Genomic DNA, 72,089 nt, shown 5'->3' with positions numbered 1-72,089 from the left:
TATAAACCTCTGGACTGACCTATCTAATTTCAACAAGTTGGTATAACTCAACCCATTTTCTTACAAGGATACAGCAAACCTATAACAATATATGCGACAGACAGTATATAGGCTTTGCTTATCATTTATTTCTCTTAGTTTATAATTCATTTCAAAAAGCCATTTTCTTAGTATTTTTCAAAAGGGTTTTTTACACAGATAAAAATACATAAATATGATCATTCCTATATTTTTTAGAAAAAAGAATAATTTTACAGTAAGTACAAAATACAAAAGTTCAATTAGTGCCCCCACCTAAATGTTCTAATATGAGAAAGGAAAGCTAAAAAAGAACAGCTTTATTCATTTATACAAATCAGTCTCACCAATCATACTATTCATACATGCTGTTTCTTGCATACAACACACAAAAAGATCATAAAAAATCAGACAATCAACCGAATTTACAAGAGCCCCCACGGAGGATATTGTTTAGATGTTATACACAAATGTCAGACCCAAAGTTTTCATCATTTCTTATCCTTCTTTTGGGGATCCTTCTCAGTTGGATTTTTCGTTGTCTGTAAGTGGCCAACGTACGTTTTGGTGCAAACAAAAACTATGCCACCTTCATCAGGGCCAATAAATATACATTGTTCTTGGAGGAAGGGGTATCTTCAGTCTGTAATTGGTACAATAGTGGTACATACATAAATGCTGTGTACTTGGCATTCATATTACTTTTTTGCTTATGTTTTGAGATTAGTTACCGTGACCCGTGCTCTCAAGGAAAAACGTGAAAGAGAAGGGAAAGGAGGGAAAAAGAAAGCAGTATCAATAGATTTATTATATACATTGAAAATCTTTTATTAGATTTTTCACTGGTCAGAGAATGGACCATATCAGTTGTGCATGAAATTTGAAAAGTGAGTGTGTATAGGAAAATATATTTCCATAGAGTCCCCAAAATTGTGGAAGGATTCAGAGTTTATAAGTGAAACTACCACCAGAGACAATAGAAAAAAAATCAGGACATACTATCCTCACCTATTTATTCCGAAGTTACTATAATGTTGCAGGTTACATTAAGGGTTCGTAAATGTTTATGTCACCTGTAGATAAGGGTAAGGAAAAAGAGTTTTTATCAAAGTAGTGATGCAAATCTATATTTCTAGACCCTCCGTCACTAGTAGTTATACTTGTGTACCTGTTAATATTTAGGTGTCCAAGCCAGATAAATATTTTTACCTGCTGTACTCAGAATTTGCAGTATTTAGTTCCATGTGCCAGGTACCTGTATCTTCAGAATATCAGGCACATCTATTTTCTTCTTCTATATATATATATAGTAAGAGAGATTCTGCAATGTTAAGAATGTAATGGTTTAGTACAATGACATATACTACCACCATTTACTTTCAGGTAGAGATGCTACAAAGCCCACTATGCTCTCACCTTGTAGGTTTAAGCTATCTCTCGAGGTGGAAGATCCTCTTGCTAGATATCAATAAGGTGTTTTTTAATTTTCACAAGTCTTCACATTTTCCAAGAATCAGTCAAAACCTGTAAAGATCATAGGCAAAACAAAGGTCTATATTGAGGGGGCATAATATTTTGAGATTACTAAGCACAAATAAGTATACTCATTCTAGCCCGCTTAGAATATTAAAAAACGGGACCTAACACAGATACTCTTCTGGTATAGGCACTAATCATACACGTTATCTTAACCGTATGTAAATATGAGGTGAGGCTAGTCTTAGTTATGCTGTTCTAGATAAGGAAGATCACCTAAGGGTCTCCCAGAGACACTAACCATGAGAGGTACACTATTAGCAGCAACATTACCTAATATCTATGTATTAATTCAGTACTGGTCTAATGTGCGTAATTCTAGGCACAGCTGCCTGCATGCTCAAGGTTCTTAGAGGCTCTATGATCGATTCTGATGTTACACGATAATTATTTATTCAAGAAGCTGTCTAGATGGTACAACGCTGCCTGATCATTATCAGAACAGCCAATGCTTATGGCATAAAATAGTGGCTCGACAAAGTTAGTGTGACCGCTCCTGCTCTGCTACGGAAACCTCCCAATTTAATTACACTATGCGGGCTCTCCCTTGCGGCAATGTGATATTTACCTCATGCGGATAGAGCTTGCTTCCACTAACAGCGTCTTCGGACCACCTGGCTGAAGTATGGGAGCGCGGACATCTTCCGTTTTTTTAAGGAGGAAAGGTGGCTAAGTTCCTACCACAAATCACGCGATAGTAACAAGCTGTACTATTTCTTTAACAGCAAAAACATAGGACTGCGGTGATGTTAGGCTCTCATTACGAGCACTAGCTGAGTTGGTGCTGCAAATCACGCGATAGTGACAGGCTGTGATGTAACAATTTCAACAAAAGTAAAACGGGGACTAAAGTGATTTGAACCTCCAATAGCGAGCAGTGACTGAGTTGGGGCCGCCATTTCTAAATGGTGTTATTAATTATAACAACACCGAGTCTGTCATAGAAATTACAATCCCAACAGACAATGTAACAAACTATAAATATATTTATACCCGACCACACTCTTTGAGAACTAGAGTCATCCTGTAGGTCAGCATAAAGAGTGCTGATATTAGTCCTCTAGGAAAATGTTCCAAAGCAACTAAAGTCCTATCTTAGTACATTCTCATCTCTGGATAATACTTAAGGTGGCCAAATTCAAAATTCCATAGAGATATACATACGTGATTTCCAAAAATATGCCCATCTGTTATTATCTGTTGGTATTTGTATCCCATATATCTAAGTTAGCCCAAAAAGGGAATATGTGATTACATCAAGCAAGTAGAAGGAACTAATGTACATATGATTGTGGGGAAGCTCATTACAGTCTGAAGTAACCAGAGAAATGTGACATCTTTCATTTGGTAACTATCCAAATGATTTCCTCATTAAGGCAATGGCGCACCGTGTCTAGATCTAGAGTATAAATCCAGTATGTTTCACGTTTTTTCCTTTGCTTGGTAGTATCTATGCCTGGTATTGTATTAACACGTTCCAAAATGAGCCAGCACATTTTATTTTCTGTGTGGTTTTGAATTTGGAAATGGCTAACCATAGGGGCATTCAATTTGCCCGTTCTTATGGCTGATTTGTGCCTCGAGAAACGTACCCGAAATTCTCTATAACTTTCGCCAGTATATCCCAGTCCACAGGGACATAGAATTAGATAAAAATTGTTGGAACTGCGACAGTTAGTCATGGTTTTTATATTACCTGATTTATTGTGATCCAAGTGCTTGTGCTTGTGTTACTGCAGGGTGAGGTATAGGGTGAAAAGCGCAAGTGCATTGTGAGTGCAGAGTAATCATTGTGAGTGCAGGGTGAGTGGGTGAATGGTGTGAGTGCATGGTGATCAGTGTAAGCGCATTGTGATCGCTGTGAGTGCAGAGTTATCACTGTAAGTGGGTGAATGGTGTGAGTGCATTGGGGTCAGTGTGAGTGCTGGGTGGGAGTGAAAGTGAAGTGTGAGAATGAGGAGTGAGTGCTCTGAATGCAGGGTGCATTCCCAGACACTTGAAGTAACTCAGCATGTTATTGACGGCAGCGTAGGGTTTCAAATGTGTTAAACTATTGATATTATGGCAGTAACCAGGGATCAGGGTGGAGAAAATAAATAATGTGCTGATCCCTTAACAAACTTCCAGTCTTATGATTAGGGTTGCCAGCTCATTATTTTGAAGTCACAGATGGTATAAAAATAAGCAGTCACCTAAAGCTGTATTTTCAGCACTTGTCTGTGCATACTTTGAACAGCAAATATAAATAGAAAGAACTTTTAATTGTTTTCTAGAGCTGCCTGAATGATCAATGACTGATAATAAAAGGGAAAAAAGATTTTAAAAAAAGTCACATTACAAATGAATCAACAAAAAGAAGGGGGGACCGGGAGCTTGTTAACATTACAAATGTATACATACTTCTTATTTATAACCATATTTAGCAATTGGCAAGCTGTTTAAACAACACATGGCTGGCTGGCATTTTGCGCGCCTGCCTGTGTAATTTTAAAAGAAACTTTCAGGGACGTTTTAAGGATTTTGTGGCCTGTGGGCCAAATGTATTTTTGGGGCCCCTGTTCAGACCAGCTTTGATTTTATGATCTAGTCTCAGCTGTTTCATGCCTTCTTTGGTCAAATACTAAATGTGTGTGTCAGCTCTGTGAATTAACACCCTCCTGGGAGAGTTAACATGACAAAAGAAAGGGCACCTCCTGCCCCATCAATCTCCCCTCCTCCCCCTTCCACATACCAGAATCCTCCAAGAAGACTTACATGGACGGAGGGACGCAGGGAACAAAGGTGGGATTGAAGTGGAGTGCGTGCCCCCCCTGGGAAGGTGTCGCGCCCCCCTGGATTGAAGAACACTGGTCTACAAGCATACGAATTGGAGAATAAGTGCTGACTGCACAAGGATAAAAGTGACTTTTTGTGATGTGCGCTTGTGTTTTATCTTTGTTGATGTGACAATCTGTAATGCTGTTGGTGGGCAGAGAGTCTTTTTCTGATGCTTGAGGTGGATAAGCATCCAACACCAAGGTTGCACTTAATATTTGAAATTCCATTCACATTCAGATTACATCTTTTTTATATTAAAGGGACATGGTGTGATGTGCAGATTTGAAATAGCAAATCCACCTTCTTGTGATTTTTGTATACTGTCTGTGAGTTGTATCTCTATCAGCATAGCTTCAGATAATCTCACAGATGTCTTTATTATTAGTACCATCCAGTCGCAGGTACAATGCCACGCGATCTGGGCCCAATCTCTTCTAAACACAGGGTCTTCAAGAAAGATGCGTGGTGCTTTTGTGAAAAGTAAGCCCTTAGGTGCAGTGTTGTTCCCAAGGTACTCAGTTTGTATTGTGCCATGTAATATCGTCCTAATCCTATTCTTTTTCATTTCTGTTAGTTTGTCCCAATCCGTGGTTTGTGATATTGTTTGTGCTATGCTGGCATCAGCAAAGAGGGAAGGTACTGCCAAAATGGCATCGACCTCCTCGTTAGTGAAGGATAGACCTTGGTTCTCCTCCATGTCGGTCACAGCTGTGCGCTGCCTAGACTATTTTCAACAAATAGAGAGTAAGAGTTATATTCAGTAGGGAACACTCCCAGTGTCCTTGAGATAAATACAATAAACAAATGAAGGAGTATACCCTGAAGGGAAAAGAAAACAACAAGATTTGCACTCCGGTTCATTCCGAAAAAAACCACTGTTGTTACAAAAAACACTGTTGTTACATGAACTCACAGCGCACAAATTTTACTATGTGCATGGGGTGTGTGTTGAATAATTACACATACTACGCTATAAGCCTCACAATACAGACACAAATAAAAGGAATGAACAGACCATTACCCAGAAATAACACAATCTGTGTATGATTGCTTAATTGTCTTCCAGACGTTTTATCCTTTCACAGAGGCTGAATGGTTGTCATTCCTATTTTTATCCGTTCACAGAAGGCTGAATGGTTGTCATTCCGTAAGAACATGGCATGGTTCTTGTGTGACCCAGAGACAGGTGCACCTTAGCGTGTGCATAACACTCTGGTCCTTGCATATGTCCTGAAGAAAACCTACTAATATCCATGAAAGGTTGAAATGTGTAGACCACCAGTTTACACTTATTATAGATACCTTAGGTCAATTTAACTTATTTAGGTATCACACCTTGTTTTTAATCTTGGCTTATTGCTCCATATTAGACTTCAGGGAGAACAATAAAGACATTTTTAACTCTCTTTCACATTTAATTGCACTGTCGTAAAAAACCTGCTCCGCTGTAATCAGGCGTTGAAGCACACCTGGGTAGCATTTGGCTACTGGGGTGGGACCCCAATGATGAAGCATGTCACCAACTAGGTTGGTGAGTGAGGGGTCTTCTTAAAAAGGAACAATTTTTCCTTTTTACCTCCTTTACATAGCTCGTAGTTTTCCTATCTCTTCAGGGTATACTCCTTCATGTGTTTGTCTGTTGAAGTTAAACATCACTTAGCCCATGGGTGGCACTGGATTAAAATATCAAATGTGTTTGTATTGTGGTGTTTCATGTCTTTTTTTCTTCCTGCAAACAGTGTATAGGTGGGGTAATGCATTTGGATGATGTATGTAGCCCTATTAATTTTCTTTTTTGGCATTGCTGAATTAATGCTGTGTTCTCTGTGTTACCATGCCTCCTTTGTCTGGCCAGTGTATGAGTCTGTATTTGCCATAGGCTACCATTTTCCTTTGTTCCTCATGCCATGTGGCAAGGGGCCATTTTTTTTATAGTCAGTTTCCATAGGCCAGCATGTGTTCTTTGAATTCCAGGCCCCCTGCTTGTTGTTGTGATCATGTGGCTGGCGGCCATTTTGTGTAGCCAGCCAGTGTGCTTTTGCTATAGGCCTGCACGTCTTCTTTGTTGTGGCCGATGCTGATGAAGCGCTATGGTGCTCTGTTATTTGTAGGGGTGCATCATAATCAGTGATAGTCCGCACCCACATATATTCCATTGTTGTGAAAGAGTAAATGGTAGGAGAAAGTGTTGTGCCATGTAAAATAGACAACGTAGCATTCATGTTCTAACATTGTAATCCATAGTATTTGATGTCATTTTCCTAATGAGATTGCTTATATGTGATGTGATGTTTCTGATTTAAACGTGCTAGAGCGCAGGTTCACCTGCCCGTTATTTATCATACTCACCTGGACCCATAAAATATATATATATTCAATTTGAACAGGTAAAACCTACATTCATATCAAATTTTGTTTTAACCATTCAGGACCTATACCATTAGATTTACCAATCCTAGTCACTGGTCACTGAAAACCTAATGGATCAGGGTGTTAGCATAATTGGTAGAAACATTTGCACTCATAAAATAACCACAACTCGGGATAGGTTTAAACTCTTTATCTAAAATCTTTAAAATGTCATAATCCAAGCATTCAATAATAGAAAATTCTCAATTAGAAAAATAACGATTAGAATGAAAATATGCAGAGTTGTTATAAAGCAATCTTTACGCATTTGTCAAGAGGGTGGGAAGAGAGAAGGAAACAGTACAAAGACAATACCCACATTTAATATTTACCTAGAATGGTGTGAAGAACTAACCTTGGCCACTGGTCAGTTTAAAGGACAGAACCCCAAAAGTGCAGACACCATAAAGGCAAACAGGTGCAGATCAGGAATCAGGACAGGTAAAGCCAAATAGGATCAGGACAGGACCACCAAGGGCTAAGACCAGCACCCGCAGTTAAAGTTGCAACGCCTGCGTTACTCCCTCTCTGCTGATAACAGCCAGAACCAGGTAAAAGTTATCGATTTCTACGACAAAGTGCTTCGCCAGCACTTCAGCTCTCAAAGACCGATCTGAGTTTCGAACCTTCTGACAGAGGGCTCCCATAGCACCTCTGCTTCCGATCACCTATTGAGTGCGTTGGGTCAGTGACAGGTCAGCTATTCGGACAAGTCGGACGAATTAACTAGCTAAGCCTACCCTAGTTATGCTATTTTCCAGGTCAGTGTACCACCCCCCAATGTTGCAAGTGTAAGGATCCCCAATTTCGATTGGACAAAAGGATGAGGAGAGGTCATCACACCATACCAAAATGAAACTTCTAGAATGAATATTAATGTTTGCAATCCTGCTCATCAATTTTATTTTCCCATGCAATTTTATTCTACCCGGCAGTGAATGTATCAATAATGATCACAATGTAGTCCATATTTCAGTTCAGCTTCCTTGACAGGGGTCAAGAGCTGACGTTCTCATGAACATCTTCTAGCAAGTCAGGAGTTGGCCGAGTTTCAAAGGTCAGTGCTTTCATGGACTTGAGATTTTCTGTGCAGTCGCAGTTCCTCCAAAAATGGAGTTCAGAAATACATGTCAGGCCTATAAGTTCGATACATATGAGAAATAGAAAAGAAACAGTTTTAGAACAAAGAATAACTGAATGTACTGTATACCACTTATCTCTACTCTATTCCCATTACTTTATTTTAACTATTGCTTTAGAAATTATGCAGAACGAACAGCTTAGCATAAGCAGCAGTGCAAGCTTCATCCATGCTTTAGGACACAGGCAGCCATCTTAGTTCTAGTGCGCAGAAGCAAAAGATTCCCTCCAAAGCAGAAAGTACGTCATGTCACGTGAGTGTGACAGATGCATGCGCAGTAAGAAATCCCGCCTAGCAGCGGCCATATTAATGCAAGCGGATTATCGTTAGTAAAAGCACATATGCAAGCTTCACTTAGATGTCATGTATTGCAATATTAATAGGACAAAATATGTTGATTAGTACATTAACCTTATAGCGAGAGGACTGAATACAAGGAAGTCGCATTACGTGCAAATCCTTGCTCTTTCAATCCCCTCTTTGATGATATTTTCTATCATCACCAATTAATCAAACAGATGCCAACTTTTCACATTTCACCCAGCTCAATTTCTTCAAACTTTCTATTTTGCTTCTTTTCATTGTTTGTGTGAAAGTTGTTCACTTTCTTTTATATATTCCCATTCAACTCTTCTAATTCAAGCTCATCAATATTTCTCTTTTTCCCTCTCTTATTTACTGTATATGACTTTTTGTGCTTTCAACATTTTTACAACAAATTATTATCCCTAAAATCAGTAGGCCTATTCCCACCATTGGCATCAGTATTCTACCTAAAAAACTTTTTCCTACATTAGAAAGCCAACTGCCTATAGAGAAGAGACCATCAGAAAGTCTCTTCCATGCACTATCAACCTCCAGTGGATTAACCTCTTTTTTCAAATTAGTAATATTTCTTACATACCTTTTAATTTCAACACTTTTGTCAGGTATGTAAGTGCAACAATGTTGCTAATTCAAATTTCTACAGACTCCTCCCTCTTTTGTTAATAATGTATCAAGAGCAAGTCAATTGGTAAAACCATTGATCTGATCGCAACCAATTCGGTATTGACCGTTAAGAACCCTCCAGCAGTATTGGTCGATAAACTATCCACTGCTGTTGACAATTTGCAAATTCTTCGCGTATTCAGAGCCACTCCCACTGTAGGTATCAATGCACTAAATATATCACCTACTATTTCTCCACAACTAGCTCTTTTACTACGTATTAATCCATTAGTCTCTTCATTGTTTCCAGTGATTTTGTTTACATGGTATATCTTTGGGAATACTATTCCAAAATACCAGCTCCCATACAATTGATCTGGCATTTTGTAATAAGCTTTGTTTTCCCGCATATAAAATAAATTCCCGGAAACACAGGTTCAGTTCCATCTTTGAAACCCCAACCCCCAATTACCTTATAATTGTGTTCACATTCACTGGAACCAATGAATATATTGTTATAATAACTTGTTCTTTCTCTATGGAGACATAGTTTCCATTTCTTTTCAAAATCCAGCAACATAGCAGCATGAGTCTTGCCATTTGGGGTGAACCCTATATTTTCAGCCCAATTAGGAATTGTATGATTCTTATCATTTGCCTTTCTTTGGAAATTCTCTCTCCTTTTCTCAACCATATTCAAAAATATTTTCTCTTTTTCACGTAATAAGCATGTTAAATTATTCTTGTGTGCTTCAGCTATATCTATTGTACCTATAGTTAGAAAGTATTCACCCATAAAACGTGTTACATCACGTTTAGTATGTACAGGGTTCAGGTTACTACGTATAGGAAGTTCAGAAAATTTCACATCTGAATTAGAATAGTAATACTGCAAAGGTCCTTTCTTATAGAATAAACTAGCTAAAATATTACATGAAATACCATATGTGTGTGGCAAATGATGGTAAGTCACACCTTCAGCTACTGAAGTAGGTAACTTCATACAAACATAGCAATATTCTATTTACATAGCCTCTACATAGTGTACTAATAGGTTTGCAAATACATTTAAGTTAGATCTATTTTTAATTCCAGTATAATGTAGTCCTTCCTCATCTGATGCTTCTAAGTCTACCTTCTGTTGTTTAATGCTAAGTGCTTTCTCTTGTGTATCCATTCTTCTAGGTGTATCAATCGTTTGTGACTCATTAGTATTATTCTTCATGTCTCTACTCATTATGTAAGGAATAGCTATTGTCAGTCCTAACCATACTATGGGTACTATCGCTATACTACATGTGCATATTCTACAGCATGTTTTTGAACAGTTTCTTTTCGGTCTTCCATTAACAGTATGATCAGCCATTTTTGACCAAGGAGACTTAACCCCTCTTTGTAACTTTTACACAGTCTTTTACCCTGTGAAATTTTCAAGTGGGTCTCACTTCTCCGTCAGTCTGATCAGCAATCAATTTGTCATCACTTTCGTCACCTATTTCTAAGTTTTCAAAATCTTCAAGAACGATGTAAGCCATTCAGGGCCTCTGAATTTATTATTCAGTCTTTTCAGTCATGGACTTCTCCTTCTCGGTTGTATTGCAGACTGTTCAGCTTGACTACTTATTTCATTTACTTGTTCTGGTTCTTCATTTATTGTCTTTAGACAACATCTCAGTCTTTTGATAAACCTAGGCCACTTGTCTCCTTTGCTGAGTCTTTTAACTCGAACTGTGCTCTGCCCTTCTCCCATTGCTCTTTTATTTTCATTCAGTTGTGGCACATCTATTTCAATGCTGTATTCTGTATCCCTCTCTATCTGACTAGTTCCAGGTCTTATTTCTGTTTCTTCTGCCTGGTTACTAATCTGGCCTTGTTCAGGTATCTGCTGAATTTTACTTTGATTTGGATTTGTTTCGCCTTCTTCTTCCTGAACTCTTTTTTCTACTTCTATCTAGTCCTGCTCAAGCTCTTCGACCCGTTGATTTTCTTCTGACTGAGCTCTCGCCCTATTACCTATCTTTCCCTTCTCAGACTCAAGAGTTCTTGATGTAGTGTCATTTGATCTTTCCTTATCTGTTCCTCCTCAGAATTACTACTGACTTGGATTGCTGTAATCTGATTACGTTCTTCTAGACCTATCTCGTCCTCACTATCACTCTGACTGTCTAGATAGGTTTGACTTCTGGTTCTCACGTATTCTGCAGGTATCTCAACTACTGGAATCAAATCATCTTGACTGGTGCTTGGTTGTTACTCTTCAGCTACTTCAGGTTTGATATCTTGAGACCCCTCAGCTACACAACCTTCAGCTTCAGTTTCAACAAGTTCAGTCACTCTTTTTGTGTGACTGGCATGGATCCAGTGTGGAACTCCTTCGCACTTTACAGCTGTGGTGGTAACCAAAATTACTTGTCGTGGTTTTCCCCACCTTGGTGCAAGGCAAGATTTTCGAGTGTGTTTCTTTAACACTACCCAATCATTTGGGTTCAGGCCATCTGCTGGAGCTGCTTGTCTGGCAACAGCGTCTTCCCCAACCTGGTGAGAGATAGAACGCACTTGGTCAGCCAGTTCTTTGCAGTACTCCAGTACTAAATCATCAGATATATTTATCAGCTTGTGTCCTGGCACCCATGCTTGCCTCATTGCTCTTCCCATTAGTATTTCATGAGGACTCAAGCCTGTGTTCCAGTCTGGAATTCTTCTGAGTCCCATCAGAATAAGAGGTAAAGCATCTAGCCACTCTAATCGGGTAGATTCATATATCTTTCCCAATCTTGACTTGATTGTGCCATTCAGTTGTTCTACTACTCCAGAAGCCTCTGGGCTGCATGCACAGTGCAGTGTTTGCTTAACGTTGAATGCTTCATAGATTAGGCCAATTATTTCATTATTAAAATTACAGCCTTGGTCTGATTCAATTGTTACTGGAAAACCGAACCTAGGTATGAGTTCTCTGAATAGGAGTTTGACTACAGTGATGCTATCATTCCTACGTGTGGGGTAAGCTTCCACCCATTTTGAAGATAGGCAGACAATGAATGTATTTTAGTCCTCGACAAGGGGGTAACTGAATGAAATCAATCTGCAATCGCATGAAGAGACCGTCTGCCTTCCCAATCTTTCCTGGTAACACTACAGTTTTCTTTCCAGGATTCATTTGTTGACAAATTAAACATCTATGGCAAAGTGCTTCTGCTATGTTCCTGAATTTCGCTTTGAACCATGACTGTCTGAACAGACATATCATGGCATCTCTTCCCAAATGAGAATCTCTGTGGAACATCCTAGCCATAGGAGCAAGCAAACAGTCTGGTAACATAGGCCTACCAGCAAGGTAAACAATGACACCATCTTCAACCCTTCTCTGACAACCTATCTTTCTTCACTCTTCCTTTTCTTTTGGTTCTGCTTCATTTTGCAAGTCCCTCACCTCTTCCCACGTACTCACACCTTCAAGCAACATAAGTTGGCAGCTGTTTCCACCTACTCCAGTTTTCTCATTTACAGCCATTTTAAATTTTGCGCAATGTTGGGCTAACTGGTCAGCATATCGGTTACCAGCTGTCACTTTGTGATTTCCAGATTGGTGAGCAGCAGACTTGACCACAGCCACTTCTTTTGGCAATTGGATTGCTTCATGCAAATCTTTTACATAATGACCATTTTTAATAGGAGTACCTGAAGAAGTCAGAAACTCCCTTTGCATCCACAGCTGGCCAAAATCGTGCACAATCCCGTAACCATATTGGCTATCAGTGTATATGGTTACTTTCCAGTTTTCCCCAAAAGCCAGTGTGGAAAAAAATATGCCACAGGACGTCTCATTAGACCGTGAGTTTGGGTCAGAACTGAAAGTGCACAATTATCTTGTGTATCACAGAATAGTGCAAAATATTTTGAATAGTCAGGCATCCCTAATGCTGGAGATGTACACAGACATTCTCGTAATTTCAAGAAAGCAGTCATGCGTTCGTCATTCCATTCTACCTGGTCTTTTGTTCTTTTCTTTGTCATTTGTGTCAATGGTTTTGCTAGGACTGCAAATCCCACAATCCATTGCCTGCAGTAACCTACAACTATAAGAAACATTCAGATCTCTTTCTGAGTTTGAGGTTGATTCATGTTTTTGAATATTCTGATTCTTTCTGAGGTAACCCTTCTGACACCTCTTGCTATCTGGTGCCCCAGATATTTCACTGATGTGGTGCAAAATTGCAACTTTTCAGGTGACACTTTATGTCTTCCTTCACCTAAATGATTCAGTAAAGCAATGGTATCAACAACACAGTCATTTCGAGTTTTAGACACCACCAATATGTCGTCTATATACTGGACCAGGACTGACTGTCCGGGCAGCGCCAAAGACTCAAGGCACTTTTCCAAAATCTGATAAAAAAATCGATGGACTCCCTGTTTACCCCTGAGGAACGCAGTTCCAGACGTACACATGACTGTCGAATTCAAAAGAAAAAAGAAATTTGCTATCTGCGTGCAATGGAATCGAGAAAAACTGCGTGACACAAATCTTTCACGGTAAACTATCCAGCCTCCCACGGTATCTGATACAGAATCACTGCAGGATTTGGCACAACTGGACAGCATGGGACAACAATCTTATTGATTTTGTGGAGGTCTTGTACGACCCTATACTTCCCACTTGGTTTCTTTATGCCAATTAAGGGCGAATTACATGGACTACTCATTATTTTTTGTAAAATGCCTGTTTCAACCAAACGCTTTATTTCTGCTGCAACACCTGCTTTTATTTCTGAGCTCATTTTGTACTGTCGAATATTTGGGTAAACTGCACCTTCTTTTATCATCACTTTTATTGGATCAACATTTGCCATTAATCCTACATCTTTTACTGTGAAATCCCACACATTGGAATTTACCGTATGCTGTAATTCTTCTGGTAGATCTTCTACTGTTAACTTTATAATCTCCGTTTCTTGTTTTGCTAACATTAATTTTTAAACTCCGTCTTCATCTGGGGTTTGAATTTCAACACCACTTGGGGTGCAAAAAATGGTGCAATTCATTTTGCACAACAAGTCTCTACCTAACAGGTTTACTGGACTTGAATCACACACAACAAATCTATGCATTTCTTTAAAATTGCCTATTCTAACTTCCATTGGTTCTGTAACTGGGGTACTAATTTGTTTATTAGAAATGCCCATTACTTGGATCGCTTCTCCCGAGAGGGGTAGGTTTGGAACGTCTTCTGTTCTTACAGTAGAACGGATAGCACCAGTGTCCAATAGAAAGGTAATATCATTTCTTTCAACCGTTACTTCAATGTACCGACCTGACTGATCTACCGGCAAGGAGGCGCCAAGTACGCACTCGTCGTCCTCCCCTCTCAGGCACCGTCAGTATGTGTCCTCACTGAAAAATGTATCACTCAAAAGAAATTGTGATGTCTCTGTGTCTCTCCTCTCACTTTCCTCCCAATTTGTGGTATCCACACTCTGATGTGCTTTGCTCCTAAAATTTGGCATAGGTGCAAGGGGTAACTGGTTTTGTATTACCTGCTGCTGTTGTTTCCGTTGCACCTCATTCTGTGTCTGTGGATTTAAAGCATTATTTTGCATGTTACCATTTTGCACAGCCTTACAGTTGTTCTTCCAGTGCCCCAACTTGCCACACCTGTGACAGGGAAACTTCTTTTTGGCTTCTTCTCTATTGAATTTACCCCTTGGCTTACCCCCATTTCCATCACCCTGAGTCTGGTTATTGTTCATTTGGCTTAACTGGAGTTCATGTTGCTCTGCTAATTTCACTTGTGCCCACATTACTTTTTCCTTTAATTCTTTTCGTTTATTATCGAATTCATCTTCACAATATTTTGCATATTTAAGGATTGCATCAATCTTGGCCTGCAAGCAAATTTTAAGGTCTTTAATCCATTGTGAAATTTCTGGCCTTAATCTTGACACAAACCGATAGATGAAATGTGTCATGTCTTTCAAATCGATATTATCTAAACAACTATTCTGTTGAATACTTGTAACAGACGTTCATAATATGCATGCACAGATTCATCTTTATTCTGAGTGGTTCTATCTATTCTAGTCCAATCTGTCTCTTTTGCAGGCACTTTCCCTTTGAGGTAGAGTATTACCTGGTTGTACTTTTTCATAACCTCATCAGATGGTGCCCCTGTCTTCGGATCTCTAGGATACTCATCACTAGGCCAATCAATAGCAATTTTACATTCGGTCCACAAATCTACAGGAACAACAATGTCAAATAGTCCATCTAAATCTTTCAAAAAACATTTCGAAACCTTCACAAATCTCTCAACATGTCTGTACCACTCTACAGGTTTCTCGCGAAGTTTGGGAAAATCATTTGTAAATGACAAAATATTCTGTGGGGACCATGGGACATGTACATAACCTCCACCTGGTACTTCTCTCATTGGACATAACCTTTCCACCTTGTCTGCTTCTTTTAACACATATTCGGATGCAGTTTGTTTTGATCGGGCTTCTTCTTTTTTCTTTGCCCACCTAGTTTTCCATTTTTCTATGTCACCCCATTTTTGCAATAATGCATAAGCTCCCTGATCTGTAATTTTCTACCTGACACATTCATATTTTCCAAACCTTTGTCAGAAAATTCAGCTCGATATGGTTTCTGTAATACTTTAGATTTGCCAATGTCAATTCCCATGTTAGCTGCCATATCCATTAACTTTTTAAGTAACACTCTTGTATTTCTAGTAATACTTTTGCATATGAACAACAATTCATCTTCACTGAATGTATTTAATCTGTCCATTCCCACATTTCCAGCCATCATAACTTCTAATTCGACTCTTAATTTAAATATATTCAATACCTTTGGCTGTGACTTTGGCTTCTCTATTTCTCGTGTCCATCTCTCTATTTCTTCTGGGGTTATCACTATGGCATTTCTACTACCTAGATGATGTCTCCATTTGTACTTTTCATGAATTTATAGGAGTGGTTTTTCTGACCGAGTCACCCACAGGTTCTCTTATGGGCAAATCCATCAGGGAAATCACTGATTCACATTCACTTGCTTGATCATCAACAATTAAGGGTTCTTTTCTTGGCTGAACTACAGGTGTAGTCAGAACGGGAGTTTTAGGACTAGCCTGCTTATCTCCGTACAAAGGAACAACTGGGCCAATAGTTACCGGAATTGGTAGGGCTTCAGGACTTCTATTTAATTGGGAAATTTTCTGAATTAACTCATTTCTCTGTTGATTTAATGCTTCTCTTTCCCTGTCTTGCAGTACTTTTTCTAACGAAGTCTCATGTACCACTTGCGGAATTAAAGGTGGTTTCAGAAATGGAGCATTTGGATTAACTGTGCTTGGCTCCTCATTATAAGGTGGTGGATGTTTCATTAATAAATCCTCCAAATAATCATCATCCTATTCACCACTAGTCATTAAATGTTTCATTTTCTCAGTCCTTTTAATTCCAGCGGGTTCTTCTAAAGTTAATACAGGAAATAATCCTTCCACTAACATGGACTGTCTCCATTGTTTCATTTGGTTGTCTCTTGTCTCTTTTGGAAATCGGGGATAAAACTTACTGCAATTCCTGTTACTTCTGGGTCTATCTCGCTCAAAAGCCTCAGTTTCTCATTCCTCCAATGCCTCATACTATGTTAATGTAGGTCTGGGATCTAATTCATTCATGCGAGTTCTCAAATTTTACAAAACTCTGCCATTAAACGTACCATTTTCTGGAAATGCTAAAACCCCATCATCTTTTGTGTCCAATTTTCTAACCCCACACAAGTGTGATAGCCCCTTTCAACCATCATGTATGATGCGAGCGTATTTGTGGTGGAATAATAATCCCTTCTCTTGTTTTAATTGCTTTATCAGGTTCAGGTTTTAAAGTCTTTATTTCGATTATTAAAAGAATCATAAAAGACAAATATTACAAGCAATAATTAATTGACAATAAATACACATACATTAAAAAGGAATTAAACAGTTTGTAGACAATCCTGAAACAAATTTCCCTTAGGGGGAATGGGATTAAAAGTAAATTCATACTATCCAGATTTAAGCTATTGTTTTGCCCTGAGTATCCACGCCCAGCCCAGATATTTGGCTATACACACTGTGATAATTTCAAGTGTGCTAGTTTTTAATACATGGATAGCCTCTTCTGATTTTCTTATGGGCAGGCTCTGGAAAAGTGGTTTTAGCCATTTGACCCTTGGTTCATGATATTTGGGACAAGCAAACAGAAAATGGCCCTCTGTTTCCTTCTGGCCTGGGCACCATTTACATTGATCCGAGGTGTTTGAGGACCAATTTTTCGTGAAGGTATTCAACGGCAATGTGCCCACCCGGAACTGGTGGAAAAGTTTCCTGTCTAGGGATTTGGAAACCGTGTCCCAATAATGTTCACGTGAGGGGTCCAACTTAAAACAAAGAAACCTACCAGTAAGACTAGTAGAGCAGGAGGCATTTATTCTGTTCAGGCGGAGCGTGGACCAGTACATTTCTTTAAATGCCAATTTAGTTGGGAAAATACTAGTGGCTGGGGATGTCCAAAGGTGCTCTAAGCCCATATCCATCAAGATGGATTTGACCGTTCGGAACCAGGGAATTTTTTCCGATCCACTAATTGCCCTAACTTCTACTACCCCATTTGCAAATAGGATAAGGTCGGGCGAGGTCCATAGGCGCCTCCAAAAGGCAACCAGTCTGAATCTGGCCATCTCGTTGATTGGAGGACATCCTAAGTCCAAGCAAAGGGGGATTGAGGGGGACGACTGTGGCAAGCCTACCAAGTTGCGGAGGAACTTGCATTGTATTTTAAACAGGCCCGTCAGATCCTTGTGGCCCCACAGATCTGCACCATATAGAATTGCAGGGTTGATTTTTGCATCGTAAATTTTGAGAGCTGGTGTGACCCGCTTGGTAAAAGATTTCCTTTGCTCACTGAGTAAGCAGCCAGTAAGTCGGGCAAGCTTAAGATGTTGGGCATCAACTTGTGTTTTCCATTTCAGGCGACTATCTAGCATAACCCCCAAGTATGTCATGTTCTCTACTTGGTCCAGTTTGACTCCTCCCATACTCACTGTACTCCGGACAGGGTGGTTCTTGGTTAGCACCATAAATTTGGTTTTCCCAACATTCACCTTAAGGTCGCTGATGACACAGAACTCCTCAAAGCGGTCCAGGGCCCGCTGTAGTCCGCTGCGTGTTCTGGAGAGGAGTAAGGTGTCATCAGCAAAGATGAGCATTGGGAATCGCTGTCCTGCCAGCATGGGGGCGTCAGTTGGGGTCAATTCAAAGAATTTTACCACTTGGTCAATGAACAATAGGAAAAGAGTGGGGGCCAAGACACAGCCCTGGCGGACACCACGGGTGACTGGGAAGGGTTCTGTCACCTGGCCCTGTCCACCCCATCTTACCCTTGCAAAGTTGTCCTTATGCAGTTTGATTATCAAATCAAGCAGTTCTGTTGGCATTCCTAGGGTCTTCAAGGCTCCCCACAATTTCTCCCTCGGAACAAGATCGAAGGCGGACTTCAGATCGATGAACGCTGCAAAGATGGTACCGCCGCCAAGCTGCACCACCTTCCAGTAGATCAGACAAAATCTGAACACCTGGTCGATGGTGCTGGTTCCCGATCTGAAGCCCGCCTGCATTGGGGATAAGATGTCCTCCATCTCAATCCATCCTTGGACCCTGCCCAAAACCATGCGAGCGATAAGTTTTTGCATAGAGTCAATAAGACTAATCGGGCGGTAATTACCCGGATCAGACCTATTGCCCTTTTTATAGATCGGCAGGATCTCTGCCCCCTTCCAAGATTTGGGTATGGCTGCACCTGCAGCTATGGAGTTTGCCACCGTGACTATGTATGGTATCCACAGGGCAGGGTTAGCTTTGAACAAGTCGGCAGGTATAAGATCCATACCTGGCGCTTTCCCTCGCGTGGTGCAATTTAATGCGAGCTCGACCTCTCCTTCTGTGAAAGTGATGGTCTCACTTTGGGTGGTGGGGTAGGGTGTCTTTTCTAATGTACTAGGTGGCATAGGGTTTACTGCACGGAACTGGGTTGCATAGAAGATCACCCATTCATTGGGGGGCACATGGTTTGTGGGGATGCGTCCGTCCGGATCCTTCCCCCACTTGACTATTTCCCAAAATTTGATGGGGTTGTTAGACATGGAGGCTTCCAAGAGGTCGGACCAGTATTTATCCTCCCACTCCCTTTTAGCTTCCCCTTGTGTTTTCCTATAGGTTGACCTTGCGGCTTTCACCAAACTTATATTCCGAGACTTAACAGCTTTAACCAGGGCGGTGTGTGCTTCCCTGCATTTTTTGTTGTACCATTTGTGGGGGCGAGTAGGTGCTGTGTTATTTCCCTGTCGGCAAGGTTGCGAAAACAGGATTTTTAAGTCATCAAAACAACGATTATGGAGATTTAAAATGAGGTCAGCTTCTCTGGTGTTGTCCCCCAACTCAGCGTGGGTCAGCATTTTGTTATAAGTATTATTAACCACACTAGTAATCTTGTTTCTCAATAGCTCATCCCCCTCAATTTTGGACCATTTTACCCTCTTCCTATCATTTGTTAGGTAAGTGTCCCCCGTCTGAGAGATACCGGGTTCCTCTAATCTTGCAAGTCCTGGCAACTTGAATTGCAAGGTCAAGGGATTATGGTCACTTTCTGGGCGGGGAGTTACCTCCATATCCACCATCAGGGACCAATCTACTACTTTCAGCAGGATGTAATCGATGCGGCTTCTTCTTAACCCGTTGTCAAAAGTACAGTTGGCTCCCTGGTCTGATTTAGTTCGGCCATTACAGGCCCGAAAGCCACTGTTAAGACAAAAGGCCGTCCAATTCACCGCTGCCTCTGTGGCAGGTACTGGTTTAACAGTCAACAGGTCGGGAATGCCCCATACTGTGTCCTCCACAGAACCCCAACAGTCCCCAGGGTCTAATAGGGGTTCAAAACAACAATTTAGGTCCCCAGCAAGCAAAATGACATTGGTACAATCGAGGGCTGCCAGAACAGATTCTAATACCTCCAACAGTGGTGGTGTGCGGCCACCTGGCAGGCCTCGTGCATATATGTTTAACAAAATCAAGTCCCGATGGCCAGTCTTTCTCAGCCTAACAATAAGGAGGTCCGGGTTAGGTACACTTATCTCCGTGATACAATAACCCAGGGATTGTCTCACCCAGATCAGTAGCCCCCCGGAGGCTCGCCCTTTGGTGTTCCCAATAGCACTTCGAGTGGCTGCTTTATAAAAATTAACATAGCCCTGCTTAAAGATTGGGTCGGCAGCCCAGGTTTCCTGGAGTAGGATGACATCATATTTATCCATGAACTCGAGCCAGTCACCAGAATGGATGCGACTTTTAATCCCAGCTATGTTCCAGGACACTAGGGCAAGAGTTTCCGGTGTGGGTACCATAGAGGGGGCCACCACCTCGGAGGCTACAAACGTATCCTGTCCTGTCCCAGCTTCCAGCCCATTTTCAGACCCCCCCGTAAAACTATGTTCGATCAACAACAAAGAGGTTCCCCCTTCCCTCGAAGATGGTGTAACCCTCCCTGTTGGTGCTGGGACCCTTTTACACTCCTCTACCATGCGTGTGAGTTGGGTGGGCGCCTGACCCTGCCTCTTACCCCCTACCCCAGGGTCGGCATTTTCTACGGGTTCAGGTGTTTGGGGTGATTTATGGAGTCAATCAATGGCCTCCAAATCAGACAGGGGGCCAAAGCGGTTGAATAGTGGTGGAAAAATTGGTAAGTGCGGTGTCATGGGGTAGTTCCTAGTGATGGTTCGTCCCTGTTTGGGGGCCTTTTGGGAGTGAGCCTGTCTTTGGGGATAAAAATAAGAAAGGTCTAAAGTTTGGACGTCCCCCTGTCTGGCAAACCTAGCTTCTCGGCAGATTGTATCCACCACCCAGGGGTCCCTGAACGATATTAAAATACAATCACCCTCCAAATCCTTGGGGCCCTGGCCCACCCAGTCAACCCTTCTTACAAATAAGATTTCTGTTGGCGAGGATGGATGCAGGGGTCTGTTTTTGTTCAACCAAAAGGTAACCTTATTGCGCAGGTCGTCATGAGTCTCCCTTTTACCAGATGGCAGTGGGGCTACACCGGTCAGCACCATGGTATAAGGAGTTGCCTCTATGGGGATATCGACCCGCGGCGTAGGATGCCTGGGTTGCTTCTTTGCCGGGGTATTTAGGGTATTTTGGTGGTTTGCTGGGGGCCTATGGGGTGGGAGGCTATGGGTGGCTGTATTGGGTTTAACCTGAGGGGGTGGTTTGGTTGATTGACGTCTAGCGGGGGTTTTATTCGTTGGCTTTGTCATGTGAGAGCGTTGGGGCGCGGCCTTTGATACCTTGCTTGGAGAATTTTTATGTGCACCCCCTTTGTTAGAATGGTCTATTACTGGCCTTGGCGGTTTGTGATTGTTATCAACGAGACTAGGTGGGATATTAGTTGTTTTTGGGGCCGAAGATGAAGATGAGTGGGAGTGTTTAGCCAACCCGGAATCTATGTCCGATAAGGACAATAATATTGCAGAGTTCGCATTAACTACGGCCTCCAGAGAGTTTATTTGCAGTGTCATTAATCTAGTCCTCTCCAAGACAGGTGATAGGAGGTTTTTCATTAGAGCCTCCATCTTTGCCAGCAGGGAGTCATCGCTGCTTAGGCATGTTGGGCATGGGTTTGAGGAACCCAGGGAGATAAGGGAGGGGCATAGGGTGTTAGTCAGTGCATTTGAGCATTGATTTCCGCTTGGGTGGCCTGATCCCGATGTAGGATTACCAATGGGGTCTTTTAGTTTCGGCATCTTGGGTTCTCTCCCTCCCTTATAACTGGAGTCTTGTTTTCTTTTCCTAGAACCCTTGTCTATACCTGTGAAATCTATGTGAGCTGGGACATTAGAATCTACTTTGGGTGAGTCAGGGAATAAGTCGACAGAATCAGAACTTTGTTTGGTGTTATGGCTATCCCGAGTTTCAATTTCTCCTGTTACTTCATGGTCGTCCAGGGGATGTTTAGGAAAAAGTGTGGTGTGAGCGGGAGGATCTGTCCCCTCGCTATCCATGTGGACAATAGCTTCCGTGGTGTCAAGGTGTATACAATTAAAAGCTGCGTGTGCTTGTGCAGGTGGCACAGGGCTGGGGATCTTGGCCAACCTACCTAGTGAAGAGCGTTTTCCGCTAACTAAATCTAAGGAAAGACGCTTTTCCACCATTGCAATTTCCTTTTCCAGGATACCCGTGGCTCGTGTGATAAAAGCGTCTAATGGACCTGATACCACTCCTGTGGGTGTTTGGATTTGGACATTGCGAGATTTACCAGATCTTAAAACCATGATTTCAGAGTTAACACCAACTTCTGTAATCGGACCAGAGTACACTCTTTGTACAAGTGCGATAACTAGATAATCCGCCCTGTTAGTCAGTACGAATACTCAGAAACCAAATCCAAAACCCGCTCTGGGCACAATTTCGCCTATCTTACTTGTAACACAGCAGGCCAGGGGTTATGGGCCGGGGCCGTCCGCTGCCGTCCTCGAACGGCCTCAAACGGCCCGCTCTTAGCCCGGTCTTCGCCCCGAGCTGCGTCCCGCGCTGCGGGAGGGCTGGTCCTAGTTATACCCGCGTTCTGGGAGGTGGGCGGGCCGCCAGGGAGAGCGGACCGGAAGTTGATGCCGGTCTAGCAGGGACTCCTGGGTAATGGAGTCCCTGACGCTCGCAGCCCTGCAGCCCTCAACCACTGGCAGACGGACTTCCCACTAGAGTCTAGGGCTGATGCCCCTTGCAGAATCCAACGAAGCGGCACCCGCGGAGCGGGTGCGGCGAGGTCCGGTGTCGCCTGTCTCCTAAGCCGGTGAGCGCGTCCTTGTAGTGCGCTGTCCACAAAGTTACGAGTGTCCCACTGGTGCTAGGGGAAGTAGATGTTTTTAAAGGTCCTCAGGTGGGCGGTGGGCGGCCGCCAGGGAGAGCGGACCGGAAGTTGATGCCGGTCTAGCAGGGACTCCTGGGTAATGGAGTCCCTGACGCTCGCAGCCCTGCAGCCCTCAACCACTGGCAGACGGACTTCCCACTAGAGTCTAGGGCTGATGCCCCTTGCAGAATCCAACGAAGCGGCACCCGCGGAGCGGGTGCGGCGAGGTCCGGTGTCGCCTGTCTCCTAAGCCGGTGAGCGCGTCCTTGTAGTGCGCTGTCCACAAAGTTACGAGTGTCCCACTGGTGCTAGGGGAAGTAGATGTTTTTAAAGGTCCTCAGGTGGGCGGTGGGCGGCCGCCAGGGAGAGCGGACCGGAAGTTGATGCCGGTCTAGCAGGGACTCCTGGGTAATGGAGTCCCTGACGCTCGCAGCCCTGCAGCCCTCAACCACTGGCAGACGGACTTCCCACTAGAGTCTAGGGCTGATGCCCCTTGCAGAATCCAACGAAGCGGCACCCGCGGAGCGGGTGCGGCGAGGTCCGGTGTCGCCTGTCTCCTAAGCCGGTGAGCGCGTCCTTGTAGTGCGCTGTCCACAAAGTTACGAGTGTCCCACTGGTGCTAGGGGAAGTAGATGTTTTTAAAGGTCCTCAGGTGGGCGGTGGGCGGCCGCCAGGGAGAGCGGACCGGAAGTTGATGCCGGTCTAGCAGGGACTCCTGGGTAATGGAGTCCCTGACGCTCGCAGCCCTGCAGCCCTCAACCACTGGCAGACGGACTTCCCACTAGAGTCTAGGGCTGATGCCCCTTGCAGAATCCAACGAAGCGGCACCCGCGGAGCGGGTGCGGCGAGGTCCGGTGTCGCCTGTCTCCTAAGCCGGTGAGCGCGTCCTTGTAGTGCGCTGTCCACAAAGTTACGAGTGTCCTTTATCTTTCTTTAAATAATTCTTAATTCTTTTAATGAATGACATTTTTCTTTTCTCTTCGTACATGATATAAGGTCTTCCTCTTATATGCTGTTCTTGTGCAAACCCTAAATATCTCCTATCGGGTCTATTTCCTACAAGCGGACCTATATGCCACATATATTTTAAACGCAAATTTTCTGGATATTCTCAATTTGTTTACAGTTACTTACTCCAATACCAGCGCATCTTTTATTTTTGAGTGACCAATCAAAATTTAGAATTCAAATAAATTAAACCAATAGTTGCGTCGCTTTTCTCATGAGACTAGTTGTCAAGCTCCTTTACTCACCCCTCCTTTACAATTACTACCTCAGCTACACGCCCGCTGTCTCAACCAATACCAACGCGGCTTTGAGTGACGTCAGCGCAGCTCCGTGACTGACTCCCTTCTTTGCAAGGGAATAGGAAAACTTATTTCCTTTCACTTTTAATACAGATTTTATTATTCAACAACGTAAAAACATTCGCCACTGTACCTGAGTGACTATTCAAATTCAAAATTTCTTTATTCGGTTTTCGTCAGAAATAAAACCATAAAAGTACATTTAAAAGGATAAAAAAACTTTTTTTCTACACCGTAATTATAAGAATGCATATCTCTAAAATACATTGAAAGGTAAAATTCATTTTGGGCTATAGCAATTCATAAAGTTCAAAAATGTAATCCTTTAAAAACTCTATAAAAAGCATCGTAAAAAAGTTTCTTAAACAGTACAATCAAGAAACACCACAGAGAAAAAGGGGTCTAAGGGATGTTTTAAGACCTGCCCAGGTTTATATCCCCTTACCATCAATCATAATACTATACAAAAACCGGGGGTCTAATGAAAAGCCAAATGAATGGGCTAGAGAAGGCCCAGACTGTTAGCAAAATCAGTCAGGTCATAAGTTCCTATCAAGCCTATAGATAGAGGTACCAAAGTGGACACAAAACAGAGATACAGGTGATTGTTGGTGAGACTCAAGAAATCTAATCAGTGGATTCCCATCAAAAGTCATGTGATGATCAATAATCTCATTTCTATCTAACAGAACTTTCCAAGTCTTCTCCCCTACTGCCAATTCCAAAATACACGAATCACTATATGGAGTTCCTCAGGGCTCCATACTGAGCCCCCTGCTCTTCAACATATACGTCAGCCCCCTAGCGACGATAGCTGAGCAAACAGGGCTCACTATATACTCCTATGCAGATGACACCCAACTCATGTTTTCACTCTCCTCTAACACTAGTCCAGACGCATCACTACTCCGATCGGGACTCATTGGCATCGCGGATTGGATGCATACTAACAAACTTAAACTCAACGGAGGAAAGACCGAACTCCTTCTTTTTGGTAACAACAAAACCCTAAGGGGCCCACACCATTGGCCGCCACAGATGGGCTCACCACCACCTCCCTCTCAAACTGCCCGAAACCTCGGTGTCATTATCGATGACCAACTAACCATGAAACAACAAGTGGGTAAAGTAGCCTCCATCTGCTTCGCCATCCTTAAATGGCTTAGAAAAATCCTTTGGATGCTTCCTCTGACCACCCAAAAAACCGTAGTCCAAGCTCTGATAACATCCAGACTGGACTACGGTAATGTTTTATATCTGGGTGCTAGCAAAGAAGCACTAGGTAAATTACAGGTGGTACAGAATGCGGCTGTGAGGCTACTCTGCAAACTGCCCAATAAATCTTCCACATCAGCCTCACTACGTAATCTACACTGGCTCCGAATTGAGAGTCGCACCAAGTTCAAAGCTCTATGCTACATGCATAGAATTAACTCCGGTACAGCACCCCACTATCTAAAATCTTTAGTGCACCAATATCGCCCCCCCCGCCTTCTTCGATCCTCTAACCAACATAAATTCCAAGTCCCTAGGATCAAACGAGCCAGAATGGGAGGTCGCTCTTTTTCCTATCTGGCCCCCTCCCTTTGGAACTCTCTCCCTCATCATCTACGTACGGAACATAATTATCTGAAATTTCGCAATGACCTAAAAACCTGGTTGTTCAATCTGTAGCCCCCCTACCACTGATGCCGAGCCTTTTATCTTTAGCTGTCCTCTAGTGCCGGGAAACCTTAGGGTAGCTGTGCGCTGAACAAATGCAATAATAAATAAATAAAATAAATACATTTGGTCATCCAGGAGATTGGGATGGTCTGTCTCTTGATCATTGAGACCATTTCCATACCCAACGTGCAAGAATTCAATGGGTCAAGCCCACAATCACTGTGCTGACCATGAGAGAAATAAATAATAGAAAATTCTCAATTAGAAAAATAACGATTAGAATGAAAATAAGCAGAGTTGTTATAAAGCAATCTTTACACATTTGTCAAGAGGGTGGGAAGAGAGAAGGAAACAGTACAATGACAATACCCACATTTAATATTTACCTAGAATGGTGTGAAGAACTAACCCTGGCCACGGGTCAGTTTAAAGGACAGAACTCCAAAAGTGCAGGCACCATAAAGGCAAACAGGTGCAGATCAGGACAGGTAAAGCCAAATTAGATCAGGACGGGACCACCAAGGGCTAAGACCAGCACCCGCAGTTAAAGTTGCAACGCTTGCGTTACTCCCTCTCTGCAGCTAACAGCCAGACCCCAGTATAAGTTATTGATTTCTCCGACAAAGTGCTACGCCAGTACTTCAGCTCTCAAACCCCGATCTGGGTTTCAACCCTTCTGACAGAGGGCTCCGCCAGCACCTCTGCTCCCAATCACCTATTGAGTGCGTTGGGTCAGTGACAGGTCAGCTATTCGGACAAGTCGGACAAATTAACTAGCTAAGCCTACCCTAGTTATACTATTTTCTAGGTCAGTGAACCCCCCCAATGTTGCAAGTGTTAGGATCCCCAATTTTGATTGGACAAAAGGATGAGGAGAGATCATCACACCATACCAAAATGAAACTTTTAGAATGAATATTTATGTTTGCGTTCCCGCCCATCAATTTTATTTTCCTATGCACTTTTATTCCACCCGACAGTGAATGTACCAATAATGATTACAATGTAGTCCATATTTTAGTTCAGCTTCCTTCACAGCGGTCAGGAGTTGACGTTCCCATGAACATCTTCTAGCAAGTCAGGAGTTGGCCGAGTTTCAAAGGTCAGTGCTTCATGGACTTTGAGCTTTTCTGCGCATTCGCAGTTCCTCCAAAGATGGAGTTCAGAAATACATGTCTGTCCCAAAGTTCGATACATATGAGAAATAGAAAAGAAACAGTTTTAGAACAAAGAATAACTGAATGTACTGTATACCACTTATCTCTACTCTATTCCCATTACTTTATTTTAACTATTGCATTAGAAATTAGGCAGAACGAACAGCTTAGCATAAGCAGCAGTGCAAGCTTCATCCATGCTTTAGGACAGAGGCGGCCATCTTAGTTCTAGTGCGCAGAAGCAAAAGATTCCCTCCAAAGCAGAAAGTACGTCATGTCACGTGAGTGTGACAGACGCATGCGCAGTAGGAAACCACGCATAGCAGCGGCCATATTAATTCAAGCGGATTGTCATTAGTAAAAGCACATATGAAAGCTTCACTTAGATGTCATGTAATGCAATATTAATAGGACAAAACATGTTGATTAGTACATTAACGTTATGGTGAGAGGACTGAATACAAGCAAGTCACGTTACGTGCAAATCCTTGCTCCATCAAACGTGCACCTTATTAAAGTTGCACATAGAAGTGATTAATTGCATTTAACGTGTAGGATTTCATAAGCTGATTGTAATAGAGAAGCATTGATGAGCTTTGTAGTGTAGTGTTAAAAAGGCCTAAATGAAATGTTCACTCATGTGTATTTGAAAGATCTATGTATTTCAATCTTATGTTCGCCGATTTCTGTAGGTCTGAATTGTACTTTCCCGGGGGCGGGGGCAGGAACAGAGCTGTTAGAAACTTCATGTGCACGCTGAATTTGTTCTGTTCTCACATTTATGTTGCAGGTGAAAAAAGTTGTCTTTGTTAGTTAGAATAACTTCTTTTGTTTAGGAGAGTTAGGCTAGGGAGGATGTGATACAAATGTGCGCAGACCACTGATAGTTGGCAGCCGGTGTTCTTTCTCATTGAGGGAGGCCTGGGAATCAAGGTCATCGAGCCAGGAGCTGGGATCACCGAGATTGTGTGGAAAATCTCCTATGGGAATTGTCCAGCAGGATGAGGTGATTGTGGGCGTGTTCTACGTTCTTTTGTTTTGTATTAGGGATACTGACCCGGGGTGGAGACAGTAGAAGGGGTGAGGAGATTGGAGGAGAGAGAAGGAGCATCTTAGAATGAGCTCTGTAGGTTTGGCTATTTGACCCATACAGCGTGAGTGTACTTCTTAGGAAGTCTTCACGTGCTGACAACTTTTTACGGTCTTGCCTGAGAAATGCTAATTAGGGATGTCACGGTAGTGTAGGGACAGACTGATGCTTTTCATTCATTCACCTCAGATGAAGACCGAACTTGACATGGGGGCAATCATTGCCTGTGTTCTGCTTCTGGAGATTGTCATTCTCTTTATTATTCATCGCATGAAGCTACACCATAGGTTTGGATTTGTATTAGTTCCCATGTGATTCTACAACCTCGTAATGAGGTGCTTGTACATTCAGTTATTTTTGGCTTTGTAATAAACCCACTAACTTGGAATTCGGAGTCTGTAGTTTTTCAGAGTCATGTTTCTATAGACTTTTAGAGGTATTTTGATGACTTATTTCTCCCCTCTACACTTCTCAGCATGTAACAAAAGGTCCATTGATCTGGAGTTCCAAAGTACTTTTGTAGGGAGGAACTCAACCCGATCATGGCCATGCCTTCTTGCTGGTTGTTGTGACCATGTGGCTGGTGGATATTTTGTGTAGCCAGCCAGTGTTCTTAGTTTGCTATAGTTCTGCTTGTCTTCTTTGTTGTGGCCATTCATTGCCTTCTTGCTGATTGTTGTGATCATGTAGCTGGCGGTCATTTTTTGTAGCCACCAATGTGCTTTGCCATAGACCTGCATATCTTCTTTGTTGTGGCCATGCCTGGCCTGTATAGGCAGCCAGTGTGGTTTTGCCAGAAGCCTGCATGTATACTTTGTTTTCCAGGCCTCCTGCTTGTTGTTGTACTATGTGGCTGGGGGCCTTTTTGTGTAGCCATCCAGTGTGCTTTTGCCATAGGCCTGTATGTCTTTTTTGTTGTGGCCATGCCTCTTTTCTCAGTGTTAGTTGTTGTTGATGTTCATGTGGCACTGGCTGGCAGCCTTTTTGTGCATCCAGCCAGTGTGGCCCTTTGCCATAGGCTTGCATGGAGAATGATAGCAGTCTAATAAATTAATATACTGAAGGATAATTTTACTTATCATAGATTTTTCATTTTTTTAATTATATACTTTTATTGGTTTTTTTAACATTGTCTTTTTTTAAATGATTTAATTCTTTTATTTGACATTTTTTATTACATTTTTTATAAATTTAGTTTAACTTTTTTTTGTTTCTATTTTCCTAACATCTAGCATCAACCCCATGTATGCTATTGGTGCAATGCACAATAGCATTCATTCTCTGAGGATTATTCCATTGTCACCCGCATCTCCTTGAGTGCCGTATCCCAATGTGATGCACATAAAGCAAATATTTACATCTGTATGTTGTTGTTGTTGTTGTTGCTCTGTCTGATCCTTCCTGAGTGTCCTTACACCATGAAAGTTTATGTTGGTGTGGTTTTAGGAATGTATAGTTAGTCTGTATTGCTAATTATTTAACTTGAGTAACCACACTAAATGATATTGTTTGTTCATACTACTAATTGAACTGCAACAATACTACGTTTCACTGATGTTCTTCTTGCTTGTTTGCTTTTAGATGCACAAGAGAAGAGGCATCACCCACAGACCTTCTAGACAGAAGGACTGTGCTGGACATTACGCACAACTGACTACGCAACACAGGCATCTCTTCAACTTGTGAAGCTGAGTGCCACTGCCAACAGACAGCTTCAAGATGGACCCAAAGAAATGTGCTGCCATGAAATTGGCCAATGGAGAGGAGAAAAAGCTGATTTCCACCCTTGGCATGCCAACCAGAATCTTTTTCATGCTGCATCAGTCTCCGGCGAGGTAGCTAAGAGCAGCACTCCAGCACTCAACAGCACCCACTCAACCTAAGCCCAGGACCATCTCTGTCAGTGAGGTACCCAGGGAAATCATGTCAAATCCAACGAGTAGTGATGCTGAATTAGATTTGTCCCTTTTGCAAAGTACTACACAATCTTTTCAGGAAACAGAGCAAAGTGGACAGCAGCTGCAGCCAACAATGGTACATTTGTGTGATGTTCTAGAACATGAGGTTGAGCTTCCTTCTGAGCAAGAAGTTGAACCTTTTCTTTTAGAATCATTGCTCTTAGATCTACAGCAAGGAAAAGGAATGGTACTACTGCACCATCTTCTTCAAGCACCACTTCTGATGATGATGATGATAAGGACATGGAGTGGACCCCTGGCAGAGTCCAAAGACAACAGGAGAGTCAAGGGAAAGAAAAAGTTACCGAAAGACTTAGACTTATGGAAGGGGGTGATGAGGAGGATGATGACGACGGGGTAGTCATGGTGGAAGGTGACACAGAGGAGTCTGACATTGCTTTTTAACCTGCTCTAAGCAATGTGACACAGGTAGCACCTTCACCTGCTCCCATATTTGCAAAGTCCCAGCTAAAACCTGCACCACCCCTGCCTCAGGGGAAGCAGAGACGCAATCGATGACACACCCCCCACCTCCAGTTCTTCTTCAGGCATTGGCAGTGACACAGTAAAATAGTACTCCTCCCTAGTTTGGGACTTTTTTATGGTAATCAAAGAGGGAGCACACATTGTAGTATGCACCAATGGCCACACAAATGTTCGTTGAGCAAAACCTGGTACACAATATGGTACTGGAGGCCCGATGATCCATATGAAAAAACACCACACAATCTAGTGGGAGGAGCACCTTCAAAAAATTGCTTAATGTGGTTGTGGTGGTGAAGAGAGACGCAAAACATCAGCTACAAGTCCAATCATGGTTGAAGGTGATGATGAGGAAGAAGAGGGTGACATCTTCACGCGAAGGAGCACTGTCCCCAGCAGTGCAACAGTAGATTGACCCACCTCTGCACTTTTACAATAGCACAAGATTCGGAGGGAGATGGAGACACCACGGCATACAGTGACTGCCCCACCATGACGCACATTGAGTCTACTACTACTATCTACTTCTCAAAAGACACCTGTGGCAGTGCCCCAAGAAAAGAAGAAATCCAGGCTACTATTCCTGGAATGTTTAGGCTGGAGGGGCCTTATCAGCTGAACCAACCAACTAAATATTTGTACAATTGGAAGCTTGCTAAGATTTTAGCACTGGACCGCCTCCCTTTTTCTTTTGTGGAAGGAGTGGGATTCTTAGAAATTGGAAGCAGCCATCTGCCCAAAATGGAAGGTACTAATTAGGACCTATTTTGCAAGAGTTGCTGTTCCAACACAGCATCACGATGTGCTGCAATTGGTTGGACAAGCTTTGTAGCAAAGTGTTCTTCACACCATTCACCTGACGACAGACATGTGTACCTGTTGCCAGGTGACTGATTGCATGTGCATCACTGTACACTGGATTTTTTTGCGGGGTTAAAGCAAAAGATATCTTCAGATCTTGGCCCTAAGGAAGGTTTTGAGAGCATTCAGAGGCATGCAACAGTGGCCATGTTCGCCATGGAGAAATCCCATACAGCTGTAAAAATCTTGGAGGAATTTAACAGCAAGGAGTATGAATGGCTTCGACCCAGAGGTCTCAGAAATCGATTTGTTGCCATGGACAATGACAGTAACATAGCCAAAGCCTTGTCAGACGGAGGCTATTTCAAGGTCCTGTGTTTGGTCCATTACATCAACCTGGTGGTACAAAATGCCCTTTAAAAAGGAAAGAATAGTCAGCAACACACTGACCAACTCGAGAAAACTCTGCACCTATTTCAGCCATTCGTTTAAAGCCTGGAAGCAGTTGTGGATTATTCAGCATAATAATAGAGCATCAGTTAAAGCCCTGATACAGAAGTTGCCAACACTTTGGAACTCGACCTTTTACATGTTGCAATGTCTGTTTGAGCAGTACAAACAGATAAATCAATATCGAATTCAACAAGCATTTACAATGCAATGGTCTCGCCTTTGCCAAAGTTAGAGCTATTGGCATTGTAAATGACAACATTTTTATTTATGTGTTAGTTTTGAAATATAGATAAATAAATGGCATTGTCATTTACAATGTCAATAGCTTAATCTCTTGCAAATGCTAGACCTATTGCATTTGCACCCACACACGCACACAGCGAACCCCACACATACACAGATAGCCATACACACACACATAGAGCCACATACACACACACACACAGAGCCACACACACACACACACGCACACACAGAGCCACACACACAGAGAGCCCCACACACTCAGAGCCCCCCACACACCAAGAGCCCCCCACACACACACACAGAGCCCCCACACACACACACAGCCCCACACACACACAGAGCCCCCCACACACACAGAGAGCCCCCCCACACACAGAGCCCCCCCCACACACACAGAGACCCACACACACACACACAGAGCCCCCCCACACACACAGAGAGCCCCACACAAACACACACAGAGTCCCACTCACACACAGAGAGCCAAATCTAACCGTGCTCTCGTGGAGAGCGGTGCTGGCTTGAACATTTTTGCCAGGTATGAATGTGGTTTCCAGTCCGGCCCTGCAAACAGTGATTTTCTCCCTTTAGTACTAGTATATTTAGCATTTAGGCTATTCTTTGTCTCCGTATTATGCAGAGGGCATTTGAGGATTCCTTCTTAGGGGTTACACGGGGAACACCACCTCTGGTATCCTCTGAAAGCATATACAAGTGAAAAAGTATGAACATTCGAGATAATCTAAGATAAATAGAGACACAGTATTATTTGGGTACTATGTATACTTCATAAAGTGCATGGACAGCTCTCATAGGGACACTGTGAACTGATGTCGTACAAACAACGCTCAGTATGCAATGTTATGAAACAAAATAGCCCTCTAGCTTCTTTATAAAGGCGAATGCTCCTCTCTTAAAATCCTTGAAAGATGACATCATCTGGGGGCTCGGGGTTGGAAAAACATGCTTTTTCACGCAAAAGTACTTCGGTTAAGGCGTTGAAATAAACTGCGTAGCCCACACGATGTTTTGAAGCGACACGATGCGACTGCAAGAGAGAGCAGGACCGAAAACTTAATGGAAGTGACAGCAATGAAGAATAAGCATTGGCAAACTCAATCGCTTGTACAGAAGCGGTTTACCAAAGACACCGCACCAGTCCAATCACTGTGAAGTGCCCCGAATTGCGTTTGCAGCACGTGGATACACTAAACTAGATGCTGCGAGATTGCTATGTTTATGCTGCACCGGTGCCGGCGGAGCTCCTGGCTGACAGCAGTTTGCACTAATGATCCGGGGGTACTCTGCGCACCGGCAGGGCTGCGCCTCTCGGAGGCTCAGGCGAGTTTATTAGATTATGTTTCAGACAGGCTCTGGTCAACTGCCACGTCAAAGATGTAACTGATGTGCAGCGTGCACAGGAATACAGGCAGTACCAAGGTTGGTGTCACGCTCGGGTGCCTTGAAAAGCCAGTAACGCGGCTCCATATTTTCCTTTTAGATCACCGGTCCTTAGTGGTGAAGCCCTTATGCTGTCTCTGGATACTCTGCTGGAAAGCTTGCCCTTCAGAGGGCAGAGGCCTGCCAGGTTTCCAGATGTGTCTCTACGGCTATCTGCCTGTCTGGGGCACAGGTCAGTCCATTACCACTCAAACCCTTCAAGAAGACATGCAGAGCAGGCCTCTGTGCCGTGGGGCACACACAGGGCCTATAACACTCCTCAGCCCAGATACTGGGAGTGTCCTCCTGCCTTCCTGTGGCATCGCTCTCACTGGACAGCGGAGAAGCCGGGCTCCTCCTCAGCTCGCAGGGCGTCCTTTCCAGTCCCGCTCTGCCGGGCGCTACAGTCGCAGCAGCATTCAGAATCAGTGGTGTGGCTCACTGGTTAGAGGCGGCAGACCCGGAAGCAGAGGTCGGCCCGGGACCAGGGTTCGATTCCTGACGCGGCAGGGTCTTGGGCCATGATCAGCGGACTCAATAATTCTCACCTCGGTGCCTACTCCAACCATGGGTCCCACTCAGCAACTCTGGGCAATAGCTTGCTTAATCTCTACTAACTGCCCCATCAGTGCCGGGGATGCTTGTCTTCACCTTGGAGATGCCCAGGAGGAACCATCTCACAGGGAAAGCCAGGATGGGTTCCCTAGCGGTATACAGCGCCGGGACGCCCCTTTTACTGGGGCACCTGTGCGCTTTACAAGTATACGACATTTAACATTTAACATTTACATGGCAAGCCGGCCACACCTGGCCCGCCTATCAGAGCCTACGGCCTGCAGACCGAGCCCCCACCCCAGCCAACTTCGGTATCAGGAAGTAAGGGGCGAGGGTGGGGGTAACCCAACTATACAAGGTGCAACGCGTTAACCTCCAGAACACGCAGTTGACAGTCTCCGTCAGCACGTGGACAAGCAGATACATAACACAGTAGTAAAGTGATGTAAAAAAATTACGGACCTTGTGCACGTAATGGAAATGGGCCCCTCTTCTGGGTGGCTAGTAAAATATGTCTCAACAAAAGGAGAGAAAGGGTTTTTAGGGCACTCTTAGTCCCCAAGCAATATACAAGTAATCAAAAGAAGAGTGACCATACAGGTAAGGTGTGTAGAGGAGGTGGGTGTCGCACGTGAAGTCTGAGGCCAGTTGGTAGTGATCCGATGGTAGGACCAAATTTCAAGAAAAAATACACTGTTTTTTCAGGAAACCCTCACTCACCCTAGTGGTGACATGCTTCATCATCGGGTCCACCGGGAGAGATCGAGTACCTCCCCGGTGTGCTGCGACGCCAGGAGACTGCGGAGCAGGTTTTTTTGTGAAGATGAAGTGTGAAAAAATTATAAAGTTTAAAAATGTCAGAGGTTGTACCAAAAAAAACTTTATTCACTGGTCAACCTGACATATTAAAAGTAAGATATGTGAAGGGAAACTAGCCAAATACTTTATACTGGTGTTTACCCTGTAAAAAAGGTCAACATGTTTCTGCCCGTTTATATGTGTAATTTTACTGGGCTTTCATCAGGACCGGTAAGCGAGTGTGCCAATGACAGGAGGGGCACGCTAAGGCCCGCCCTGCCAATGGTCGTGAAAGTTAAAATAGCACTATGTGTAAAATTGGTGCAAAAATGAAAAAAACAAACTCATAAGTAGTGGGGTTTTACCTCTTTTGCGAGGAACCTAAGAGTTTGTAAAGAAAAAGATCCACGAGATCCAGCGAGGGTGAAGCTAGGTGCCGAGCGGGTGCTGAGCGTTGCGGGCGGTGTGCCATTGTCGCTCCCACCCCCCTCCTGTGTTCTATGGGGCGTGGATCTTTTTCTTTACAAACTCTTTTAATATGTCAGGTTGACCAGTGAATAAAGTTTTTTTTGGTACAACCTCTGACATTTTTAAACTTTATAATTTTTTCACACTTCATCTTCACAAAAAAACCTGCTCCGCAGTCTCCTGGCGTCGCAGCACACCGGGGAGGTACTCGATCTCTCCCGGTGGACCCGATGATGAAGCATGTCACCACTAGGGTGAGTGAGGGTTTCCTGAAAAAACAGTGTATTTTTTCTTGAAATTTGGTCCTACCATTGGATCACTACCAACTGGCCTCAGACTTCACGTGCGACACCCACCTCCTCTACACACCTTACCTGTATGGTCACTCTTCTTTTGATTACTTGGCTAGTAAAATAGCCATAATTGGGTTTCAGTGGGTCCCTAAAACCCCTGGTCCCCGGTGCCACTGCACCTGCTGCACTCTGGTTAGCTGTTGCCCTGATTAGTAATGAGGGGGCTGGCAAGAAGACAACAGTGTGAGTGCTGCTGAGCGACCCATGGCCTTACAAACAGATCAATCACATTTACAGTGTGTTTTATACAACACTCGCAGTCAGTCCCACAGCTTTGTGCCGCTATAATCGTTAAGTGCCAATAAGAAGAGGAAAAAAAACATCAAATAAACACAATTGTTGATGGATGAACACAGCTGGGTAATGTGGCCTCAGGAGAAAATCCGAACAGACCAATCAGAAATTGTGTCTTCTGTATATGAGTGTGTTTTCACTACAAATACAACACTGCAATTCGTTTACAAAAGAAAGTGTGAATCGATCCAAAATTTCACATATACACGTTTTACAACTAATAATCTGATATGAAGAAACATCTACTGGACTCTATACCTTGAAGTTTTTGTTGACAATTAGTGACGTGTATTTTTAACACAGTAGAAAAGCAGTCGATTTTCGGATGACCTTAAGTAGCCAACAATCGAAACACCCCTATTCTGCAAGGTTCAATGCAAACCATTTGCAACTGGAACCTTGCCACAGCAACTATGGGTCTATGCTGATAAATCTCCTCCCCTTCTTCTACCTCTTAAGCCGAAAATTTAAACGAGAAGCATTTTGGCCAGGAAGATGGAAATACTTTCACCCCAATTAAAATGCAGGCAAAGATTGTTTTCTTTTAAACAAAAGTAACACAAAAACAAATATACTAGCGACAGGCCCGGGTCCCACATTCACGCACCGGGCGTTAAATATGCTACACTGAGGCTCTGCTATGCGGTTACAGTCACATTCTGCTCCAGAAAAAAAAATATTCAAATGAAATCGAAAGGTATATGGGGCTGTAGCACTCCTCAGCTAAGGAAGGGGGTGGCCGGAGAAAGCAGGCTATTTCACTGCCTACGGATTCATAGATAGCCCAGAGCGGCTAGAAGGGGCACATTCCTTTTCAGTGACAACTGGCCGGCATGGCCGTGCCCTGCTCGCGAAGCCGCACGCTGTGGCCGTGTCACCTCCGCATAGTTCGCATATGCCTCGGGGCCAATGCTCCCCGCGGGGGGGGGGCATTCCCCTCCGTGATGTGGAGTGACAGTGCCGATGCCAGCGGGCCAGGCTCCCTCGGGCATGTACACACATGCCAACTTGGGAACACCCGAAGGGGAGAGCTTGCAATAAAAGTATGAGGGTGTTTAATGTGCCTGTCTACTTTCCGGGTAATCAAGAGTTTGTTTAAGACAGAGAAAGTAAAATACAAAAAAAGTGCAGCACCTGTAGGAGCGACAGAGCCATCTCCCTCCTCCCCCACTAATGGGGGGTTGGCATGCATGCTAAGCACCCCTGACTCGGATGCCCGGTCCAACATACCAACATGACACTTTCCGGTGGAGAGGGGAACGGTCCCCTGGCCCCTGATCGCTGGAGGGGTGCAAAGCATCCGACCCGACCCCACCAGCACAGATCACTCACCCGCTGGCTCCACGGATATTGCAGGTCTTCACTTTTGTTTCAAGCTCCCGCAGCAACTGTTGCATTCACAAAGCTCCCATTTCCCAGGATCCAAAGAAAAACATGCGCTCCTGCCTTTAAACCATGCTCCAAACACCATGTCCAGCCCCAGGGGTTCTGTGGATGTCACTGCGGAGAGTCAGTGGCAGGGCGCCCGAAAAAGGATGCATAAGTCCCGGGCTGCAGCGGGCATCCAGTCTCGGTGCGTGGCAGTTCCTCGTCTGGGCTGTGAATGAAGCGATCGAGGCTTCAGCCCCCTCACGCACCAACTACCACAGTACACACTGCAGGCAGGTGGTGTAAGCAGGGCTGGCCGGGGAAGAAAACTCCAGAGCGCGTAGAACGCAGACCGAAACAAACCCATCCCACAAAACAAAACGAAGGGCTACACAATGCATTCATTTACAAAATAATAACACATGAACTCCACGTGCAGCAGCTGCATAGTAAATTAATCGAAGATCGCAGCTTAATGCGGGTTCGGATGACAGTCTCTGTTTAAATCAGTGTGAGGTTGTTTTTTGAATTGACATTTAAAGCATCCTGTTAGCTCCAATAATACATTCTGACGATGGTTTTAAGTCCACCTAAATAACCATTATTTGGTTCACGGACTGGACATGTAAGCAGCTCTCGCTCAGGGCTAGTACCTTAGCGTCTGCAATTTGTTCTTTCTCCTTTTTACAGGGAAGTAGTTCAAAAATGTTCTCTACTTTTACTTTAGTGTATATACCGCAGGAAAGCGGACCACGCCACAACACCAACCATCTTTCTCCGAGGTCAAGAAGAAATGCCTCGGAGAAAGCCTCTTCATTTTCGGGCGTGATTTTCTTTCTCTCCTCTTCCCATTGGCTGGAAGGTAAAATTCCAGCAAATGGGAGGAGGAGAGAAAGAAAACAGAAAGAAAGTAAAAAATACGCCCCCGAATCCCGTCTTCAATGGAGTGATGCCCCTCTCCTCCAATGGCTGGCCTCCGTTTAGGAAGCCAGCCAATGGAGAAGAGGGGTGGGTTCAAGCCTCCATACTGTAAACATAAGATCTCTCCCTGCGAGACTGCGCAAGCGAAGCCTATGCAGGTCTCGACCTAAAACGGAGGGGATGCAGTTGGGAAAGCTATGACCATGGTTGCAGGCAAATGAGGCCTAGTCAAATGCCTGACCCAGATGCTACTCCCTTTTGAGGTTTTCACACAGAAAGTTAGCAAGAAGGATAATACGATGGGACAAGCTATCCTGTTGTTGCATCTCCTACAAGACCAGGTAAAGAAGGTGTCTGAAATGTTTGCCCCCACAGGTGTTCATGAAAACACAGTAGTGCATGCCTTGATTGAGACCTTATTCCTTCACATTGCTTGTAATATAAGACTGTAACATACATAATTGAGTACAAAGAGTACATCTGTGCCACACTACTTGATCCACTGTACAAAATAATTCTGCTGTGCTCATTCCTTTTTCTGATGGGGATGTTTTAAAATATAAGAGGTGGATTGTAGAACAAGCCTGAGACTTGGAAGAAGAATGGGTTGCAGCCTTCAACTTCCAGAGGGGACAGTCTTGTCTCACAGCATCCAACAACACCATCAACCAGAACACCGGCAACAACAGCAACAACTGGAAGGGACCCAACCTCTGCACTGTATTGATTCCAATTGGCAGTGCACGAGCGATGATAATACAAGCTGAGCAAGTGGCTGGTCTATGTGCATCAAAATCCATTGGTTTATTGGTATAGGAAGATGCGTAAATGGCAAGAGCTCAGCAAGCTGGCAATAATGTACCTGGCTTCTCCCGTCACCAGTGTGTCTGCTGAATGTGTGTTCAATGCAGTTGATGTGGTTGTTCCTATGAGAAGGACCAGTCTCTCATCTCAAAACATGGAGAAATTTACCTTTATCAAAGTGAACCAACATTTTAAACCACACAATTAGACCATTGCTAAATCAGATGCACAGGAGGAGGAATGTGATTGGTGCAAAATTGAATCAAATGTGTTAACTGACCATAATCTGGGTGAACGACCTGAGTTTGAAGATGAACCCTACTCTCCAGACTAAGTATGTCAGTGCCCCTATCAAACTTTAAAAGAAAATGTTGTTGAACTCAGTTCTTTCTTTGTAAACAAAAACAACAAAAAGTGGCTACAGGAACATTAATATTTCTGTGTCAGATTTTTGTAGCCTCACTTTTTTTATTAGTCTCATATATTGCCGGATTGCTGTTGGACCAGTGTGCATTGAAGAAACCTCAACCATTCCTTCATGACATTGGGGACAATACCTATCCCCCTCGTATGCCTATTGCCTATCCCTTTTTGCATCACTTAGCACTAGAAGGTCTGCCCCACGAGATCATTTATTATCTACAAGACTGCCTGCCAATACCAAATTCCAATGTGTTGCCTGCATCACAGATGTTTGAATACCTAATACTTAAACTACTTGTGCTTGGATTAAAAGAGGTAACTTCAACTATTGCAACGGTGCATTACTGGTTTTGTGAGTGATTATGATGATTCATGTGATAGCAAACAGGGAGGGAGGATGTTGAACTGTAATGTGGGAACTTGCTTGAGATTATTGATTTCCAATGTTTGGGGCCTGAGTGATGGACAATCATTGTTTTCCATGAAGGTAATTGACCTTCATCAATGTACATAGCGAAAATGAATTAACCTGTATATTTCACTTGTATGATCCTTCTGTTTTTTTCAACATCTAGGATGGCTGCCCCAGACAATTATTTGATTTACAAGACTGCCAAATTCCAATATATTGCTTACATTAAAGGGGAGATAGTGTACCTACCACTGTATTTGGAGATGACAAGTAACCATTGCACCAATGAGTGATCAAATTATCGAGTGAATGTGAGTGATGATTAATGTGGAGTTAACAGTGAGAGGGAGTGTGTGTTGGACTGTAATACAGGACATTTCTTGAGATGATTATTGATTTGCAAATGTTTGGGATTCGAGTGATTGTGATAATCTTTTTCCCTGGACGTGATCGACCTTTTCACGCTTAGCCAGATTAAATTTCAGAATCCTCTCCTTTTTCTGGATCTTCAGAGAACAGAACAGGCACTTTAGTTAATAAAGCCAAAACCTATGCCAAATACGCAGTTCTGTTTCTCTACTTGTTCTTCAACAGCAGTGCACTACGCATCCATCTTGCTCGGATCATCATGATAGTGACTGGTATGGGACGGAGTTACTCAAAGTCAGGAGGAGATTAATGGAAAACTCAGGGCGGGAGCTGCGGCACTACCTCATCAACAGCTAGAAGCAAGAAGTTATTGAGTATTGACTTTAGTTCACAGGTAAATCTAGAGTCTGAGGCCTAGTACGTAGATATGTGGAATTGAGAGAGGTGAGTTTGTGAAATGCTGCTGTGTGTATGTGAGTGTGTTGGCTTGTGACAAAACAGTGAAAATCTGAGTCCCTGCTTGTTTTTTTGCTCAGCCTTCTTCATACACTCCTCATGAAGCTTACCTTCCTTCTGTCCTTCTCCTTGACTCTAAAATGCAGTTTCTCTTTTACAGTCCGCAGGCCTTCTTCCAGTTTCCTGCATGAACAAAAAGCAAAAGCTGGCTGAGCTCAACAACACTTCTGCTTACCTACCAGACCAGGATTGAAGAAAAAAGGCCTAGGCGAGGCGATTAACAATGCAAGAATGGATAATAAAAATATTTATTTTAAAAAATTCAACAATGGGCAGAATAACCAAGTGCATACAAAAATAAATACCAGAATGAAACACATGCAAAACTTATAATATTGTCAGATTTATTACATGGATTTTTTTCTCTTTTCTTTTCTTAAAAAACATTGCATATACAAAACAGATATCCACAGATATACATCAAATGTTGTAACTGTTAGTCTCAGAATTTCAGTGAATACAAATTTATAACATCAATCCTAGTTTGTTTCTAATAATTTGTTTCTATTCATGGAGTCATATCCAAAACGTAGACAGCCATTTTTAATATCATGTACAGTCAAATAGCATAATTCAATTGGAAAATTGGTGGTATGTTACCACTACGTGCGTTTCGGCAAAGCCTTCATCAGGGTTCTGAAAGAACCAGAGACAACAAAACTAAGTTTTAATGCCCAATGCGTATGCATGAAAATTAAGTCTATATATAGTTGGATAAACCTAAAAGATAAAGGAAAAATCCATGTGGTGTATGCCACATTGGGTAAGGCGTGATAAAGAACAGAATACCTATGCCCACATAGAAAATTAAACAACACCCTGGTGCGCGTTGAAAATGTGCCCATGAGAAAACGCAAAAAAGAGTGAAGCCAAGATAAAGATCACATGTTCAAGGTTATGGAAATATAAGTGAAATACTGATCTAGAGATGATTCCTCTAAAACCAGACTTTTGTTATGGTGATGGAGATGTCATCACATAAAAAACTATATCCTGTAGGGATGCATGACAATGAATGCGTTATACACCCAAAGGTACTGTAGATTACCTATCTGTAGTTACTAAAATATAGTCTAACAGACTGAAAGACTAAAGTGAAATTATTACCTTGTTTTAATGATAAATGGAATTCATTATTAGTTGGTTTTGACTTGAATTGATGAAATGTTCCTTAAGATGCCGGGCTATATTGGATCCAATGACCAAGGATGCGACCAAAGAAAACTACAGAAAAGTGCTGTGATTAAGAAAACTGTTGTATTCTCTTATTTTGTTTCTGCTTGCATTTCTCTTTAATTGAGAACATTCTAACTTTGCTGATGTCATGATGCAACTTGGTGTTCTTGCATTCTCTGTTTGCCAGTTGCTCCTGAGCTTTTAATGGGAACACCAGCTTCTACTCTGTACTTACATTAAATCCCTTAATCATCTATATTGCTTCCATGACTCTGTATCTTCGATTATATCAAAAACATATATTTCAGGAAAAGGAGACTAATCTAAACCTAATCAAACTAGTAATCCCTTTACTAAATATGCCTATATTTTCTCATGGCTACTTACCATATACAGATGAAAAGCTGGTAAAGTGAACCTGGGGGTGCTCTAATTGAGCAGGGTGTAGGCAGTCTTTGTCTTAACCTGAAACGATATTGTATGTACTTTTTGAACCAATAAAGTATATATTCAAAGGAGATCATCACTAAATTGTAAGTAAACATTTACCTGTTCATAGCAGTATAAAACTGCCTTCATGAATGTATTAGTGGGTGCACTATTGTTTGGAAATAGCTTAAAGCTAATATATGATACTGGGTGTGGATACAACGTTCTATATATAATATGGATATATCTTAGACAAATGTGACAAAAAATGCACTGTAAAACAAACTTTATGGCTTGAAATGAAGAACGCTTGAAGAGACCATGGGTCTACTTTGTTGCATAAACATATGCTGGTTAAAGATGACAAATATTATGGAGCCATGGTTTCTCTAATAGTGCTGGTCTTGATGGATGATCCGATCTGGTGCAGCACAAGCACTTACAGACTGTAAGGTAAGACTGTAAGGTAAGTTTTTTATTTGTATGATTAACAAAAATCTTACAATTGCTACAATCTTAAAAAAACACACCAATTAAAATTACAGAGGAATCATTTTAAAATTTCTAAGAGTCTCAGAATAATTTTCTCAATGAAACCTGAAAATAATTTATAAACATTACATCAGTCCATCATCTTTCCAGTGCTTAATATGAATAGTATCAATTAATATTTCTTTACTAGTGGGCAAATTCATTAAAATAGACCAAAATGTTATCCCTAATTGTTTTAGACTTCCAGATTTTCTGTGGTCAACTCAAATTTAGTCAAATTGGCGTTCATTTTAATATCCATTGGTCTAAAACAAACTAACATAGCATGTCTGCAACTACGAACACCTCTGTCAATGAAGCAGTTTTTCAGATATCGTTTTTTTCCACAATCATTGCTGCACATATACAAACAAAATGCATATTACTTTCATCCCATAGATTGCACAGTCTGCACATAGTTGGCATAGATGGTCTTAACCAAGGCATTGCATGTTTTAAGCCAGGTAAGTTGCCAAATCTCGCTTTCATAAATATGTTTTTGGTTTGTACAGACCATGGTATTTCTAAATACGGTTGAACCTTGAGACTTGTATATTCCTGGACCAGCATCCATGCGTGAGATCTATTAATGAACAGTTCTTTGTCTTTCAAAAGGGATAAATGATTAACTGACTAATTAATTATTGTTTTTTGCAGATATTTATAGAAAAACAATTTTTCATTCTGTTGCATCTCTTGCCACAACAGGGCGCACATTGGGTTAATAATATTAGTTTTGATTTGTTTCCAAGTCTTAACGTACTGACCCATTCTTGCATGTTGTTGTTTGCAATGGCCAAATTCCAGCCTGATCTGTGCAGGCAATACATTGAATGGAAGCCGAAACAGATGTTTAAATGTATTTGCAAAGACATTATTTAGTAATGTAAAAGCCAAACCACGAGGAATTTCACTTCCATATGTGAGGCTCGGGAGCAATTTCGCTTTTATTACTTTTATTAATAGGGTATAAGTTGGGCCTCCCAGGAAGCTGTAAAGTAAGCGAAATGCCCCTTGTAGACCTTTGGCTCTTTTCTTCATCTCTATTTTATGGACTGAAAAAGATCCTTTCTCATCAAACAGTATCCCAAGATATTTATAACATTGAACTTTTTCTAGCTCCCGCTTTTGATGGTATCATTTATATTTACTGCACTTCCGTTTCTTGGTGATGGCTTCCATTACTTTTGTTTTTGTTTCATTTATAGTCATTTTATTCTCAATTGAATACATCAATGTTTTGTTTATTAAACGCTGCAGCCCTATCCTTGTTTGGCTTAGCAGGACGACGTCATCAGCGTATAGTAAATGTGATATTTGTTTCTCAGCCAGCTTTGGCGAGTTTGTTCATTGCAGGCATAAAATCTGATAAAAATAGATGAAATAAATATGGAGCTAAAACACACCCTTGCTGTAGGCCTTTAGTTGTATTGATTTTCCTACAAAGCCTTGAGCTGTTCCCTAGTCGGACTCTTGTCCAAGTTTCAGTATATAATAATTGTATTGCATTTAAAAGGCAGGGACTAATACCATGATCCAGTTCAGTTTCCTCCATAAAATTTGTCAATCCAAACAGTCAAAGGCAGCTTTAAAATCAACAAAACTTAAATATAGTGGCTGTTTTTTTGTTTTATATTTTTCCATTACAATCCCCAGTGTTAAAATATTTGTTGCCATCCCTTGACCTTGTACAAAATCTGATTGGTTTGGTGGAATTAAATGCTTTTCATTAACTCAGTCAAATAAACTCCTTAAGCAAAACTGATGCAAAAAGTTTAGCTTCAATATCTGGAGCGTGATTAGTCTATAATTGGATGGGAGGGACCAGTCCCCACTTTTATAATAGGAGAAATTATAGAACCCTTCCATGACTCAGTGACTGATCTAGATTGCAGAGTGTGATTAAATATTGGTGCTAAATAGGATGATCAATATGGTGCTTTCTCCTTATACAGCACAGTGGGAATCCCATTTGGGCCAGGGGCACAATTGGATCTCTGTTTCTTTATTAATTTGCATACTTGGTTTTCTGTTATCACTATAGTGTTAGTATTCTTTTCTCCTCCTAATCCATTTATAGCCCAGTTCGTAGAATTTGTAGCCATGTTTGGAGTAGGATTCAGGTGCATACCTATAAAAGATACCCATTCAGATTCAGTTACTGTTAAAGAAGTAGATTTCCTACTAGCTCTATTGAATTTGTTAACTAGAATCCAGAAGTCTCTTGTATTACTCCTTTTGCAAGCATATAAAGCTTTCACCCATAACAATCTTTTTCTTGCATTTTATCTATCCAGATCAATTTCCTTACTTCTGTATTTATCCTTTTAAGTTTCACTCTATAAAGTAAATTACCTGGGAACTTTTATTTGTACCAATCTCAGGGTTCTGTTACGTTCTTTTTTTAATAGATGACTTTCAGACGATATGTTATCCATTGAACATGATGATTTATTCCTCCACTGACCTTTATTAGCATATTTTTTAGACTGGTTGGTAACTAAATCCTTGATAAAGAGGGGCCATTTTTCGGTAGCATCGAATAATCTCCTTCGGAATGTAACTCAACAATTGCCTGCGCACTATTTGTGATTGAATCTTTGATGGTATCTGACCAATAAACTTTCTTGTAATTTACTGTCATTATTTCACCCGGAAGTGTTGTATAGTTTTCAAATCTTAGACCATTTAAGTTTAACTCTGCTTGAAACGTCCACGCAGGTGGCGAATATTGCAGAAATCGCCCACTTAGCACCCTTAGACCTATGGTTTCTAATTCTTTTACAAAAGTATTACCCATTTTTTCGTTCTTTCGTTCCCTCAAGTCCATTGTTAATAAGAAACTGGGGATTGACCATAAGTAATTTTGTTGTTGTGTTTCAACATCTCTAGAGTAAAACCACAACATATTCATGTTAAAATCACCAGTGATAATGTTCTCGGTTTGGATGTTATTGTCCAATTGCTGCAATATCATGATTATCAAACAGTTAGCCATGGTTCTTTGTGAACTAATATCAGGGTGAATATATACGTTAATTATTACAAGAGATTTAATTATATTTTGTTCATTGATTCGTACTTTGACAATAAGGTAATCCTTTTGACTTTGCACGTCCATTTCACTATCCATTTCTAGATCAGTTGATATAAAAATAGCCAAACCCCCACAAGGTCTGCCATAGTTACTTGTTTTCTTGGCCAATGAATAATAGCCCTTATAACCTCCTAAACTGAAAGGAACTAAAGCCGAAGTCTCTTGTAAACAAATGATTTGAAAACAGCACAAGGTAGATAGTTGCTTGTTCTGAATCTTTTCTTGAACCCAATTTATATTCCAAGAACATATGTTAATCCTTTCAATCATGATTGTTGACCCCCTTAAAGGAACTTCGGTTGGTGTGTGTCAATCCTGCCTGACATTATGAAGAGCTGCTGTTAGCCAACCTAATTTTACAGTATCAAATAATAAGTCTCCTTTTTTCTCCTCTAATGATCTTAATAGATGCCCATTGGTCATACCTATGGGGTTTTTTAATATTGAGTATTTCTTATTATTATCTGTTCTTGTTTACTTATGATTTTGTAATTTTGATTAAACAAAAGCTAGGATAGAAAGGTTGGAGGGGGATTGTTTATTTTTATTCCCCAATCCAGAAATAGATCATGTATTTGCATAATAAGGCTAGCAACAGTAAATGTAGTCTAAGTTACAAATGTCAATTCTCCATTATTATTATTGAATATGAAAAATTCAATTGATTCTATGTCGGTACATTTAATTTTCTTCGGTGAAGGTACTGCATTGCACAATGGTATATATTTCCACTATTCAAGATATCATTATTACCCCTAGATTTATATTCCGGCGTAAAATTTACCTGCATAGCTCCCTCTTTTTGATCAGGGTTATTTGTTTTAATTTGTTGCAGGCTATTTTTGTCTTCAGCGTGCTCAGTTCACTTCCCATTAGGATTACTAACAGTTTGAGACCAAGAATGTTGATGTTTATGTAACTGCTTCCTTTCAGTTCCCAGATCTTGTGATAATTTAATATCCCTCCAGGTTTTTAGCAAATCTGTATTTGTTTCATCCCTTCTAGCCATCTCACTCTTTGCTCTTTTTGTTTCTAATTGTGGTGGCTTCTTTTTCACCTGTTCCTTACCTTCCTCCACTTGCAGCGTTTCTGAGGACAGTTTTTTTCCATTCTCTATCTTTTTTGTATTGTAAGTTTGCTTGTTTAAGCTTTTCTTTTTTCGTAACTGTTTTTGCTTCCGATAGATCTTAATTAAATAAAGGGTAAAAGGGTTTTGTTGGTAACATTTGTTTACCTTCAACTTCACAATATAATATTTGTTCATGATTGTTTTCAATATTCGATCTTACTACATCCAAGGCAATTGTATTTTTATACTTTTAGAAACTTTATTTCTCACTTTCCGTTGTTTTTTCTCTGTCTTTTTGATAGATGAACTTCCCGTACTGCGTCTATCATTGTTGATTGTGTCGAACATAGATTTATCACTTCTTGATCATTCATTTTATCAACAGTTTTTTCTCTAACAACAATATTGTCTTTACGTTTCATTGTATCTTTAGAGGGGCAGTCAATTTTGCTGGGTTGAATTCCAACATTAGAAAACATTCCCTATTGCATCGTCAATTATTGTTTTTAAAACATCGGGAATGGTAAGCAGTTTGTTAATTAGTGGGGCACAACTACACTCTGCAGACATAGATATTGGTTTGGATTGTGCCCTTATTATTAAATTGTTTAATGTTGTTATCTTCTGTTCTATTCCGGCTACAGAGGATGCCTTAGCGCTCAAGATGTCTATTTGCACCTCCATTTTGTTGGACTGATATGTTAAAGCTTCCAGAGTTAATTGCGAGGTTTTAAAGAAAAGATCCCAAATTGCTCCTGAGTTCCAACTTCCTGATAGTTAAATACCTCGGCTATGATAATGCCCATTTATAGATGATTAATGGTTATACCCATCTTTTGGTGGTCCTTGAAGTTCATGTCCCTCATCATGTTAATTAATGAATTGCGGCCTACTATTCAAGCATCTTTTTGATACGGAGTGCTCTAATGTTGCAGAGTTTCTGGGTTGCTGTTATATTCGTCCATATTAGTTTGAGATCTGTTATTTTGATTAAAGTTCACCTGGTCCAATTTCTGGGCAGTATTTGTTATAGACAGATTAAGATCCGGTTTCAGTAGGGTATTAGCTTCCCTTATAATTTTAACCCCATCAGTTAGTTCTTTTGATGCTTCTTGCTAGGGGTTTATTTGTTTGGACAAAATTAAATGGGTCCCCTATACCATTGGCTTTTCTGATTTTTACTTGCACTTCTGTTGGCATTGGTTGCCTAATTGATAGTAGTTGTTGAGTGTCTCCAATCATTTGACTCGTGCAGTTTGGGGCCCCTTGTTGTAATTGACCAGTTAGAGGAATAGTTAACATCTTTAAATCTGTTATTTGACCCCATTTGTTGCTAGGTCCTTAGTTGAGTTTGACGTTTGCTCAACTTCCCCATCCATCTCATCCTGGCCTTGGTCACTTATTCCTTGATTTGGAGATTATATATTTGTTCTGCTCAATAGCTTAATAGGAGTTGGAAGACCACATGAGTTAGTTAGCAGTGTTAGCATGGCATCAGTTGGATCTTTCCTAAAGTCAAACTTTGATGGCAACTTTCCCAGTTTCCCAAATATATGGACCTTAGATGATTTAAGAGACTGTATGTCACCTGCCTGTTTTATTTTGAACTTATCTAATATTGATGTTTGTTGTATTTTTTTCTTCCTTTTAATAGGAGGGAAAGGTGGCCGCTCCTTTCCCGACCTCATAATGCATACTCTGCAACATGAAGATGTCTTTCCTCTGTTAGAGAATCAAGCGGGCCAGTGAAGAGACCAACAGGTGCTTTGGTTGAACTTGGAGGCAAAGGAGTATTGAATAATATAAGGCACACTACCAGTTGAAGAACTTTGTGACTGTTTGTGGCAGTAATATCAGAAAGTAACCAAAGATAAATGACTCCACAAACCAAGTAAGGGCCCTCATTAACAGCGGATGCCCTTACCCACCAATTGGGACCACCCACCTCCAAAGAAAACACCATTGAACCACACCACAGCTCAGGCTCTGCCGGTGATGCTGTTTGATTAATATCTGGGCTGCGGGTAGCGTTGTGGGCTGTGGACGTGCAGGGCTTGCAGGCGAATACGGGGGTAGGTGGGTGCCCGATAAGGTTGGAGTCTCTAGACACCTCCTCCTTTGCAGACTTTTTACAGATTCCTGTGGCTGTGGCTTCACAGCTCGCGGCTAACTGGCCAATCAACCTCACCTGCCGCTCGCCGCTCGCCACTTGCCACTCACCACTCACTACTCACTGCTGGGCTCTCTGCTGCACTCAATGTCCACAGATCTGCAGCAGTCCTACCCCCACAGCAGCCACATAAGCCGCCGCACCACCAACAGCACCGTAGCACCTCAGCACCGCGGCACCAGCAGCCGCTCCAGCAGCTGGGTGAGTCACAGGAGTAAACGCCAGAAGCGCTGCTGCGCCACCCCAGATCCGACGCGGAGATGCCAAGATGACAAGACGCTGGAAACGCCGGGAGAGAGTGCGGGAGCCAGTCGCACAACAGCCGGACACCAGATCAAAGCTCCTCCGCTCCTCTGTACAAAGCTCAATGCTCAATGTGGAAACCAGAACCAGAAATCACTAGTAGAGGACCACCTGAGTGGCTATTACAGACTGGTATACTAGTGGAGCAAGACATCGATGGAGGTATCAATGCCAAAAACAACCGCTCTTAGTGTTGTAGTTCTATCTAAAAAGCTGCAAATGATTTAATAATTCAAAAACTGGCAGCATAGGCTTGACCTCGAATAGTGAAGTAGGGAATTACGTATTTTATGTTGAGATATGCAAACTTCCTTGATCTTATGCGATAAGGCAAAAAGAGCTTACCGATCCCTCGGCATCCGGAACCTGTTACAGCCTGCAAATGATGTCGCCTTTTGCGTGCGCCACTCTTGCCAGTGTTTAAATGCCGGGATGAAACCGGAAGCACTTTAGTGTGCTCCACCTAAAGAGAAGGTGAAGGAACATAGCGTGAAGGTCCTTTATGGCAGCCATGTTGGGTGTATATACAAAAGAGCATGAATGCAGGGAATAGGTGTATATATGAGTTCCCTGCAAACTTATGTAAGAAGTTAGATTCCAATTTGTTATAGATGTGACAACCTGTGTGAACCAGTTTTGGAACTTAGGCCGAATATATTTATTCATGAGTTGCATGGGCCCAGTAATAGTGTCTCCAAAGTTATTTTTGGTGGCTAATATAACAAAACCGAGATATCTATAATATAGGACCCCATGTCTAGTAATTGGCCAACCGTTATTCGATGGTGTCGTGATCATGTTAAAACGGTGAACAAGAACAATACGCTAGCAGTGCCAAACACGAAAGATAATACAGGGCCCTATCTAAGGTGTTAGACATGCTACTTGAGAGGCCCATAATGCCAAAAATAGGAAACTGCTACTGGCGAGAGATGTCTTATATTTAGTGATTGAATTTTTTGATGCCACAGGATCTCCATATTGGGTCCATGGGGAGCATTTTCAAGCAGGAAAATCAAATAAACTCTATGCTTCCTAATGGCTCCATTGTTGACCCCTGGTTTGTTCTGTATCTTTTCCAATATGAACCATGGTAGGTCTTCCGGGGTATGGTTCTTGTCCATATAGTACTAAACAATGGGCACTGATGTTTCCTTAGTTCTAACAGCAGATCTATGCTCAGTCAAACGTTTGTTTAAGGATCTTGAAGTTTACCCAACTTAACCTAAATTACATGGGCACAGCAGTAGGTAGATGATGTCCTTTGTCTTGCAGTTATTCAGTCTCTTAGGTTTGATGACATGATTATTGAAATCTAATTCAGAAGTTTCAAGAGGGAAAGCTTTGCATGTGTTACAGCGGAACATTCCAATGACTAGTTTGGGTCCATCTTTAGATCTTTGTATGAAGATATTTGTACATTTCATTCTGGAGCAAACCACATGATCTTTCAAGTTGCTGTTTATGTGATAGCCAAATAAGGATGAAACTCTGAGTCCCCCTCTTGTTTTTTATTGCTCTGCCTCTGTGTCTTCTTGATACACTCCTCATGAAGATTATCTTCCTTCTGTCCTTCTCCTTGACTGTAAAATGCAGTTTCTCTTTTACAATCCGCGGGCCTTCTTCTAGTCTCCTGAATGATCGAAAGGTGAATGCTGGCTGAGCTCAACAACACTTCTGCTTTCCTACCAGACCAGTCCAGACAGGCACAAAAAAGCGGTATTTTTCTGAGGAGAATGCAGAATCACCACCTCATTTTGCAATACCATCATTTTTCTATTAGCAATCATATTAATAGAAATGGGTGGGTGGGTTCACTCCCCAAACTAGAAGACAGAACATTTAGATATCTGATAACTTGGGTCTCGGGAAAGGAAGGTCTGTTTGCAATACATTTGTCTGTACTCTGTCATACTCATTCCTTTATTTCATTCTAACAACAGATTGATGGTGAATGATGTACTGCTACTCATTGCCCAGATTAATGTTGTCCTGGTCTTGTAGCGTTTGTCTTTGTCAAAGAATCCCCTTTCTCATCCATTCATCCAACCCCAAGCCCTCTTCCCCCAGTCTGTGTGATTTATTAAGGTGTGGCTTAATTTACACCATCAATGGATCACACACTTGGTGGGGTGGATGTGGTAAAAGCAACAGCAACTTACTGCAGGATCTTCTAGGCCATGGCCCACACTGACCCATTATTGACTGCACATTAAAAATTATCCATATTTTAGATATAGAATGAAGAACATCAGTCGTCACAGCATCATAATTCAAACAAAATGTTACCTCACATGTCATAACGTCCCAGGTTGGAGAGGTTCTGATTTGCACCACAAATGATTTAACATGCAAGTAAAATTGTTGATGTGTAATAATCCACAGTGCGCTTGTACAGGGCCATAATATACAATGCTCATTCACTGTGCAGTAGTTACATGTAATGAACAAAGTGGAACCAAGAAAAACGACTGGCTGCTGTCTGATGTGTGTAGCATACCAAAGAAAACACATTGTTTTGAGAAAGTGTCAGATACATAGTTTGTCTACTGAGTGTGGTCATCCATTTATTTGGTTTGCAAAGCCATCAACAGCAGGCTCTTTTGCCCAATATCACAATGAGTGAATTTGTTGTACTTAGGGGTTTATTCACAAGTTCTATGTGCTGCAGGAGCGTCACTTTTTGTGATGTTCTGGTAGTGCACCGGGCTTAGCCATATCTACAAAGCCTCGTAAAGCCACCCTTTGTGGCTTTTCATGGCCTTGTAGATATGGAGTAAGACAATGCAGTGCAAGTTGCTGCCTCGCCTTACTCTGCATCAAAGAGGCGTGCCATGGATGTTCCTGTGGGTGTTCCCAAACAACACACATGGGCTTTGACGCTGCCCCAGATTTACAATATCTCGAATACCTGGGAAATGCCAAAACCTTGTACCTCTTGTGATTGTTTTTGTGCAGGAAATTGCCTCTTCCTGCACAAAAACAATCCTGCTAACAAGACAGACACCCTTGCACCATTGTGCAAGGGTGTCTGAGTTGGGGATCTTTTGCAAATGGTGATCCCACACAGGCAGAAGGGACAGGAATGCACCATATCTTGTAAATACGATGCGTTCCTGCCCTTTCGAATTGGTGTAGGGCAGCCCAGAAAAATGACTGGTGGCCCTGCACTGCACCAATTCTTTGTAAATATGCTACTTGGTATGAAGTCCGTGCAGCTGAGATGTCATATCCCTGGTTTTATCCATTTTCACAGAAACATCCCATACCTTTGTTCATCATTAGACCATTTGAACTTTGCCTTATGCTCCATGTCCAATGTGCAGATTGAATGATACATTTGTTACATAAATGTACTGAGCTTCTTTTGTACACAGTGTACCATGTAAAGTTTCAAAGAACATTGTTCCATGTTTTTGTGTTGTAGGTGTACCTGAGCCATACACAGTAGGAGAGGTTGCAACATTCCAGGATCCAAATGCTACCAGTGAGTGTCATCTGAATGTTTTCTGCGGTATGTGAGGATTGTCTGCTGTTGCCCCTGGAATAGATGTTTTTAGAAACACTGATTAGACCACATGTATCCAGATATGTGTGAACTTTCATCCTGCATCATGTGTACCAGAGCAGCCCTCAGATGTCTGCACTTCAGTGAAATACGAGAAGGGAAGGCAGAGGATGAATATCCAACATTGCTTGGTGTATTTGGTTTTGAACGATAGAACAACAATGTGAACCTGCGTATGGACAGCTCAAATGCAATCTGCTTGTGTGTTGCATGTTGCTTTTGTGGTCCTACACATGGATATGCATGGTCATAATATGAGGCAGGGCTACACAGGAAGTGAGAATTCAGACCTCAGTGCAGAGTGGTTAGGTATGATTAGATAGGGCACATGTCAACAGCCCACAAAGGGTAATGCTGTCAAAGGTATGACTCATGTCCTCCCCCACCCAATGACCGCCTAGCAACATGTGATCAGACTATTAGAAGGATGTAGTAAGTGAGAGGATAATGTGTACCATCACATACATGTGTTTGCTGTGTCGTCCGCATACAGAGCATTACACAGTCAAAATACTGGTGCTGTTACCTGTACTTTGTCATCATGACAAATGTCTCCCTTGATTATCAGTAGGAAAAGACATGCAAGGTACAGGACAGGATACTCATACATATGAGAACCAGAGCATTCATGCACACACTCATCACATGGCAGTAGTCTGAGGTGATGTGCATCATACTCACAATAAATCAATAGCACTACTCACCCTTGAGGGTCCCAAGGTGCTGGGGGAGGGGGGTCAGCAGTTTCATATCAGTGAAAGAGCCAGGTCTTCAGAGCCTTCCTGAAGGTGTTCAGGGAAGGGGAACTTCTAGTGTTGGTGGGGGGCTTGTTCTAGGTCTTAGCCGTGATGTAGGTGAAGGATCTTCCCCCTGTTCTGGCTATGCGGATGAGCGGGGTTTTGGCGGGGAGGTTGGCAGAGTAGAGGTTTCTTTTTGGTACGTGAGGGTTGATTCTGTCTTTGAGGTATTGGGGTCCTGTAATGTTTAGGCATTTGTAGGCATGGATGAGTATCTTAAAAATGACTCGTTTCTCGACGGGGAGGCAGTGGAGCTTGCACAGGTGTCGGCTGATGTGTTTGTGTAGAGGGATACCGAGGACGAGTCTGGCGGCTGTGTTCTATAGCGGAGTAGAGATTTATTGATGCCGGCATAGAGGGCGTTTCCGTAATTCAACCTGCTGGTGATTAGCGCATGGGTGACTGTCTTCCTTGTCTTGTGGGGGATCCATTTGAAGGTTTTGCAGAGGATGGGGATGGTGTTGAAGCAGCTGGAGGTGACGGCATTGACCTGTCTGTTCATGGAGAGGGAGGAGTTGAGTATGATGGCGAGGTACTGGGTGTGGTCCGTAGGGGTCAGGGGTGCCGAGGGCAATAGGTCACCAGGAGTTGTTCCATGCCGATGGGGTGGATCCAAAGAGGAGGACTTCTGTCTTCTCTGAGTTGAGTTTTAGGCAGCTGTTGTTTAGCCAGTCTGCGACATCCTTCATTCCTTCCTGGAAGTTGAGTCTGTTGATGGTGGGATCCTTGGTGAGGGAGGGGATGCGCTTGGTGTCGTCGTCATAGGAAACTATGTTGAGGCTGTGCTGTCAGATGGTGGTGGCGAGGAGAGCCATGTAGATGTTAAAGAGGGTGGGGCTGAGTGATGATCCCTGTGGGACTCAGCAGTTGATTTATGTGGATTGGAAGAGGAAAGGTGGATCCTTTGGCTTCTTCCTGCGAGGAACGGTTGGATCCAGTCAAGGGTAGTGCCTTGTATACCAGCGTCGTATAGTCTGGCTGCAAATGTGCGGTGGAAGACGGTGTCCAAAGCTGCTGACAGATCAAGTAGAATCAGGGCTGCGAGTGTGGCCTTGGTCGATGAGGGTGCTGATGTTGTCAGTGGCTCTGTGTAGGGCAGTCTCAGTGCTGTGGCTGCTTCAGAATCCGGATTGAGAAGGGTTGAGGATGGCATTGTCTTCTATGAACTTTGTCAGTTCTGCCTTGACGGTCATCTCGGCGAACTTCGCTACAAAAGGGAGGAGCAAGATGGGTCAGTAGTTCTTGCGGTCTGTCGGTTTCGATGAGGGCTTCTAGAATAGGGGCCTGACTTCTGCTAGTTTCCACACATCGGGAAAGGAGCCGGTCTCGAAGGTGGTGTTGATGGTGCGTAGTAATACGGGTGCAATGGTGGTGGTGGCTCTATGGTATATGTGAGGTTGGCAGGGGTCCATGGGGGCCCCGGAGTGAATGCCTTTCATGGTCGTTGCGGTCTCTTCAATCGTGATCGGTGTCCAGGCGGAGATGGTGGGCTGGCTGGCATTGCCGAAGGGCAGGCTGACTGAAGGGTCAGGCGTGAGGTCTTTGAAGTTGTTGTAGAGGTTAATAATCTTCCGGTGGAAGTAGGATCCAAGTTTGTTGCAGAGGTCCTAGGAGGGGGTGATGTCTGTGGCTTTGCAGCAGGGCTTGGTGAATTCCTGGATGATGCTGAAGAGTTCCTTGGCGTTGCTAGAGTTGGTGATGATTCTGTTGTGGATGAAGATCCTTTTTGTGGTTCTGATGCATTGATGATATTCTGTCATAGCGTCCTAGTAGGTGGTGTCGTTTTCACGTGTCTTGCTGTTTCTCCAGTTCTTCTCTAGGCATCTGCAGGCACGTCTGGCTCACTGGAGATTAATGGTGAACCAGGTGGTCCTGGGCGTTGCTTGTCGGGGTTGAGTAGTGGGGCAAGCTTGTCTGTGCAGTTGATGATCCAAGTGTGGATATTCCATGGCCACAAGGTTGGCCTCAGTTGCGTCGGTGGGGGTGTTGCCATTGAGGGTGGAGTTAGATGTTCCTCTGTGACTCTGGTCCAGTTCCTTCGCAGAGGGTGTGGAACGGGTTTGGGTGGCTTGGATTTGTTGGCAAGGAAGTGTATAAAGTGGTGGTCAGTCCAAAGGGCTATGTGGTGTGGCTGAAGTGAACGCTGCTACCTCCAGCGAAGATGGGGTTGAGAGTGTGCCCTGCCTTGTGGGTCGGTGTGGTGACGAGTTGTTTTAGTCCGATGTTGGTGAGGTTGTCACAAAGGGTGGTGGAGCTGGGGTCGCTGGGGTTGTCGAGGTGGAAGTTCAAGTCTCTGATGAGTATGTAGTCCGTGGCGGCGATGGCGTGGGGTGAAATGAGGTCGGTGATGGTGTCGGCGAAGAGTGACTGGGGGATCTGTAGGCGAGGGTGCGGCAGAGTGTGGAGTAGGGGCTGATCTGGACCTGGAAGTGCAGGTGTTCAGCAGCTGGGACGTTTCTGCTGGCGGTGGTGAGGCAGAGGGAGTTTTTGTGCACAAAGGCGATGCCTCCTCCCGGGTGGTTGAGGCAGTTCTCCCTCTGTATCCTGTACCCATCCTCGATGGCGATGTCAGGGGCTGAAGAGGCATTGGTCCAGGTTTCCGTGAAGAAGCCAATGTCGGGTGAGAGTGAGTCCAGGAAGTTTCTGATTTCCACGGCCTGTCAGTGTACAGAGCGCACGTTGAGGAGGATGCATCTTAGGGCGTCAGCGGTGTTGGCAGTCAGGGCGGGGGTGAAGGACTAGTGGCAAATGCTGCAGAAGAAATGGTTATGCTCGGCAAGGCCTGCTGCCAGCTGTTGTACCATCCAGGGTTGAGTTCAAGGAGTGCAGAGGTGTCGTAGCGGTGGATGGTAGGGGATCCAGGGTCCCTGGCACTGGTTGTGGTCGGGTTGCGGATGGGCACAGAGGGGCATGCCTTTGGGGCACCAGCCACGCCCGCTGCACTCGGCCCCCAATAAGTAGAGAAGGGGGAGGGACGTGCAGCTGGGAGGAGGGAGTGGGGACCGTCAGGGGTCGCAGGGGCAGTAGTGCTGGGAGAACAGGATGCAGATTAACAACAGATCATGGCACAACAATGCAAACTACTGAGTAAGGCAAATTATGGCAGAATAAGGCAAGATTTAGGCAGAAGGCAAATTTAAAAACGGGCAACTATAGTCACATGAGAGGAAAGGCAAGGAATGGCGGAATAAGGCAGGATTAGGCAGAAGGCACATTAAAAAACGGGCAAGTACAGTCACATAAAGGAGTGGCATACTAACATATGCAAGCTGACACTAGGGGATGTACAGGGCCACATGTTTCTGGTGGAAATACAGTACATGGAGCCTACTTTATTGTTCCATATATTCCCAAGTTTCCGGATTATTGATGTGTCCAACAAGCCTTGTGAAGCATGGATAGCTAACCACACTTCATCTATCTTTCCACCCAATTGCATGCTGCTTGAACCACCACAGGGAATATCTTGTGTCATGATATGAGACATGCATGTGTACTCAACATCACTTATGCTACTCAATCTCAGTACTATTAGGTGTACAGGTATATTTGTGCATTGGCTGCTATTTAGCACATAATGCTATCTTGTAACAAGGGTACCTTTGCCTCATTACTTTCGGAGTATGTCTTTCAGAAGACTGATTGTCATTTTTGGAAAGCTAACTGTCATTCTATGGTCTGAACATGCCACACATGAGGTTTTTGTTTACTAAAGTATATTGTTGGATTAAATCTGATCAGCATCAGCTATGTCTGATACATATTTCCATCCTCTACAACAGACATGATGCCACACCAGGTCAAGGCTCATGGAATCGGGAAAGACCTTTACCACCACCTCAGGCATGTTTCCCAGGCACACAGAAGGATGGATTGGCAACATGTGGATGAAAAGGTAGCCGACAAAGGATCAACTGTCTGACAGGCCCAACAGGGAGCATCCAAGGTAGGACTCAGCCAGGCAGACAATGTGCCCCATGAAGGGGGAGAGGGACCCATTTCAGGAACCTCCATAGGACAAATCCCCATTGTGATGCACGCACATCCAGCAACCCCTGGGTAGCCATCTGGCACTGATACACAGGTATTGAATCACCTGACTGAACTCAAAAGACGTGTGGGAGGTGATGAGCTACATCAGGATATTAAAATGCGCATACACAGTTTGCAGCAGGCGATGAACCGGATGGCTCTCAAATTTGATTCACTCTGTTAAATCTTGCCGTTCCTCCTTTGTTTTTTCATGGTCATTTTATATAGAAACTGTAGCAGAACTTAGTTTTAAACTTAGCATAGGGTTATTTTAGTATACTTGATGCCTATATGCTTTAAAGATTTTATAGCTTTTATCTTGTTTGGTGGTTATATGGGTGGGTTGTTTCTTAAGTGGGGGTTGATGTTTAGTGCATGTATACAAAATAAAAACAAGCATTGGAAATGCAATAGGTCTCGCATTAGAAAAGTTGGAGCTATTGGTTTTGTAAATGACATTTTTTTTTATGTGTTGGTCTTTAAAATAGCAAAATTAATAGCTTTGTCATTTACAATGCCAATAGCTGGGTGGTGGGTGCATCGGTGGAGCTGTGTCGGCGGAGCTGTGTGGTTGCTGCATTGGTGGAGCTGTGTGGTGGGTGCATCGGTGGAGCTGTGTGGTGGGTGCATCCATGGAGCTGTGTGGTGGGTGCCTCGGTGGAGCTGTGTGGTGGGTGCATCCGTGGAGCTGTGTGGTGGGTGAATCAGTGGAGTTGTGTAGATGGAGCTGTGTGGTGGGTGCATCGTTGGAGCTGGGTGGTGGGTGCATTGGTGGAGCTGTGTGGTGGGTGCATCAGTGGAGCTGTGTGGTGGGTGCATCGGTGGAGCTGTGTCGGTGGAGCTGTGTGGTGGGTGCATTGGTGGAGCTGGGTGGTGGGTGCATCGGTGGAGCTGTGTCGGTGGAGGTGTGTGGTGTCTGCATCGGTGGAGCTGTGTGGTGGGTGCATCGGTGGAGCTGTGTCGGTGGAGCTGTGTGGTGAGTGCATCGGTTGAGCTGGGTGGTGGGTGCATCGGTGGAGCTGTGTCGGTGGAGCTGTGTGGTGAGTGCATCGGTGGAGCTGGGTGGTGGGTGAATCGGTGTAGCTGTGTAGTGGGTGCATCGGTGGAGCTGTGTGGTGGGTGCAGCGGTGGAGCTGTGTGGTGGGTGCATCGGTAGGGCTGTGTGGTGGGTGCCTCGGTGGAGCTGTGTGGTGGGTGCCTCGGTGGAGCTGTGTGGTGGGTGCATCGGTGGAGCTGTGTCGGTGGAGCTGTGTGGTGGAGAATCGTAGGACAGCGGTATTCAATACTTGCTCCTAAGGTCTGGAATTCTCTTTTGTCGTATACTGCTTTCTCAAAAAAATTGAAACTTTTAGACATGCATTGAAAATCTGGCTGTTTAAGAAAGCGTTTGGCGCATGTGTATAAGGCTGGTTCCCGTAAACAGTACACTGTCTTCTTGGGTTATAGCGCCATGATTCCTTTGCGTGAACATTAACATTAACAGCTTTACTAAAAAAAAAAATAACATTTCACGTTGAAAAAAAGAAAAGGGTTTTAAACAATAAATACGTCCTTGGCTAATGTGTCATCCTGAAAGATGAGCAATGTTTAGTAAAGATTGCATTTGTATACTGAACAAAGTGTATTTGCACATTGTTAAAACAAAGCAATACTTTCAAATATTAAATAAGTTCATGGCGACAGTGTTCGCACAGAGAAGAGGCACTGCAGACAAAAACATTCACTTGCATGAACGAACTGCTTTCCAAGGCTACACTACAGTACTAGTCCAGGGAAATGCAAAGCAGAGGAATACATGCAGTCACAGGAACTGCTTTAACAAAAACGTAAAATAGCACGTTGAAAATATGGTTATTGTTCCGTTTTATTTCATCACTTAAGAATGCTTAATAGTTCCATGTTGTTAAGCAGTCCGTTTCAGACGTGCGTGATAACTGAAGATGCTTCAGTAATCAGTCTTGGTTGCCCGAGCTTCCTACGCCCTACACTACTCCATACGTGAATTATGCGCCAGAATGCCCGACCGTGGGCGCCGAGCGCTCCCACACACAGGCAGGCGCGGCCAACAGAGTGTGAGGGTGACTCGGCCAGGCGCAGAGAGCAGGCTCGAAAAATAGACCCCCCCAACCAGAGTGAGATAAAGAACACGGGCAATAAAGATAAAAGTGCCCTGCTCCGCTGATTGATAATTGGAAGATCAGATACCAGGGAAGTACCCCGCCCCCTCACAAACATAAACCTTAGAGCGTCGCTTCTGTTTCGAATATCATGAATAATGCATAAAAAGCACACTCGTGTTTCACGCACTGGCGTACAATGCAGTACAGGAACCGGGCACTAGAATTGAGGGGAATTATAAACGTGACCATGCGAACCTCACGAAACTTGGCGCTGATAAATTGTGAAACTTAATATAATTAAGCTGAATTAACTTCTCACTGCAACTGGCGTAGAATTAACTTGTGAAACTGACTGGGCTTAGACCGGATTCACTTGCAAACCTCGCAGAGTTTGGATGGAATTAGCTTGCAGATGAATAAATTGTGAACCTTTCAAAACGGGACCGCAGTAACTTGCGAACCTCCTTGGTTTAGAGCGGATCTGCGAATAAAGGGCTACGAACCGTATTAGAGTGGCCGTTGATTTGCGAGTAAACGTTTCCGACCCACGCTATATTTGCAAGGGAGTTGCGGATACAACACCGAGAAACCAGCCAGACTTACGGCTGAATGACGCCGCGTATCTCGCTTAATGCTTGAACAAAGAGTCGCGAACCGTAGTGGACTTGCGGGAGAAATACGATTGAAAATGTGTGAATTTAGAAATACTTTCATCTTTAAAAGATGTCTACCTAGAGTTCAACTTAAACTCCTTGATACAGTTTCCTTTAGATTGATTCCACAAATAAATAGGCCCACGTGGTTTCCTTCCTCGAAGACTATCTCAGGACCCGTTGTGAATCAACTGTGATAAAGTGGACGTTTTATGCCAAAGAGGGCAGAGCCAGGTACTTTCATTCAACTATTGTTTATAGCCAATGTGCCCAGACAGGGCCCAGTTCTCAGGATTAAACGCGACAAGCAATTGTAGTTCACAGAATACAGCAGGACCCTCTGATCAGCCGAAATAAAGGCAAGGAGACTGCGAGTTTACCCTTCCACCTATATGCTATAATGTTAAACACCCACAAGATTCGGTGGGCTTGATAAAGGGGAGCCAGAGGGGTTTCCACAGGTACATGCAGATAAGGTACCCGTGGTTCTGCACTTTCCTCCGCGGTTCTGCCACTAAGTGCCGATACTGCGCTGTCTCTTGTCCTTGGGACAGTGTTGCACTGTGAGGCCAACAGAGAGGGCTCAAGTCACACCCTCCCCGCTGCGAAGTACCGCGCCGAAGTGACACTGTTATTATTTCCATAAAGGAGTGCTGCAGAGGCGCTATATTTTGTCTGGCACTTAGAGTGGTGACGTGTTCTGTAGCACAGAGGGCTGAAGCTGCACTTCATTTTGCTCTGCAGAAAAGAGCGTTGAAATGACACAGATTTTTTATGTTTTGTAGGTGCGAATGTTAAAGTGACACTGTATTTGTTGTATGGGAAATCGGTGAAGTGGCGTTGTGCCTGTTTTGCACCTAGGAGTGTATTTTGTTCTGTCCCAGATGGAGACCGCAGCGCACTCCAGTCAGATCTCCAGTGCAAACCCATCATTGCATGTTTTTCCTGTTACAAGATGTTAAAACCTCACTGTGTTTTGCACCGATCCCTGGAGTCTTGGAGTGTGTCCTGTAGCAGGGGTTGCCCTGTCGGAAGTTGTGAAAGAGACGCGGTAGTTAGTTCTGTAGCCCGAGTTTGCAGTGTCCATGTTTTATTCTCTGCAGCAGCGTGTTTAACAGCTGCAGGGTCGTTCTGCAGCAGGGGTTGAGTGTGCTTTATTTTGCTCTGTATGTAGTTGTTAAAGTGATGCTGTGTTTGTTCGGCAGCAGTAGCTTGTAGTGTCCATGTATTCAGCCCTGTAGTAGTCTGATAAAGAGATGTGTTTTGTTCTGTAGCAGAAGCTTGCAGTTTTCATGTATTTTGCCCTGTAGTAGGGAGTTAAAGAGGCGTTGTGTTTTGGTCGACAGATGGGGCTTGTATGAGACTCTGCAGGGGGCAATTAGGGGAGGAGAATGGCTGGGCTGAGGCAGAGTGCAAAGCCTTTGATGCAGCAGGGGGCGGAGCGGGAAGAGCTGCTGGCGGCACCAAGCTGACGATTTGCTGCTGTGCACGCGCATTTTAACTCATTGCGCTTGCGCAATGAGTTAAAAAGCACATGCACTGCATGGAATCGCCAGTCTAGTTCAACTCTTGTTGAAGCCCCTATAGTCTCGCTCCGCTCAATATGCATGCGCATTGAGAGGCGAGACCTAATGATAAAAAATACAAACATTTTCCAGAAAATTGGAAACAATATATATTTGTTTAGATTTTAACATATAGTTAGTTTGTGTCTAGGAGCAGTTCTTGTAGTTTTTGTGTGCAAATGTGTTTTAAGAGGGAGGGTGGGTTGATGTTTTACATGTCTATTATGGGATATGTGTAAAATAGAGTAAGCTAAGCTTAGGTAGTTAAGGTTGTTGTTAGATGAATTAGTGTAGGTTATGTTAATTTCATTGTATTTAGGATGAGTATGACAAGTTTGTGTATTTAGGTTTAGGATTCATAATGTAGATCTAGATACAAATGAAGAATGTTTTCTACTTTCACAAATGTTTTGTGATAAACTCCATAGGAGTAAAACATATCTTGTTATGTGGTGTAAGACACATGCAGTGAGGTTTCCATGTTGTGAAATAGACAGGAGGCAGTGGTGGCACAGACCGTTTCACATCAGAAGAACAAAGAAGTGTAAAGGTGGTCAAAGTGTTGGCAAATTCCAAGTATGAAAAATAATTTATTTAGGTGCCAATCAGGGTAACAGAAACACCCCACTACCTTGGGTGTTGATGCAAGGTTCTCCGAAAAGATTGCTGTGCTAAACTTTAGACAGACAGATGTACTCTGGCACTCAACAATATTACTACAACATTGATTTTTTTAAATTGAAATACAAGATCTATGTACTCTATTGATCGCTCAAATCACAGGATATGAAAATATTTGGATTTGTACTGGGGTTCTCTCAAATTTGATAATCGGTGTGACATTTAGTCAATAAATACTATACATATATTCATACAGGAACAATAATTTTTCAAAATAATTTAATGTTTATGCAGTTATTTTTTCAAGGTCTAGTTCTAGTTACTAGAAAAACAGAATAGCACAATGAAATACAGACATGAGAGCCGTCTTCAAGGCTTAGCTCCGTAAGGGGGACGATCCTCAAATGTTCATAGAAAATCCACAAATGTCATGTTGTTTTTATAAGGAAAAAGAGTGGCCAAGAAATAAGTCATTATATGTGCTGTTTGAAATCGGTTGATGTCTTCCAAACATCGTGGAACAGCTACAGGGATAAACTATTTCAGCAGTTCATGTGGTCTAGACTTCTGAAGCATTAAAGTGCTAGTCTGTGAGAGCGTAGGATATGGGCATGAACTCGTCACAATTGATGAGTCGATTCTCCAAATAGGTAGTCCTTCATTCCTTATCTGTGCAAGGTTGTCATCAAAATAAGTTGTATGCCTGTAAGTTGTGTGATTAAAAAAGTAGAACATTGCTATACTGCAGGAATGTGTGAGTGCATGTACTTATCATGTATTTCCTATTTGTTGTTACTCATTTGCTTTGATTGAATATACATTTGGCTTCATCTTTGTGGTCCGTGGACACTGTGTGCCAATTCTGAGGGGATGGGCCCTGTCACAGTAGGTAGGTTGCTAGCACTGACACTAACCACAGTTGATAGTTGTCAGAGTTGGGTATCTGCATAGTATAACACATCCTTTGACTCAGGCCTGCTTACTTGTACTTGTACATGCCTCCCCTGCCATGCCTCGTTTTGTGCCAGCGACTTAATTTAATGTCACACAGTGATGTAACCCTGATCATACATTGAGTCTCATGTGCCTACAATGGGAAACATCTATTACAACGCAGTCATTACAACAACCTACCTTTACAACGCAACTGTTAGAACGCCACTGCCTATACATCGCATGCCATTACATTGCATGCCATTACAACGCATGTCACTCCAACGCATGCCATTATAACGCATACCATTACAACGCATACCATTATGATGCATGCCATTACACCGCATTATAAGGTAAGTAACGGAGATTTCTTTAGTATTAGGGTGGGTATGGGTTTTGGGGTACATGGGAATAGTAATTTTTACCCCTGTACTTTCCAACACTTTCCCTACTGTTCCACTCACTGGAGTGGAAATATTAATGTTTACCCATATCCTATCCAACACTTACCCTACTGTTGCGCTCACTGGAGTGGGAATAGCAATTTTTACCCCTACACTATCCAACACTTACCCTACTGTTGCCCCAAAAGTATTATGCATTGTAATGGTATGCTTTGCAATAGTAGTTGTGATGTGAAGACTGTGTTGTAAAAGCATACATTGTAATTGCATGCATTGTAACGTCATATATTTCCTTGAACACCATTAATGAGTGTGGTGATATCCAATGGACTGACATGGCTGACTTGTTATTGAGGTCTATGGGTCAAGCTGTACCCCACATGGTGGTAGTGCTGGAATTGGTGACATGTAGCTACCCAGGGATGCCACATAACTGGGCACATCCACCTCAGTTGCCAACCATTGCTGCCCTTTGTGGTGGGCATCCTCCTACTGAGTCATATGTGGCATGGTGAGATAATTTCACTTCAGAATCCCCCGCCACAGGCTACATCTTCACCCAGGACCACATCATATATAGGATGTTCGACCCCAATGGGCTCTTCTCTGTCATTCCTTCCCAGCTGAAATACAAGTGTGGCACTAATACACAGCAGTGCATGTGTATTAGGCTACCTTGCTGAACACATACCCAGTGGACCTCCTTGCTGGCTCCTATTCAGACACACTGGCAGTTCAAGCTACTCAGCCAGCACTTACAATGAACAGTACAACTAGGGACCCACCAGGACCACACATCATCTTTGATTTCAACACACATGTTCCTCTGGTATCCATCACTTGAATTAACACTGATACAGTCGGATTAAGTATATGGCGTGAGTTCCGGTGACCCGTAACATGGTAATTGACACCTGTTTGTTCTCACCCCGCACATCAGGACAGCATGCACTATGTACTGCCATGCCGGGTAATGTGCAAGTGGCTCTTGGCATGTTCCTATGTGTTGATACTTTACATATCCAACACGTTACCCCCTCTCAGGTGAGCTGATTCTCCTTTAACAGGCCCATGCCATTTGTTTGCTTTACAGCGCAGATTTGTGTGCATGGGCCTAAATAACACACAGTGGCCTCATGGTGCATGGTGGCCTGCATCATCAACATCAGGTTATGTAAGGTTCAAGGGGCTTATTTACAAGCCCATTGCGCTGCTTCACTTTTTTTGGTACACCGGCAGAGCACAATACATACCCACATCTACGAGACGACACAAAGCCACTTGTGGATTTTTATGGCCTCGTAAAATATTGAGTAGGGCAAGGCATCACAAGTCACTGCACTGCATTGCCTTACTCATCATCAGGGGGGTGTACCATGGGTGTTTCAGTTGGTTTTCCCATTGAACACCCATGGGTTTTGATGCATTTCCAGATTTATACAGAAACGTGTCAAAAGCCTATGCCTCCCCGGGGGTGGGGTAACTGTTGTTTTTCTGACATAAGGTGGCCCTTCCTGAATAAATACAACCTGATTTCAACACAGGCACCCTTGCACCATCTTCTAAGGGTGCCTGTGTTAGCACTAGGTTGCCATTTGTGCGCCAGCACAGTGTAAGAGAACAGAAATGAGCCATATCTCATAGATATAGCGCATTCCTGCCCTTTCCTTTTGACACAGGGCTGCACAGGAAATTGAGGTGCTGAGTCCATATAATAAATGTGCACTCTTGCTTCAATATTTTAAGTTGACAGTTTAGGCCTATAATTCTTCATGCTGCCTAAAGTACTGGTTTTCATTTTCTTCTAACATGACATTTGTTGCACGTATTAACATGCATTGTTAGTTGAAGAATAGATAAATTACTGTACTAGTGATAGAGAAGGAGCCTGAGAAGAAGACCTTGATGAAAGAACATGGAAAGCCTGAGCATTAAATGAAAAGCCTATTCAGCAATGTTGTAACATGGACTGTGTGTGACAAGACAATGTTGTTCCCATGAGCAGTGTGGGATCTTTTGCAGTTGTTGCAGTCTACAACAAGAGAATTGGATAATGACAATAGATCCCCTGATGATGCTTGCTTGGGGTTCATTGACTTCCAAGCAGCCTTCGATAATGTTAACAGAAGTAAACTCTGGCATAAGTTGTCTAGACTAAATATTCCAGCGGTCCTCTTAAGAGCTATACAACTTCCACACCAGGACACTTGGGTGAGGATTAAGATCGGGGACGGTTCAAGATTGACCCGCCCAATTCCGACGAAAAAAGGCCTCAAACAGGGTTGTGTATTGGCCCCGACACTTTTCAATCCATTTCGAGCCGACCTCCCTGAAGCCCTTAACAAGGTCAATTCCCACGCTCCTAAACTATCTGGCCTGACGTTGACCAACCTACTATATGCTGACGATGTGGTACTTTTAAGCAAAACAAAGATCGGAATGCAAAGACTCCTGGACGCTACTTCGGACTATTCAAAAAACAAGGAGCTTCGTATTAATAATAGGAAGACGAAAATCCTAGCAGTGCACACTAGGAAAGTCAAGAAACTGTCTTGGGCTCTGAACAATGAAAGCATTGTCGAATCAAACTACCAAAGGTATCTTGGGGTCACTTTTAACAACAATGAAAAATACAAATCCCATCTAGAAGAGCTAAAAAGGAAGGGTACGGCACTTGCTTTTGCAATTGGACTAATCCAAAAGAAGCTACAAGGTCCAACTCTGGCCCCCACACTACAGGTGGCTCAGGCAAAAATCATTCCTACCTTAACCTACGGTAGTGAAGCTTTAAAAGGATTGGACAGTAACCATCTGGACTCAATCATCACCAAGATCTACAGATCAGTGTTCAAGTTACCAAACCATACATCACCGGCACAAATTAGATTGGAACTAGGCATCTGCAAACAACCAATGGCCAGAGCCATGTATTTTCTTGTGTGCTGTCACAAACTGAGGTCATCAAAGGAGGGAAGCCTAGGGTACCACTTGTGGGCCAGCATTGACAACAACTCATGGCGAGCAGGACATGACTATTGGTCAAAAGGTTTAACAACCCTATGCCTAAATGACCTCTGGAACTTACACGCTAGCCAAAAGGAATTCAAAAGGCTAGCGAAAATCAGTACCAAAAAACTGTCAATAGTGGAGGATAAAGCCACCCTTGCAAAAAGAAGCCATGGGTGGATGACCCTCCAATCTTTTGCCTTGTTAATTCCACAGCCGTATCTTACTGTACCTTTTAGTGCTCGAACGAAACTAAGTTTTTTAAAATTGAGACTGGGAGTTATTAACCTGTTGATTCATTGGCCTAAATGGAAAAGAGAACATGGAAGAGACCAATGTCGACTCTGCGGGACCCACAAAGAAGACATCATACATATCACCTGTCTGTGTCCAAAACTCCTGACAGAGAGACGGGGCCTACTTAAGCACCATTGGAATAGGAACATGATTAGAAGCTGTAGAGCAGCAGTTTTGGCCTGTTTTGATCCTAGGAACACTAAATTAAATTGTGCCCTAGTAAGATTTATGGAGCACGCTGTAAAAAAACTTAGCGAGGTGCCCACAGTTTGAGACTCCCCATTGTAACAAAGTCGTCAAGTTTCACTTGTTATTTCCAGCCCTTTTGGCTATTAATGAATATGACATTTTATATGAAAGCCTTACCTGATATTGCTACCCATATTGACCTTTTTATGAACATGATATTTTAAATGTAATTTTGAAACCTTTCTAAAGATGTTTTGTATTTGCAATGGTTTTTTTAAATCACGCAATAAAGTCTTTTACTGTGCTTGCAAAGGGGTGTTTCCCAAGAGTTCTCTTGCATATTTTAGCTTAATGTACACATGGTTGGAGTTCAGAGTACCGTCAGTTTCCTGGCACAGTCTTTTCAGATTATTTGCGAATCCCTTCAGAGCACTTTCCCCTGGACTTTGAGAGGTCTAGACCTTGATGCTTTCTTGTTTCTTTGCTGAGTGTGGCTTAGGCTAACACTTCCTTCGTTGGCCCAAGGAGACTCTTGATCAAGCTTCTAAAATGCTGACACCTTCTTATTTATTGTTTCCTTGCCTAGTTCCATTATCCTTTATGGAATTTCCTTATTTTTGAGACACTTTAGATTTTTTAGAACTATCATGTATCAGGGATTTTACTTTAGCTGATTTACAGCCAGATGTACAAAGGCCTTTTGCATTTCTTTACAAAGCAGAATTGTAATTTCGGCCAATTAAGAAATGCAAAACAGCCTTTTTCGTAAATACAAAAGCCTTTAGGGAATCGCAAAATACGATTACTACCCAATTGAAATCACATTTTGTGATTCCCTAAATAAGAAATTGCAAATAGGGATTGCCTATTTGTGATTTCTTAGCACATGTACAAAGCATTTCCTGAAATGCAAAATGAGCATTTAGGAAATGCAATTACCACCAATTCAAAGTTGATGGTACTATATTGCAGTTAAAAAAAAAATTGCAATAGTGCGCACACATGCACCGCGGGCATATGATATGTGTGCTCTACATGTGCACCACTGTTTTTGGGGTGAACTATGGAGGGCCTTAGGCCCTTAGCCATCCATGGTTTGGCATTTCCAAAATAGCGATTTCCTAATAGGAAATTGTTATTTTGGAAATGCAAAACCGGCCTATTGATACGAATGGCATGGGATTTCCGAATTGTGATTTCCTAATAGCGATTCCTATTCTGTGGGAACCCCTATTAGGAAATCAGAAATATCATACATATCATTTGGCATTTCCTAAATAGCAATTCCTAAGGAGTCTCTATTTAGGAAATGGAAAATTGCATTTTCGTACATCTGGCCCTTAGATTTATTCATGCATAGACAGCAGAATCTGAGACTCTTCTCTGACTATCACATTTTACTGTTAATCTTTTGTATTGCTGTGACTCGACTTCTTGTTTGCTTAATATTGGTCCACCTCAATTTCTTCTAGAGGTTGGGCTTTCCTGTTGTTATCCTGTATTTTTATAGCATGGTGTTAGGAGTTGTGTATCTTAATGTGATTCTTGAATTGTAATACATCTTCTTAACCCAGATACCTATTCTTGGTCCTCATTTTGTAGCCACATTTGTTACACATTTAATTGAATTGGATTGAGGTAAATGTTAATTCCCCTCACCTCTCAGTTGGAGAAAAAGATCCATCAGAAGACCAATGGTAAGCGAGTGGGCCCAGAAAACGCTGGATCAAAACTGGTAGCACGTCGGATGGTTCTCCAATGAGGTTAGGAAGTTAGGGTATTCTATTTAGAAACGGCCCAAGCCCAGTCCAAACCCTAAAAACCCATGGTTCGCTCAAAGGATTGATGGAGTTCCATTGGTTCGGAAAGTTATTGTAGCAGCAGAGGACTGTGAATAATAATAGGGTTGTACTTTGCAATTGCTATGCTTAGATTGTGGTATTTGCAGTGGCTGTGTGGTGTTCTGCGGAGATGATTTAAGTTGATGTGTGAATGTGACGCTTAATGCAGAGAAGTTGAAGTGAATCAATGAATGAATAAATGTATTTGTTTCCAGTAATAAAAATTGTTACAAAAGACCGTGCATGGTATGTTATTTCTGCGCGTTTTCTTAGATCATTGGTTAAAACAACATTGCATTATTTCATTTAGTAAATTTGAAACAATTACACTGGGCATAAAAGTAAGAGTCCATTAAATTTGATATGTACCCACTAATGTGGGCCTTTGATCTACCTTTAGACCGGGGCTTGGTCTTTGCTTATGAGTTTTTTAGGTTGTCTTGCAAATTTCGCTAACCTAGTCAGTTCCATGGGGGTCTCTAGATTAAAAAGAAGTTTTATTGCATCTAGGCGAGTGCGGATGCCATATTTTAAAAACAGAGGTTTCAATAAAGTGCAGCATGCATGACTCAGATGTGAACAGATGCAAACTAGGTAATCCAGAGACTCCTCGTACCAATGACACAATCTGCATGAGGTGACCGTCTTGAGGGATTTCTATAGAGCATAATAAAGCTTTTATTGGCATGACTATAGTCTTACTGACAATATTTGCTTTAAAATCGATTTTTTCAGTTCAGAGTCAAGATATGGCTGGCTCAATTTATTCTTGTAGGAGCTGGCTAAGATCCCAATATTACTGCTAGAGGACTCTATAAGCCCCAGGTTGTCTCGTTTAGATAAAAGTCTTACTTGTGTGCTTAAAATAGTTTTTAAGATTCCCAGTTGATAAATAAAATCGCCCTAGTTGGACAAGTCAAGGTGCAGTTCGTAACAGGCAGTTGATAGGAAGTCTGCCCAGAAATGTTTGCCTTTCGTGAAAAAGTCTTTCATGGTTGCTTTCATTGTATTCTGGGAAGCTGCACATATCCCTCAATAGTAGCGGATGATCGATGCACAGTGCTCGTAGGAATGTTTGCTTAGGCCGAATTCCAAATATACTAAAGCATTCCGTGAGTGGGCAGGTATCTGGAAAATCTGTTTAAACGCTCGGCAATTAGCATACTCCATTATGTTGATCAGTGCCGCAGGGTCAACTAGTTACCCATAAGAAATTGAGGGCAGTAGCTTAGCTTTTAGGACCTTTCGAATTGGCTCGGTGGATGGGCTGTGCAATATGGAGTTGAGTTTGCAGAGGGCATACGTCACCGCCTTGGCTTACGCTTCTACGGATGTAATATGTGCTGTAGGCTTGCCATTGTCCATGATCCAAACCTCTAGATAGTTATACTTAGATGTTGTAGTTATTTTCAGCTTACCCATTCTCCATTGATATTTGAGTTTGTTTGCATATTTTCCAAAGATCACTACCTTTGTTTTACTGGCAATGGCTGTTAATTCATTTTCGTCATTGCAGATGCTTAGTGCGTCCAGTGCAATTTGCAAACCAGTCTTCATGTGGTTTATTAAGACCATATCATCTGCAAACTGCATTAAAAACAATCTGGTCTACCTGATTTTAGGTGCTGACAGGTTACCAAGGTCTGCAGTATATAAATTAAAAAGTTGAGGTGCCAATACGCAGCCTTGTTTCAGCCCTCGGTCTGTGTACACCTTCTTTGTTGCTGCGTTCTGGGTTAGTTTGACGCGTACCGAGGTTCTGGTATAGAGGGCGATAATGGCATTCAGCAGCTTAGTTGGAATCCCCCAGTTTTGTCGTTTTTGCCAGAGTAAATTTCTATTAACACAGTCAAACGCCTCAGCATAGTCTATGAAGTATGCAAAAAGAGGACAATGTTTTTCCTGGGTGGACTGTTCAACCAGGTAAGCTAGGCTAGGATGTTGTCCAGTGTTGAGGCTCCGACCCTAAAGTCTGATTGATATGCTAATTGTATTCCATCTTAATAAATCTTGTGTATGCCTGTGCCTCAATATGCAGAAGGGCTATCATCCTGTAGTTGGTTAGGTCTGCAGTGTCGCATTTTGTGTGAATCGGTTGTAGTAGGGAGCCTTTCCAGTCTTTGGGGATTGTTGAATTGGTCATGCACAACTGATATAACGGGGTAAGTATAGTTGCCCAGAACTTGTAGTCCTCTTTGAAAGGGTGTCCAGGTAGGCCATTAGTCCCTGGGGCTCCATTGCTTCTGATGTTCTTTAATATTGTTAGCACACGGTTGTGCACATCAAAAGATTTGTTTTTTTCTTTAGTAATTGTTTGGTTTGCCCCGATTTTTTTTCAGTGACGTTATGCTGACTAGTATTTGTAGACAATCGTTGGTAGTCTGGAAGGATGCTAGAGCTAGACTTGTAGTACAGTGTTTTCACATGGTTCTTCATGTGTAGTTTGGAATTCCGTTTCACCGGTCATGGCCGTACCCAGACAACATGTTGATGTACAGCCAATATTCTGCTTGTTTATTTGGGATTAGAAGACTACACGTGCAGTCATTGCCTTTTAAAATGCCATGTATTTCTCTTGTGCAAGTTCCTGGCTGCCAGCCGCTAATGGAGTGA

Source organism: Lissotriton vulgaris, chromosome 9 (genome assembly GCF_964263255.1).
Source record: "Lissotriton vulgaris chromosome 9, aLisVul1.2, whole genome shotgun sequence".
NCBI lineage: Eukaryota > Metazoa > Chordata > Amphibia > Caudata > Salamandridae > Lissotriton > Lissotriton vulgaris.
The sequence above is the reverse complement of the archived record's forward strand: the minus strand, read 5'-3'. Positions refer to the sequence as shown.